Source organism: Furipterus horrens, unplaced genomic scaffold, assembly GCF_987537825.1.
Source record: "Furipterus horrens unplaced genomic scaffold, mFurHor1.1.pri manual_scaffold_12, whole genome shotgun sequence".
In the NCBI taxonomy this organism is placed as follows: Eukaryota; Metazoa; Chordata; class Mammalia; order Chiroptera; family Furipteridae; genus Furipterus; species Furipterus horrens.
The window spans coordinates 31582725-31654813 of record NW_028327182.1 but is presented as its reverse complement, the minus strand read 5'-3'; positions in this window follow the sequence as shown (position 1 = coordinate 31654813).

Below are 72089 nucleotides of genomic sequence, written 5' to 3'. Positions count from 1 at the left end.
ATATTAGGACAAAGATTTTCCTTCACGTTGTATATTTTTCTCCCTATTTGATCTCTCCAGAGTTTGGCATTCTAAACAAGTAAGTAATGACTTAAGTTTCTTTGCATAGACCTAATAAGACCAGTTGTTAATAGAGGTTCCTTTTTCTGAACAAGCCTTTGACTGGAATGTCAAGCCTAAAGGAGACATGCTTGGGCTCATGTTGTTACCAAAAAGCCCTAAGGAACTGGGAATGACTTTCAAAGGTAATAAAAGCCCGCGAAATAAAAGGCCTGCTGCCATGGTTGGTTGTGCGGTCCACAGCAATCTCTCAAGGGAAGGAACGAAGGTTGTTTTCCTGAAAGATGGCTAGAAAGGACCTTAAGGCACAATGGAAAACCAGAAAGACTTGGAAAGGACAGGTGTGTACAGGCAAGGATGAATGCCAGGTATGTGGCCCAGCTTCTGTGCACTGAAGAGCAGACTGAGGGCCACCCTAAATGTTCCTTGGGTAAGTTCCAGCAAAACAGAACTAAAGATCATAAGTGATCATTTGCTGCTCTTGTTATGCTTATGCAAATGAACAGGATAAATTAAAAATGGACTTAATGTAGTCCCTTTAAAGACAAGGAGAGTAATCTTAGGGAGAAAAATCAGTATTCAAGGAAAATCACAATGATCAGTGGCAGACTGTAAAGTAGGGCAGCTAACCGTCTTAAAAGTTTCTTCTCATTTAAAAAATGGTTTCACTTGAAAATTAAACCATATCTGTGATATCACCAAAGAGATTCAAGTTGCAGGCAAGTAGAATGTCAAGTGCCTTGCAACTGTATGTCTTCCCAATAAGACAGTCTTACAGATTTAGAGACTTTTTTGTTGGTTATGTTACATAAATTAACATGTGTTTTCTGTTTTCAAAGGGCATAAGCCTATGACCGCATTACCTGAGTGATTGTCTGTACGCATAAGCCTCACTTAATCCTCTCTGCAGCGCTGCCTCCGGAGACTCAACAGTTTGGCTGAACTAAATGGCTGGGTTGGTGAAGAATGGGGTGGTCTGTGGGCCTCACTTTAAAACCGGTTTCTCTTTTCTATCATAATGGCTTGGACAGAAAGGGCCCAGAGGTCTGAGAGGGGGGAAACATAAACTATTTCCCTCAGCCCAAACTAAATAAAATGGGCAAAAGGGTTTTGGACAGGAGAGATGTGCCTAGCACACCTTCCTCCAAAGAAGCCCTTTTTTTTTTTTTTTTTTTTTCTCCTAATGTGGAACATTGAAAAATTAATCCCTGCCTTTTGCCACCTAGTAGTTATGGATTGAATGATGCTTTTTAACCCTTTTTGCCAAATCTGTTGCCCCCAGAACACAACAAGGATGCCAGCCTGCTAAACCAAGCACGCCGTTGTCCGGAGACAGCCAACTGACCTGGAGTCTGCATGATCCTTCCCCATGTGGGAAGGCCACCCTCCCCTCCACACCCCCACTCTTATTAGGGATTTCTGGACCCAAGGGTAGGTAGGACGACGACCATGTCCAGCTTGAAGCAGCTAGAGGAGCTTGAGACCTTCGCCCATTGTCCTTTACAAGATTACAAAGGGTCTTAATATCTGAGAGGGAGGGATAGTTATTTTTTATGAACCATGGGTATGGACTTGGGGGGGGATGCTGGGGGAGGGAGATACTGGGTGGAGGGGAGTAAAGGGGAAAAAATTGGAACTACTGTAACAGCATAATCAATAAAATATACTTTAAAAAAAAAAAATAAAACCTCCTATTGTACCTTTCATAAAATAAGACTGAAGAGATTTCAAATGAACTATGTACATGAATACAACATGTAATTTCAAATTATGCAAAAATATTAATTTTTCATCTGAATGTGGAGAACAGACATGTTTTTCAAGAAGAAAAATCATATCGGTAGAGACACAGATTGTTTTAATGATCTAACATCTACTATCCTTCTTTTGGTTGCCTCCTTCTGTATTCTCTGCCAGAATTACATCTTCTTCAATATGGGTGCTTATAATTGGCCTATCCTAGCCAATATGTAGGCTCATGATCCAGGCAAGTCCCGAAGGCTTCTGAATCTTTTTCAATTACATAAATAAATATGGTATGCAATTACATTAAAAAAATTGGGGCTTATTCATCTCTGCTGAAATGCCCTCAACATATGGTTAACTTTTATTATTTGAATTCTTGGAGGTATCCATTCTTGTTCTGAGTTTGGGTCCTCAGCTATCTTTTGATTATGCAAGTTGCCAATTTTTATCCAGTTAACTACTTTTTTACTAAGACATACACCATTATCCCCTGGTGCTTGTAACCCAAGAAGCCAGGTACAATAAAAACTAAATATAATTACATACTTATGCAGATAATTGTGTTTTATTCATGACTAAGGAACAAAAAAAGAACAACAATTTATTTTGTTCATGTATATTTTACTCACAAAGATAAGATATGTCTGAACATTACTCTGAGGAGTTCCTACCATGGAAGCCAACATAAAATAAGTAGAATAAAGCTGGATGGAATTTAAAAATTAGCAGCATGCACTTTGTCATTGTTTGATCTCTTGAGATTCACCCTGATCTTGCCAGGGTAACTACTTACAAGGTTTAATTTATATCAACTGTTGATATGATCTAAGTTCATAGGACATGTATCAGTTAATAAAAATCAGGATTGTTTTCTAAGAGAATATAGTTTTAAATAGAATGAATTAGCATTTTTCAGAATTTCAAAGAAGACAATAATAGTGAAATGAGTATTATTAGCACTGCTATTTCATGACGCGATCAGGGAAGGGGAAGAGGGTACAATGAAGAAAAATTCTTCAAAGAGAAAATTAAATTAGGAAGATAAGTGTACTAACATTTACAATTATATACCAAGAATGTTTAGTATATTCCATGATATTCATGGAATGAACATGAAATCCATGGATAAGGAGTGAGAGCTGCAAAAACATAGCTTAGTCCTATAATAAACTTGTGTTGTGACTCTGGATGACAAGGCAAACCTATTAAAGTTCAGAAATCTCATTTCCTTTCCCTTCAAACCTTAGTATAAATTGTGCTTTAAATGGTTGTGAATGTGATGCTATATAGTCAATGCTAATGTAGAATATTTTGCCAGCAAATAAAAGTAAAGTTATCTTCAAAACTGCCTAATACTAGAAAACAGGTAAACTCCAGATGTAGCTTAATATTAGCATCTTAATTGTAGTAGGAAATGCTGTCAGCTTTGACATTCAACACTTTTTACTCTCTTCATTGATTTGCTCATACTCCTACATAATCACTTATATGCAGGGTTACCTTATCCACTTAATCATAATCTAATCTGAGTAAACAAACCAGATCCTGTATATCTTTGTATCTTAAACATTACCCTAGTAAAAACCTAGTACATTTTACTAAATTAAAAGTTTTAATACAAAAGAGTGACATCAGCAAAATCGTGAAGTAGGCAGCTCCAAAATCCATTCCTCCAGAGGAACATTGAAAAATAAACAGAAACTCTCACAATCAATTTGTCAGACCTTCAGATAACAATCAAAGGTTTATGGCAGCGAAGTGAATGCTGAATCAAGGAAAAGGTAACTTGAACATGCTCTGTCAAAACGCGAGCTGAACTTATGCTAAGAAACAGAGAATTCTATGATCACATATAAGAAAAAAATGCAACATTTGCAAAAAGAGTGAGAGAAGTCATTGAACAAAGGGATAGCTGCAGTCCTCAACTACCCAAAAGAGCAAACTCTGGGGAAAGGGGAGAATTTGATTTCGAGTTACTGTTTAATTTATTTTTACTTATAGATTTGTGTGTTAAAAAAAAAACTGACTCACTGTTACTGAAAATATAATCTAGTACTGAGGCCAGCAAATATTTTCTCTACAGAACCAGATAGTAAATATTTTAGGCTTTGAATATCATATAATCTCTGGTACAGCTAACTCAACTTTGCCATTGTAGCATGAAATCAATCATCAGCATGCAAAAAGAAATGCATGTGACTGTGTTCTAATAAAAATTTATTTTAGAAAGAGAAGATGTGCTGGATTTTCCCAATGATTTACAGTTTGCTCTTACCTAATTTAGTGTTCTGTAAGATAATTATTATTTAAATACTGAAATTACATTTTAGCATATTAATTTTATAGAGTTACATAATGTATTTTATTAACCTGACTTTAAATGATTCAAAGTATAATTTTTGTTCACAGTAAATAAAGATTTTCAAATACATTATCTCGATTGAACCCAAGATCAATTATTAAACAATTTGTATTAAGCACAATTAAGGATTTAGTTTGCTTTGTTGTTATTAAATGTCTTAAAACTTATCTTTCACATTAAATGATTAAAGTATTGCAGGCGTACTGTTAAACATGGATAGTAGGTCTATATTTTTTTAAATTTGCTTTGTAATTCAGACTTACCTATCTTTGAAAACTGATGGTTGGGACTGATTTACTGGTATAGTTAATAAGTAAAAACAAAATGCTCAAGTCTTTCAGATTTGTAGGGTTATTTTTGGATTAGTAGAGCCAGAAGTTCAGCATACAACTTTTAAAATTATTGTTTTAAAAATATTTTTGAACCCCTACTTTATGTGGGGTGCTGAGGAGATATAAAGATGAATGATGATGTCTTTTTCTCTCTGTGGAACACAGTATTCTTGTGAGGCTTTTTTGGAAGTAATCAACTTATGGTTCTATACCCATTAAAGAAGCTCATTCTCCACTGATATATTAAAGCCAACACTATATTTTCCATCTGTCCTAGTTTTCCAAGGTAGCCACATGCCACTAATAATAATTTCCCGTTACGCTTTTTTCACTTTTGTGAAAGAATGATGAGGGTTTTCAAAGATCTGCCTTACTACCAAGATGTCTTCTGCTAAAAGCTATTTTTACTTCCTCTTCTCCGTCTCCTCCTTACTTCTCATTCTCCTTCTGCCCATGTTTCCCGTCTCCTTCTTTTCAAAAAACATCTCCTATTTCCTATAGCTATTAAATGGATGTGTCTATTTCCCTCTAAGGATATCAATAAAAGAAAGAACGAGATGATAGGAGAGACTATCTAAACACATGCCATGAAGTAAAAAATCTTTAGAAACTATAACTGTAACATAAAAAGAGTAAATTTTCATCATTATGTTCATTTGAGCTTCAGTAATATATTGGTATTTACTATAAAAGATGGATAATCTAAACTTAAAATTACACATATTTTATGTTGTCAGTTTTAAGCTGAAACAAATCTTTTGTTTGGAATTAAGTTTGCATTAAATTTTAAATGCTATATTTATCATCTGTCACACAATGTTAAAATGTAATAGGCTGCATGATAAAAACCACTTTAAGTGAGATACTATTTTTAAATTTTTATGCTTTTGCATATGAAAATTTTATAAACTGAATATAATGTTTTTTAAAATATCTGAGTACAGTAATTTAAATGGAAAACAATTAGAAAAATTCTACCAGTAAAATTGTTTTTATGTGTTTCAAAGATGGGAATATATATAGAAGGGTTTTCTAGATAAGAGTGAGTTTCTGAAATTTATATATTCTTTACAATGCTTTTATATGTTTTTGGGTCTCTTGGATAAGCAAATATTATATATCAAAATGGTATTCTCAGGAAAAATTACTGAATTAAAAGCTTACACAAATTGAATAGCAATGTAAACAAAAACATTTAAAATTTTATATTAAATTCATTTATGTAACGGCTAGAGATCATGAATATTGCAATAAATGTAGTGAACTGAAGAGAATATCTTATTTTATCTGATTTAAGTGTTTAATATTAAAAAACTCAAACTCATGAAAAACTTAAAACACTCCAGCTTTTATTCTGAGTATTTTAGATACAGTAGCTAGTTTATTAACCATACCCAGCCTGTACTAGTTTCCTAGGGCTGCCATAACAAATTACTGCAAACAGGATGGCATAAGCCGACAGAATTTTATTTTCTCACAGCTCTGGAGGGCAAGAAGTCTGAAATGAAGGTGTAGGCAGAGAAATATTCTCTCAAGTCCCTAGGGGAGGATCTGTTCCATGCCCTTCCCTTAGCTTCTGGTATCACTGTCAATTCTTGGCATTCCTTGGTTTGCAGCTGCATTTCCAATCTATGCCTGCTTTGTGATATGGGGTTCTCTTTGTGCATCCGTCTTCACAGGCATTTTCTTCTTCTAAGGACAACAATCATACTAGATTAGGGCCTGTCCTTAATGACATCATCTTAATTGACTATATCTACAAAGACCTTTTTTTCTGGTATATTCACAAACACTAGAGTTTAAGGCTTCAACACAGAGTTTTGGAGGACACAATTCCACCCACAATACAGCCTATGAGAAAAAGATATTTTCCTTCAAATTATTATTCTTTACTTTTTGTCTGAAAATACTGGGGCCTAGAACATTTAAATAATTTAACAAGTATAAAATAAGTGGCAAAGCCCTGTTTTGAATTCAGATAGATGAGCTCCAGAATGTTGTCTTAATCTTCAGAGGTATTGCCCAATTTCAGGAACTATAACAAATATTTTTATGCAATAATGTGAAATTGCTACCTTTGTCTCCTCTTTTCATCTAGAAAAATATGTATATAAATTGCAATGATAATAAACTGAAATAAACTTTGTTAAACATAGATATGCTCAACTGAGTTGTATAAATATATTTTAAAAACATACTTTCCCTCTATACTAAAAACTACCTTTACTAGAATAAAATAGTCACCTTGGAACTCAAATACCAAGGAACAAACAGAGCCTAGGGGCTTTGAACAATATTGTTTTCTCTTTCTTGTTTAAAGCTTTGAAAAAGGCCTCATTGAACACTGCCAATCATTTACCAGGGTCACTGAGATATACTCCAGCAGTTTGAAATTCTTTTTATGAACTTTAGGAAAGCAAATAGCAATCTTGTATGTTTTTCCCCATGGATAAAGTTACAGGAGTAGCATTTTATAATATTCATGTTGAAAGAAAAATATTTTTGTCAGCATTTAAAAATAGTGTAAATAACAAAATATTTCTATTAAAAGGTATACCACAAATACAGATTGAACCAAAAAAAAGTGGCATTTAAATACAATAAGGACACTTTATAAAGGTAGGGTCATGTTAAATTATATATAACTATAGTCCCAATACTTAACACAGTACCCAAGGGAAAGACATTTTAGGAATTGCAAGAATGAAAGATATAGAAGATACTGTTTCTGCTCTAAAGGAGCACATATTATTTTTCTTTTTTATCCTCACCTGAGGACACTTTTTCATTGGAGAGAGAGAGAGAGAGAGAGAGAGAGAGACAGAGAGAGAGACAGAGAGACAGAGAGAGAGAGAGAGAGAGACAGAGAGAGAGAGAGAGAGAGAGAGACAGAGAGAGAGAGAGAGAGAGAGAGAGAGAGAGAGAGAGAGAGAGAGAGAGATTGAGATTGAGAGATCAATTGTTTGCCTCCTGTATGCACACCCCAACCAGGAATCAAACCTGCAACCTGGGTATGTGCCCTGACTGGAAATCAAACCTGCAATCTTTGGTCAATGGAATGACACTACAACTGTTACAGTAGAATGAGTGTCCAGAAGGAAAATAAAGGCAGGGTCTTCACCATTACAATCTAACAAAAAATGTAATACAGGAAGCTAAAAGCAGAGGAAAACATGTCTTACCCACTGACCCAGTAATCCCGAGCCCGGTCCAATAAGGCTGACAGGCATTCTGAACAACACAAGTAAACAAGATAGTGCAGGAAGGGGAAAGCCCTCGAAAGTCTGAGTGTATCATCTCCACTAGATAGCAAAGAAAAACCTCGAGACTGTGCATTCATTCCAAGGCCTGGAAGGGAGGAGGGGAGAGACTAAAATATGCCCCCAAAAGCCCATGAAACAACTTTGGTTAACTGCCTGCCTCCCATCACATATTCAAAATGAACAAATAGAGTCTAGAGCAAGATAAGGATTAGGGCTAATAGACCCCCATCCAGACCTATGTTTAGGTAGTCACGTGTCCCACCCATCAATCAAAATGTAACTTCTCCATCCCCACCCCACCAACTATATAGTCCTCAGAACAAAGGATTTGCTCTCTTGGCCCTCTTGCCTCTTTTTGCCATACAGGGGGCCCCTGGTCTCTTGGCCTCTGGCATAGGGTATGGCCCTGGACAGATGGCCTTTGGCCTTCCTTATTGTCCTCCTGGCCTCTGGCCACCTGCATGCTGGACACTTGGCCTCTGCCCACCCTGTTCCTGCCACCATTGCTTTTGCTTTCCTTTTAGAACTTAGCAGTAATAAGCTTTGATTGCACGCTAGTAGGCTTGCTGATCTGTGATTCTTTACTACATTGGCAAGAGAAACCTAGTTTCCGGGAGTTTTTCCCATAACATATGGTGCCATGACTCAAATATTGCCCTTTGTTTCTGGCTGTTTAGTACACTGTGAGTATGCTCTCTCACCTTTGGGATAAAGGAGATGCTGCACTGTGGGAGTGGGGCATTTAAATGTGCTAGGCCTGTGTAGAAACAATGACATATGGAATGAGTGCTTGGTTATGCCCAGGCTCTGAAGGCAAAAGAGGCACTTCCTCCCTCCAGTCCAAGTTCTCTGGGGGCCCTGCTGAGGTGTCTGGGTCAATCCCTAAGACACTCAGGGGCCTCATAGGAAACTCCCATCACCCGCTACATGGACTCCTTAGCCTTTTCTGCCTCGAAACCTGGCCAGAAGAAAAGTCAGTTTAGATCATCAGCCTGTTGTAAGCTTTCAGCATCTCTCTCCCCAGGTAGCCTTTAGCATTTTTCCCCCAAATGGCTTCCTGCATCCTTCCCCCCAGGTAGCTTGCAGCATCTCTCCCCAAGGTGGCTTCCTTGCAGTATTTCTCTTCTCTATCATTCCAGTTTGCATCCAAATACTCCTTTCAAGAGCTGCAAGGAGAACAATGTTACATTTGCCAGGTGAATGCCTTGCTCTGTTCCTCTCAAGAAATTGCTGTACCCCACAGGCATGAGTTGAACACTTAAAAGCTATAGGGGCACTCACCACAACAAAGATACCTGTGAAAGGATAAGCTGGGACATGGACCAACTGTACAGAATGCTAAGTTTCCCGCCAGCTACAAGCAGATGTCCACACAACGAGAGGCACACTGTAAAAGCAATCACAGTCCCACCCCGGTGGCGCATTCCCCACTTAGGTTTAGCTCTCAAGAGGAGAAAGCAAGATTTTAGCCTTTAGTGGAAATGCTGGCTTTTCCGGGTTCTTTTGTTCTAATTATGCTTTTCTTCACTCAAATTTGCTTCTTTTATGTTTCCCCCACTTCATTTCATAATGAACTCCTTAGGTCAAATGTTTGGCAACCTAATTGGGCTTAAATTTTAGAGGACTTAGGCTTATTTTGGAATGTTGGGTATGTATATTGCAGAAAGTTCAAGCTGAGTTGTAGATGTTCTGTGCAAGTTGAAGAATTGTTTAGGGGAGAGGAAGGAAAAAGAAGGAATTAAGAAAGTGAAGGAAAGAGAAGGAGAAAAGGAATTAAGGAAGTGAAGGATTGTGAAAGAGAAGGATGAGAAGGAACAAAGGAAAGAGCCATATGCCACATCCTTGTGTGGTATGGGAAGGAAGGACGTTGGAAGTAGAAAAGAAATAAGAAGGAAAAGTAAGCATATAAGTCTTGGAAATACCGTAGATTTTAGACCTAGGAGCTACCAGTTCCTGGGAACAACAGGATAACCCAAATGTCTAGCAAGCTAATCAGGTTTAAGTTTTAAGGAGCTTATTTTAGAATGTTGTGTCTCAAAGAGGGGAAAAGGAGCATATAAGTCTTTGAAACACTGTAAATTACTCAAACTCATTGGAGTCTGCAGAAACAGCAGGGTGGCTGGTCTTTCCCATGCAGAGGGAAAAAGTGACACCGAAAACTCAAGCAATTTTTTAGCCACTGCTTGAGACCTGAGCCTGACACTTCAGCTGTTTTTGTCTCTAGATTCCTGAGCAGAGCAGAGGTGGGGAGACAGGCCACTCTAAAGGCGGAACAACCTCTTCCCAGCTCCCTCTCAGGGAATAGCTGCCACTGTTTAATCCTTTAACTCTCTGCTAAGCTTTTTGCCTCAGAAGGATGAAGGAACTAAGACTTTTTCTCAACCACTTAGAAAAGAGGCTGGGCAGTATTGCTACTGTCTATGTGCTCTTAGTGATTTTCCCTTTTCTAGATGGGGAATCAAAAGTCCGTTCCTGCTGGCACCCCCTTAAGACTGACTGATTTTTTTTTTTTTTTTTTTTTTTTTTTGTAACACAGCTAGGCCCCAATATCAACTAGAAGATGGGGAGGTTTGGCCACTATATGGGACCCTAAACTTCAACTTAGTCTCTTTTACAAACACCTAGTCAGGTAAGCAGAAATCATCTACATATAGAGATTTTTCTATTTAAGGTGCAGAAGAGACCTCTGCTACAAATGTAAGCTATGTTTTACCACAATGCCATCTAAGAGTCATTCCATAGGCATCTTCCTGTCCATACTCCTAACCTCCCAATCAGGAAAGGGCCAGGGTCAGGAGAAGGAATGGAAGGAGACCAGGCATGTCCAAGTTCTGGCCACACTTGCAGGACAATCAGAGTCACATCTCTCAGGCCCCGCAAAGCATGCTCCAAAAAGCACTAAGTATCTTGTGTGCTGAAAGAAGGAGCATTGGGCAGAGTATACTGCAGCTATCCACCCCAGTAGGCCCCACCTCAAGGGGTCAACATCACTGGACTGGAGCCTAGGTACACATGGATGTGGCAGGTAGGACAATAACCTTTACACAGGGGCCACCTACTCTGTCCTTAATTCCTTCTCCAGACCCCTCTCCTCATAATCTTAGGAGTACAGTAGTCCCTCTTTATATCGTGGTTCACATCACAGGCTCACTGTTTTGTGGGATTTTTTAAAAATATTATATTTAATTATTTATCATGGATTTTTCACCATATCGTGGGATTTCGCGGTACTGTATACGTATGTTGTTAAAGTTACATAGGTTTAAGAGTGTGGAATATGCTTAAGAAAATAAGTAGTGTTTATAAAAGTGTGGAAAAGGTTAACGAGGGAGTGGGAAAGGTTAATAAGGGACTGGGAATGGTTTATAAGTGTGTGGGAAGGGTTTATAAAGCCTTAAAATTATATATATACATATATATGTATATATATATGTATATATATACGTATATATGTATATATACGTATATATATATATAAATGCTAAAATAAGTGTAAGGTTCTTACTTCGCAGATTTTCACCTAATGCGGGGGTGGGGGGTCTAGAACATAATACCCATGATAAGTGAGGGAATACTGTATTTAAAAACCTAGAAGGGTCCACTTCAGGTCCTACTAAATACCCTAACTGCAATGAAGCTCATGGGGATAGGCAGCTGGGTCCATCTATCTGAAATTACACCTGTTTCTTATAAGTCCCTACAGGAACCACAGCCTGAGATGTATGCTTATGAATCCATCAAGGACCTCTAGTCCCTCTTCAAAAAAAAAAAAAAAAATGAAAAAAAACTATTACAAATAAGCAGCACAAGAATTAAGCCTTAATATAATTGTCTTTGCCATATTTCTGACATTCTTTCTACCAGCTTGTCAACACTGGTTGGTGTGAGATTAGATTCTAAGGCTAGTGTCCAAACCCTCCTTGAAACACTGCCTTTGTCATTTTTGTTTCACTTTTAAAAAGAAATGGCTCAGTTTTGATTCCATCAGAGCCCATTAGGTAGACAGTAAAACTCAGGAGGAAAAAAATGAATCTTTTAAACACTCTGAATACTCCTTCTTGAGGCCCAGCAGCTACAGTCTCAGGAGTAAGCCGTGCCAAGCGTGATGTCTCCTTTGCCTCTTCTCTATCCTCTGTAAAAGTTGTCAAGGTCAATGGGTAATAAAACAGCCCACTTTTGAACACACTAAAGAAATGCAATAATCACCACTGATATTTTGTTTTTCCTTTCTCTAGCCTCAGAGTAGGAAGGAGGGGGCCACTCTCCTAGCTCACTTTCCCCTCCACCCCGGTACAGAGATAGTCTTGCCTCTCCTCCTTAGATACCTTTTGTGTTTTAATCTAATAAACCCCCAAGACCAGAGCGACCCAGGGCCACATAGGTAGCAAATATTTTGCCACAGTAGGGACCTCTCTTATTGGGTTGAACAATATAGCCTCCACTACTAGCAGAAAATATACCAAATGACTAGTAGTATCCCCTGTCTTTGGGTCCTCACGACTGAGGAGCTGAACAGAAAGCCTTGGAATCTGCAGAAAGGGTTCAGTTTCCCCACTGGGGTGCATTCTTAGAAACTAAAATAAGTTTGACCCCAAAACTCTCAAGGAAATGAGGCTTTCTTGTGTAATGCAGCCTGGCCTTAGTATCAATTATAACAATGTACTACAGTTACATCCATTCTGTTGAAGACTAGGCAACTGTCCAGAGCTTCCCTACATACAAGCTTATCTCATGCTCCATCTGCTTGTTCTGGGTCAAAGCAAACTTCTATTTCAGGGTCTATCAGTGACATTCTAAATGATGCCCTTCTAAATTAAGGACTAGGATTTTCCTTCATGCTTTACATTTTTTCCCTACCTAATCCCTACAGAATTTAGCATTCTAAAGAAGTGAGTGAAGACATAAGGTTTCTAAGCCTAAAACCAGTAAGACAAGTTGCTAATGGTAATTTTGTCAACCAGGACTTTGACTAGAGTGTCATGCCTAAAGGAGGCATGCCTGAACTCTGTTTGTCACCAGAAAGCCTCAAGGAACTTGAATTGGCTTTTAAAGCTAGCGCAAGCCCACTGGAGAGAAGGCCTGGTACCTTCGTTGATTGTGCAGTTCATAGGGGTCTTTCTAGGGAAGAAATGAAGGTTGCTTTCCTAAAAGATAGTTAGGAGAACTTGAGAGAAGTAGATACTGCAGGTGAGGCCAGATGGTAGGTGTGTAGCTCAGCTTCTGTGCCCTGAAGGATGAACTAAAGAGTTGATTTTGTGTGAGTTCTGGGAAAGCAGACTTAACGATCAATTGCTACTCTTACTATGTTTACACAAACAAACAAGAAAACTGGACTTAATGCAGTTCCTTTAATGACAATGAGGGTGATCTTAGGGAGAAAAATTGTGATTCAAGAAAAATTACAATGCTCAGTGATGAACATTAGACTAGTGCAGCTGTTTTCAAAGTTTATTATCATTTAGAAGTTGAAACTGGTTTTGTGATATCATCCAAGATGCTCAATTTATAGGCAAGAAGGATCTGTCAAATTGTCACTGTTAAATGTCATTCCAGCAAAGGCCCTGCAACTGGGTGTCTTCACAAAAGACAGTCTCACAGCCTCAGAGGCCGGTTTGTAGGTTGCAGTGTAAATTAACCATTTTGCACAAGTTTGTTCATTGCAGGTTTGCCTACCCACCTGATGAGCTCCTGCACCCATTCTGGCCAGGGACTGAGTTTTACTAAAGATCTGGAAGACTCAAGGTCCTAAACAGCAGCTCACTGAACATTGGATTGGTCCCTATGACGTCCTGTTGATAATGCATTCTTTCCTAAGGCATATGGGAATCAAGCCCTAAGTCTACCACACAGCACTGTTATTAATTAATCTTTTTTTTTGTCAACTTACTAACTAAATTTATGTCTTCTAAAATAGAGGCTATGAGGCTGCAGATGATGATCTTCATGAACAACTATCAATTTCTGGTACGTCAGACTCCAGACATTTATCATGGGCTGATGAAAGGACACTTCCCTCCACCTCCTCTGACTGATATTTAGCAAGCAGATGGAAGCCAAAGAAGGTCCAATGTCCCTTTTACAACAGGAAGCAGTCAGAGCACTCATCACTCCAAAGCCCCCCAATTTGGGGTTCTGAATGCATGAGGGGCGCATGTTAGGTAGGACAGACAGTGAACCGTTAGACTAGGTAGCCCTTAGACTAATGGCAAGTGTGTAGCTCAGCAGGGAGGAGGAGGGAGACATGTCTTACCCATTGACCCAGCAGCCCAGAGTCCAAAGTCCCCAGAGATATGGATTCTTATTACTTGAGGGGGGAATGTTATAGTAGAATGAGTAGCAGAGGGGAAATAAAGGCAGGGTCCTCACTATTACAATCTAACAAATAAATTAATAGAGGAGGATAGAAACAAAGGAAGATGTCTCCTTGGTTGACCCAGTAATCCCGAGTCTGGTCCAATAAGGCTGCCAGGCATTCTGAACAATACAAGTAAACTATGCTAGTGCAGGAGGGGAGGAGCCCTTCAAGTCTGTGTGTATCATCTCCACTAGTTGGTAAAAGAAACCCTTGAGACTTTGTACTCATCCTAAGGTCTGGAAGAGAGAAGGGGGTGGGGAGCCACAGTGCCCACAGAAATAACCCATAAAATAACTTCGGTTAACTGCCTGCCTCCTGTCATGTATGAAAAATGAACAAATAGGGTGTAGAGCAAGACAAGGATTTGGACTAATAGACCCCCACACATACCTGTGTTTGGGTAGTCACGTCTCCCTGGGGGAAAGCTGGCACCACCTTTACCCATCGATCAAAATGTAACTTCTTCACCCCCATCCCATCAACTATTTAAGTCCTCAGAACAAAGGACTCATGTTCTTGGCCCTCTTGGGTCTTTTTGCCACATGGCGGGGGGGCCTGGCCACTGAGCCTCTGGCCACCTTGCTATTGCCACCCTTGCTTTTGCTTTCCTATTAGAACTCAGCACTAACAAACTTTGCTTGCACATCAGTAGACTTGCTGATCTGTAATTCTTTACTGTGTTGGCAAGAAGAACTAAGTTTCTGGGAGTTTCTCCCCTAACACAACCAATTGAACCACAGGGGTCAGGTAAGGAGCACACATTTTCAAGGTGGTAAGTGGGTAAGACAAAGAACAAATAAATATAATTCAGAATATGATTGTGAAATAATTGTGAGAGTATGAACATTTTAGGAAACTCAGAAACAAGAATAATCAAATCTATATATGAAAATGTTAAAAGTTTTAGCTAGAATTATATAAAGCTAAAAATGGTGAAAAATTACTTTTTAGGGAGAAGAGCAAAGAACAATTATTTTAATGCCTAAGACTAAATTTTTAAAATATGATCTATAAATCATCCCTCTGTTCCCTTCTATGCTCTGCATATCCCCACATCCTAACCATGAGCAAAGCCTCTGGTCAGTCTACTTTCAAAATATATTCAGAATCTAACCAGTTCCCATCTCTTTCTTTGCAACTGCCTGAGTCCAAACCTCCACCAGTCACTTCTCATCTATATTATTGATGTAACTCTTTAACTGGTCTCCCTATTTTTGCACCTGCCCTCATTCAATCTATTTCCACATAACAGCCAAAATGATTTTATTAAAAATTCAAATAAATGGTGTAACTTTCCTACTCAAAACTCTCCAGTGGCTGTTCATCACATTTGACTTAAAAAGCACTGTAACTCTCTTACAAGAGACTGACTGCAAAGCCCTCTGACCTTTTCTTCTGTCTCCTCTATTTTATTTCAGCCACGCTGACCTCCTCAGCGTTCCTCAAAGAGCACAGAAATGCTACTGCTTCAAAATGTTTGCACTTGTTTTCTCTACCTGTTTTGCTTCTCCTCAAAACATCTGCTCCAATTGCTCACTCGATTTCTCCAAGTCTAATGAAAAGTTTCCTTCTCTGTGTAACTTCTGTGCCTACCCTATGAAATCAATGCATTCCCCTTATATCCACATTCATAGTTTTCCAATTTTCCCCTTAGCCCTTATTATGATTTAATATATTGCATGTTAGCAACTTATCTTTTTATTTTCCCTTTCTCCCTCTTCACTGAATAGTAAGCCTCATTAAGCCTCTTTTGTCAACTGTTCTATGTCCATTTTCTTGAACAATATCTGGGCCAGATTTTTTGTTAAGATGATGAATGTTTAATGAATGGAGTTTTAAATTTAAAAACAATGAGATCGCATTTAGGGAGTGAGGCAGACTCCATTTTTTAAAAATCCAATTACCTTTATTTCCCTTTTCTTTGATTCTAGAACCTTGATTTTTTTCAATGTATTACACAGTGAGGTACTTCATGTATACCTTCCCTAGTAACTAGGGAGAATATTGACAAACCTAAGCCAATCAGTACATTATAGTCCCTTTTCTTATAATCTGTTTAAGTGTAAGAATCTGACTCCCCTGATACTGAGAGATCTGATCAGACCATTGGGGAGAAGTAAGGAGGCCCGATAGGAACAGGTTGCCCAAGGCAATGGTAAATAGTCTAGGACTGGGCTGGCTGAAAAACTGCACGCCTCCAGAGTGCACAGAATTATAGGCCAGATTGTTTGAAATAAAAGAGTTCTCAGGCTCGCTGGCTCTCTGGCTCTCTCTTCCTCGAGGATGCCCTGGATGATCAAGCTGCAGCTGCCTGTATTTCCCAACCAACAGTGTTTGGTTGGGAAGGAACTCAGGGTGCAGCTTGGGATTGGGCTGACCCGAAAGAAGGTGGCAGGATTATTCTTCTTTGGATGTTCTAGAGGTGACAGGCTCTGGCACAGAAGCCTGACATTCTTCCAAAATTGGGTAGCTTTTGTAACTGATGTTTTAGTTTGTTACCTAATTCTATGGAATAAGATAATTAAAACTAAGGGAGGGAATGATAGGGGAACTCAGGAGTTAAAGATTTTAGCCTTAATTGATAGGCTTAAGCAATTAAAGCTGTAACTAAAGAGTTAAACAGTTTAGCCTTAATTGATAGGCTTAAGTGACTAATGCATCTGAAAACCTATTATTCCAAAATTGTGCAGCCTTTGAATAAAGACTCCTTTCTTTTATCACCAAACCCTTTCCTCTGGAATTTTGACCTGTGGGTGACAGCAGGCAGCAGGACCCCACTTGCTGTTTAGAAACACTCTAAATAATGAAATGTAAAGATAACTATTCTAGTTGGCTCACAATTAAGTACTTCTCCCTACTATTAAAAAGAAATATTACCTTGCTGTCTTTTAATATCATTGAATAAGTAGGAGATTTGTAGCCATCATGAATTAAAGAGAAGTCAGAGGAATTGCTGAAAGGTTGAACTGAAGCACTTGATGACATAGAAAAACCAAGAAAAAACAACTGTGGTACTTCACTGACTCTGAGGTACTTGTAATGTGAAACAATAAATCCTTTATTCATTCAGGTCATTATGTTTGTTTGTTTTTGTTGTTGTTTACTACTTACCAAAACTATCTTATGTAAATTATGCCTGTGGTTTGTAAAAATTGGTATGGAGGAAGAGGAGACCCTCATTCTCTTTGCTTTTGATTTTAACATTTGTATTTATTAATATATTTTTTACTTCATGCCACAAAAAGGATTAAAATGGCTTACCAAGATTTGTATCTTCAGCACCACAGAAAGTTTTGCGTATAGAAAAGTTAGCCAAGAGAAAAAATAGTAGGAAGGCAAAAATAAAACTAATTGTAAATGGAAGCTCAAGAAGCACAAGTGAATAATTAAAGATTAGCTGTTATTTATTTGGAATTCCTGAATTGCCAAGTCAAACAAACAATAAATTATAAGAAGTACAACATTCGTAACATCAAAGTTTTCTTAAAAGTTTTTCGGAAGGAGCACAGATGTTCCTGTACTAAGACCCACAAAAAACAACTTTTATGATTCCTACTGAGCAACATCCTCAAAACACACCTAGATAATTTTAAAATTTCCAATTATCCCCCTGACCACTCCCAGGATGCTATTTCACATAAATCCACTGGTATATCTTGGCATTATTACTAGATCAATATTATATTTTATTTCTTTGTGTCTACTTTTATGCTCTTTGATGCCTATAATTAAAATTTTAAATTACAGAATGCCAAAATACTTCAGATTTAAAAAAAGTAAAAATATAGGCATTGTATCAACTCTAGTAAAATTTACAGAATAGACAGAAATTATATATTAACAAAAAGACAAAGAGATTTCTGCCTTTATATATTATAGAGCAGCTTATGAAAGATAAACATTCCAACTTAGAACATTAATAACAAATAAATCTCGTTGAAAACTAAAATTTAAACATTTGAAAAAATTAAAGGTCTTTCAATGCAACCATAACTTCAACATACGATCTCAGAACAAAATGAAATAGAGTTGAACCAATAATCATCAAAGCATTTTTCCCCTTGGGGGCATTTTACTAATTAATGACACCGAACAAAAGCCAATGATTCAATCATTGCCACAAATAAGAGAAGACATCACATTTTATTTATACAGACTTACAGTGCTGTAAAAATTGAGGCTGGAGTGACAAGAAAGTAAAAAGAAATTAGAAACCAGGTGGGATACCACTGAGAAGAGAGGTTCAAAGCAGTTAGTCTTTATTCAGTGGTTTGTCTTCAGATCTTTGAGAGTAAGAGGCAGTCTCACCACTCAAAAGTAAAAACTGTAGTCCATGACACAAAATTGGAGTGCCCCATAACTTTAGTTGTGAGGCAGTCAAGTAGTACAGCCAATGAGCTCTCCCAGTACATGCTTCACGTAGTACTGCATCACATTCAACTGCAGGTGATTGTCTGTGTTAGGCAGAACAGAGGGCAAACCAAGGCAGGGAGGGGAAGGGAGACATGTCTCACCCATTAACTCAGGAGTCCTGAGCCTGGTCAGATAAGATTGCCAGGTGTTGCAAGAGACCATGATAGCGCAGCAAGTGGGCAGCCTTTGAAATTGTGTATCACTTCCACTATCTGGGAAAGGAAGCTTTTGAAACAGTATGTTAATCCCAAGGTCCAGAGAAGGGAGGAGAAAGGGCAACCTAGGGACTGGCTAAAAGCATAAAACCCCTAAAGCCTCAAAAGATGGTGCACACAGACTATCTGGGTGCCTGCTGGCAACTTTGTGCTCAAGCTCAAGCATATTTCATAAATAATCTTACTATCTCATTTTCACTATACATGTTGTCACTCACCTGACTTCTTCTCTCACAAGTGAAACAAGAACCGAGGATGGGGAGACTCCTAGCTTGGGTCTCTCTGGTCACATTTTGTAATGCCATTGTAGGTTATGGGACACTGGCATTTGGTTTCTCATTGTCAAGGAGCTAGCATTGTGCTTAAGCTCAAGGGCAAAATTAGTCTTAACTCTTATTTTTAGAGCCGTATCTTATTCTTAGGACCACTATGGATGGATACCAATTTTGTATCAGCCTGAATCAAATCAAGAGACAGAAAACACACAGTGATATAATCAAGGATGTGTAATATAAATAATAATTAAATTCTGATAACAAGTCATTATGAGATATAAGAAACCCCTACATGACATCTTAGATCTGAGGGAAGACGACATAGGGAAGGTCATACTTGGAAATATGGCCTGATCTCAGGAATAGGGTTCAGATCTCCACAGAGGAGGTGTAGTTGCAGGCCACTGAAAAAGAGAGAAGTTCAATGGCTTGCCTGAGCCAGAGCTCATTCACAGTTTCTGGGCAAGCTGTAAGCAACGCTCCAGAGCATCAATTTTTTAACATTTTTTATCTCATGGCACACATAAACTAATAACTAAAATTCTGCTACAGGCCAAAAAATTATTTTTTGCTAATTTGACAAAAAATAATAGGTATAATGATGATTCATTCACAGCAGGCGACTACTGTTGTGTTGGCTGTTGTCATTTTTCAATTTGATGATCTAAGGTCAGTGTCCCTGAGTAAATAATCAGGAATTCCAAGTTTTGAATACTTGCGGCACAGCAGTTGAAAACCACTGCTCTAGAGCACAGAAGGAGCATAGGTAATCCACAGCTAGTAGCCAGGCACACAGACATACAGGGGCTGTGGAGGTGCCGGTGTGAGCAAAAGGTTTGGAATAAATGGCATCTGTATCAGGTGGTCCATGGGACTGATAGCCATCAGCAGGGCCTTGGGAGGCAAACCTCTGGGGTCTTGAGACAGGTGAGCAGAGGACTGTGGAGCTCTGGTGTGTATAAAAGTCCTGCAGCTTGCAAGGTCTTTGCTGAGATAGCTGCAGCATGATGATTAATTACCAGCTTGAGCCAAGGTTGCAAGGGTGTCAAGATATTACTCATATTAGATGTGTAGCTGGGGCAGTTCTGACACCCATTCTGCAGATTAAAAGTGCAACTTCTGAAGACGTAAGAGAGCTCCTTTTTCCTGCAATGCCCCCTCTAGTGACTTCAACAGTAGATGAGTGGATAAAAGCTATGGTACATCTACACAGTGGAATAGTACTCAGCCATTTAAAAGAAGGAAATTTCACCTCCAGCATTGATGGACCTGGAGAATGTTATGCTAAATTAAATAAGCCAGTCAGAGAAAGATAAATATCATATGATTTCACTTACTGAGGAATCTAATGAACAAAATAAAGAAACATACAAAATAGGAACAGACTCATAGATACAGTGAACAGACTAACAGCTGTCAGGAGGGAGGGGCATTGGGAAGCCAGGTGAAATAAGTGAAGGGATTAAGAAAAATTATAATAATAATAAACCCCATAGACAGAGACAACAGCATGGTGATTACAAGAGAAAAAGGGGGATGGGAGGAGGCAGAAGAAGGTAAAGTAGGGATAAATGGTGATAGAAGAAGAGTTGACTTTGAGTGGTAATCACAATACAATATATAGATAATGTATTATTGAATTGTACTCTTGAATCCTCTTTAATTTTATTAACCAATGTAACACCAATAAATTCAATATTTTTTTAAATATTGAAAATACAATATAAAATACAATAAAAATAAATAAATTTTTTATACACTAAAAAAATTATGTCCATTATCACAGAACATGTAGAAAAGGGTAATTTTGAAGTTGAGAGGTAATAAATTGATAATTATCATAGATATCAATATATTTTTAATATTTAGAATTAATACTACTAGTATACCTTGATATCAGTTTATTCCATTCTGTAACAACCTTTGAAGCCTTGATCTTATTAATTCTCACTGGGTAATTTAATAAATGCTTCTTGCTAAACATTCCTTCATAACATTTTTATTCATATTGTCATCTCCTAATTCAGGGTTAAATGTCCAGTTATTAGATAGGAATCTATATAATGCAGTATGTTTGTAATGAAACATAATTTATCATTCAAGGACAAGTTACAAATTGTTAATTTTATATATGCTTAAGTCACTATTTTCTTTTACAACCCACATAAACATCTTTTTATTTTCATTAACGTTCTAAAAAGTTTGCAGTTCTAGATGTTTTCACAATGCGGTTTTAATTCATTTTGTACAGCTGCTCAGTCAGCATGTGGCTACTAGCACATTGAATGGCTTGTCACATAATATGGTGTGATTTAGTGAGAGGAGAGATTATGCCTCTCAGGGACTGAGATGACTCAGGACACAAGGACAGTTGTCAGGTATTAAAATTTTTGATTGGAGAACTACTTTAATAAATAGATGTCCTAAACTATGATTAATAATGAAGGAAACATACTGTCAACTTAATTTCAAGTGTTTCTTGTTTTTTTGGTTTTGCATGCTCTCATTTAGAGCATTGTAAAACCTTGGAAAACTGCCTATTACTTAAACATTTTAGTTTTTACTTAATCTTGAACATTATTACTCTTAAAATACTACGGATTTCTGAGCACTTGATATTTTATCCCATTTCTTATTCTAAGAGGTTAACATATTTTAGTTGCTACTTATACAATTTCAACATATTTTTAAAAGTTTTGAAAAATTGTATTAAAACTCCATACATCCAACTATCCAGTATTTTGGTCTCAAATAAATTGATTTTTAAAATTTTTCAGGTTTATATTTTTATTAGAAATATGAGAATATTCCAGATAAACTTTGCAGATAGGAATGGAACTACTTAAAAAATCACATCTGCAAAAATATAATCTACATTTTTGTAACTCATTTACTTCAACTTTGATACATTCTACATTGTAAATATATTATATTATATAGAATCCTATCAAATTTTTTACAATAAAATGAATCTCAGATATGATCTGACTCAAACCTCTAATTTCTTTTTAGTATTAGCCTTTTTACTTCATCAAACATATATTGATCAGCAGTTATATATAAAATTATTATTTTTATGTAATGCAGTTTTATTGGAACATTGATATGCTCATTTGTTTATGTGTTGTCTCTGGCTGCTTTGCACTGCAACAGCAGCGTTCAATTGTTGTGACAGATACTTACCTGATCCAAATACTTACCTGGCCATTTATAGAAACAGTTTGCTTTCTTTTCTTTTCTTTTTTTTAAAATTAAATTTATTGGGATGACATTTGTTTAATAAGATTATGTAAGTTTCAAGTGTACATCATCTGTATATTGTACTGTGTGCTCATCACCCAATGGAAAAGGACAAGAACTACATGATTTCACTCACATGTGGGATATAAAACAAAACAACAATGAACAAACAACACAAACAGAAAAAAAAATCATAGACACAGATGACAGTATGGTGAATTACCAAAAGGGAAGAAGGTAGGGGAAGTTGAAGAAGGTAAAGGGGTCAAATATATAAGATGATACTTGATTATTCAGAAGGGAAATATGAGTATATAGTCTGTTCTCAGTAAAAAAATAAAAATTAAAATTAAAAAGCTAAGATTTTAGTATATATTGCTATTACTGTGTTTTTCCTGTTACTTAATTATTGCTTTTCTTCCCATAGCCCTATCTAGGGTATAAAAATCTCTTCCTGACCCCAGTTTTTATAGGATTCTTTAAAATGGGGGTTATGGTAAGAATTATTGAGAGAGAAAATTTTTAACTTCCATTAATCTAATTTGGGATTAGTAACCTGTATTATTCATTAACCTATGGTATTAGTAACCTTGACTTGAGATAAAAAGCCAAAAGTGATGTTTTTACTTTATGTGGCCATAGTCAGCCCTAATTAAATCTTTGATCAAAATAGGATTGATTATAATCCCAACATCTCTTGTTGAATTGTCTTCCTTCAAATACACTCCCACTTTTCAGTTATAGAATAGGCAGGTTTTGCATTATAACAGATATACCAGGTGACTCCACCTCATTGTGCAGAATGCTGTGTCTTGTGTAAACATAAACACCCTAAATGGTTCCCCTAAGGAAAACTAGTGGTTATTTCCAGAGAAGTCAATAAAAATTTGGACAGACTGACAGATAACTCATAACCCTGAATCATGCTCTCTAATTTGTAATGGAACAGAGTAATTACTGTTTCTTCCATATTTGTTTTTCAATGCCTGAAAGAAGTAAGGATTTTCTAATGTAAAGATTGTTTTTGGAAGGATTATTTAACATGTGCTTGACCTTTAAACAATGAATTTATTCTTAAAATATGATATCTAAAAACTAAAACATGCAATTTAGTTTTCAGCAAGATTTTCTATTTTGTTATGTTTCTTCCAGCCTCTGTACTGATTGGTAGTATCAGATACACTTCAGAATAGTTTCTAAATTTAGTAAAACATATTAAGATTATATGTTAGCTATGAAAATTCAGGGGGGCTCAGATTTCATGTGCAGAGCTAATGTAAATGATCTTTGATTTATTAACATTTAATAACCAGGAATTTGAATATGGCCTCATTAAATGAGGGACCTAGAGGCTTAAGATTAATTTACTTCATAGTAAATCCAATTCTGAGAAATAAAGCAATTTTAATGAATAGTTTAATTGATAAATATTTTGATCATGGAAGTGTAGGGTAATCTGGATGCATTTAACTTCTAATTTAGTAGGGCATTCTGGCGGAAAGAAAAAATTAAAAAAAATAAAAGATTTAGCAAAATGAAGAAGTCAGAAACAGATATCAGAGAGAAAAACAACAAACATAAAGTTCCCGTAGACACAAAAACTGGGCTTAGAACTAATCTTGTGGGCATGGGTTGCCACTGAAAGAATTTTAGAAGAGATCAAAATATTAAGTTTACATGTTTAATATAAAGGTAGTTGTATTTAAATTCAAATGTAATTATATTTCTTCATTGATTATACAAACATCTGCAAACGTATGTCAGGTAATGGATTAGGCTTTGAGTATGAAATTAAAAGTCTTCTATATTCAAGAGAACACAGTCTGTCTTTTTCTTTTGGGGAATCCTAAAATTCTTCATTAAAATAATAAAAGCAATAGACCTTATTCCCCAGATAAATGGCTTCCCCTCATACATAAACATAATATTAAAGTAAATATATGAAAAAGTATTAACACCAACATTAACATCATTATATGAAACAATATTAACAAGTGGTGCAGGTAGGCAGCAGAGATCAATAAGAAAGTGAGCTATTGACAGCTTGCATCATTTCTTTTCCATTTTGTGGCCAACTAAACATAGCTGAGGGACTATCAGAAACCATAATCCCTCCGCCCTTGGCTGGTGTGGCTCAGTGGACAGAGCACTGACCTGTGAACCAAAGGGTCACTGGTTCAATTCCAGTCAGGGCACATGTCTGGGCTGCTGGCCAGGTCTCCAGTAGGGGGTGTGTGAGAGGCAACCAAACACTGGGAACAAAAAAGAAAGAAAGAAACTATAATATATAATTCCTTTCTCTACTGCCTGTTGTACAGTTTAGAATTTTATATAAAAGATATTCACTTGATATTTGAAAATGGAAAAGTTATTCTATAGAGAGGGTCTATTGAGGCAAGACATAAGAAGATAGTAAAATTCATGGGCAAGTGGAATGGGGAAACTGAAACAAAATAATTTAACAAGGAAATAATTTGAAAAACTTACAGACAGCTAGTGAATCACAAGACCTTATCATCCCTAACCAAGAACACTTGAGCACAAATGGTTTATACCTCTCCTCCCTAACAAGAGAATAAATATAGTTTAAATAACCCTGGTCAGGGAGATAGAGAACAGAGACCCAGTTATTACTATTTGTGCCAGCCAAACCCAAGGATGGAAGAAGTCAGGGGAACACAAAACAAAGACACCATTAGAGCCAGACAGACCCAAGATAAAATAAAGCAATGAAGCTGACCACAGAAGAATCCAAAACTCCCCTATATGCACATTTTGATGCACCGGCATATTCAAAAATGCACCTGGAAAGCTAATGAATATCCTGCTAAAACTCCCCTAAGATTCTCACCTGCAGAAGAGAGATAAAACCCTTAAGACAAAGGATGCAACTGCAGGCTCTCTCTGGAGCACACCCATGCCTTTTCTTGGGCAAGAATTTTTACTTTCTCCTATAATCCAAGGGTCCCCATAAGTCTTGCAACCATGGGAGAAGCAGGCAGTAGCAGCTCCTCCTGAGCTTCCCCCATGAACCTCTCTCCAAAGCCCCCTTTTCTCTTACCTTCCAGTGAGCAAACAGCAGGTCCCCTTGGCTCAGTTTTTTCCTATAGCGTTTTTAGGGAGCCAAAGCAGAGCACCACCTAGGCTCTCTCCTGTTGCTTCTTCTATCATTAAGACCTCCAGCTGTAATAAACATGGTCTCAAGATCACCCGGACTTATGTTGTGAAATCTCTTCTGCATGAAGTCAAGAACCCACATACTACTGAGGTAGACCCAGTCCCTCTCTGGTAACAATATGTGTATTAGATGTCTTTCACACAGAATTATTTTAAGTGTTTTTCTTTAGTGCCTGTTTTAGCAATTTGATTATGATACTCCCTGATGAAATTGCTTTGTGCTTATTGTGGTTGGGATTTGTTGAGATTCTTAGAACTGTGGGTTGATTTTTAAAAATAAAATCTGGAAAATTTGGGAGTCATTATTACTTAAAAAACTTATCTTACTCCTTTTTGGGAGTCTAATATTTCTATGCTTCATTGTAGGCAGATTTTTTTTTCACGTTCACTCATATTTTCTTCTTTGGCATTTAAACTGCTTTTAGATATATCCAGTACATATTTTAAATGCCAAATACTGTATTATTTCCTATTCTATAAATTCTGTTATGTTTTCTTTTATATTTTTTATTTTTCGTTTCATTGTGTCCTTATTTGGGTCTATGTCTAAATATTTTAACAGTCATCATAGTTGTAAAATTCCACCTGCAAATTCCATCATCTCAGTCACTTCTGGCTATCTTTCTGTTTGTGATTGACCTACTGCTTACAGATCATATTTTCTTGTTTCTTTATGTTCACTAATTTTAGATTATGTGTGGACATTTTGATTGTTATGTTTCTGAATATCTGGACTTCATATATATCCAGTAGGAAAAAGAATCTTTAATAATAAGTAGTAGAAGTAAAGAACAATTTCAGGTTTTTTTTCCTTTTTTTTAAATTAATTAATTAGTTAGTTTAGTTTATTTATTTATTTATTTATTTTAGAGAGAGGGGAAGGGAGAAAGAGAGGGAGAGAAACATCACTGTGTGGTTGCCTCTCACTCGTGCCCCCAACTGGGGACCTGACGTGCAACCTAGTCATGTGCACTGACTGGGAATCGAACCAGAGACACTTGGCTCTCAGGCCGATGCTCAATCCACTGAGCCACAGCAGCCAGGGCCTATTTCAGGTTTCTTGATGGGCAGCTTACTGGTTCCTCACTATTACACAATTAAATCTCACTTTAAAAATGTTAAGAGTTTGTGTAAGCAGGAAGTTATTTGTGGATATCCTTGTTCTTACAGGTGTTTTTGATGCTTTGTTAGGACAAATTTAGCATAACCTATAATCTATAACTAAGCCTTTTTCCTTACACTGGAAGGTATGGTCATTCCACTATTGTAAGTGATTTCCTTAAATATTCAATGAGGTTTCTCCACACACCCCAGTCAGTGGTCAAGTATTGTTCAGACCTATGTGAGCTGCCATAGTTTTTCAATTTATGGTTCCTCAGTCATTGATTCTTTCTTTGGTGTTTTTTTTCTTTGCTCATTCTCCTGGAGTTTGCCTGGATTATGCAAGGAATTTAAGAAGACCTATAGGGAGATTTTGAGAGCTCCTTCTCTGCTTATTTTTCTTCTTCCTGTTACTCAGCCTTGCAAATTTCAGTTACCTCAACTTCTGTGAAATCTAATCGATTTAACTCCAGTCAAAAAGACCACTGTGCGTTGCTCCTGGGTCCTTTCTGCACCAGAGTCCAGAAAGTACCCCCACTTCAAAAACCAGAGTGATAATAGGTTCCACCTAATTTGTTTCACTTCTTTCACAACACTGAACTTCCTCTTAAAATGAAAATGATTATTTTACATACTTTATTCAGATTTCTAATTTTAGGATGGCATTTTTAAATGATTGATGTTTTATAAAAAATGTTTAGTGGGGAAGTTAAATAGAATTAAGGACTACTTATATGTGCTGGTTTGGCAACTGAGTTGATGTTAAATGTCATTCGCTAAGACAGGAAGGACAAAACAGGAGAAAGGACAAAAAGAGAAGGAGTTAGGATGAGAACAAGAAAGACAGTATGTTCCCTTTTGATTTATTGATTTGAAGGTAATTAAAAGACAGTCAAGTGGATATGAACTCGAGGAAGCTAAAGCTTAGTAAATAGGTCTAAGTTAGAGATAGAGATGCTAAGTGAATAATCAATATTATATTAAGTGACAAAGCAGAAGAGAAATTGAATGTTAAGAATCTTATGGCTCTTATACTGCATTCTTTATACTAGTATACAATATTACTTCGTAAATGAAATGTCAAAGATCATGGGGATCATTTTTTAAAAGAATGAAGCTATGCATTATCTATGGTTTCTTTAATCAAATGTCATGAAAAATTGAACTGTCCAAGAGAGGAGCCAAGTCAAATTTCTTTTCAACCTAAAAAGCAATATATGATTCTTCAAACTGACATAATTTCAAGGAAATTAGTGTGTTTCTGACAGTACTTCACATGTGACATTTCAATAAAATTGCCTATAAATATACATATAATTTCTTATTTTAATGTATTTACTGAGGTTTTATCATGTGGCAGACATTGTTCTTAAAAGCCAAAGTTTAGTGGTAATCTAGAGAGAAAAATGTTTTACTCTCATTCTATTGGGACGTGCAGAAATTAACAAATAAAATAGGTGTTTAACATATAATTATAAATGCCATAAAAATAAGTAAGCAATGTAAGGAGATTGAGAGTTTTGTGAAGTGACATTTCGATACTGTGATTAAGTAAGTCTTCATAGAAAAGTGGTGCTGGACCTGAATATAAAGAAGGAATAAGTCATATAGAGGACAGTGAGTACAATGACTTTAAAACAGGAACTAAATTTGTATGTTCAAAACACACAAGAAGTCAGAATAGCTGGAACAGAGTAAGGGAGTAGATAAAATGGGGTATAACAAGTAGTTCATAGGTAAAGGAGGGGCCCTTAGCATGTATGACCCTTTTCCATGGAAAGCATTGTGGCTTTTACCCTTAATGCAATAAAAAGCAGCCTTTGGGAGGGCGTGACTAGGAAGTGATAAACCTAAATATTGTTTTCATACTATTATTTAAGAAAATTTTGATGTTAAAACAATGAAGAAGGATTGTGCATTATAAGACTTGGACAGAAGAATACCATATTCTAAAGAGAAATTCCATAAGACTTTAAAATGGAGATATTTGATAAAAGTCCTGAATGAAGTAAGAGAGTGAACCAATCATGTGGAGGAGCAACAGCAATAGGTGTAGTCTGGCCTGAGTAGAGGACCAAATTAGATGAATGAAATGCAATACTTTTGATGAAAAAGATGTGGCACAGATCATACAGTGCCTTTTAAAATGTGTGTAAAGTTATTTATTTATTTATTTATTTATTTATTTATTTATTTATTTATTTATTTTGGAGACAGATCTGGACCTTTTTGAGCAGGAGAGTGACATATTTTTTTTTCTTTTACTGAAAGCATATTACCATTGTACCTTATTGCAAGAGTCCATTTGAGAGAGGTGGGATCAAGGTCATAATGGCCCTACATAATAGGCAATTTAGGATAAATTTTACATAAATTTATACAACATAAAAACAGATTGCATGGTGAGTATTGGAGAAAACCAAGAAACCCTTTTATAGAATCTTAATATTCTCTTTCAAACGTTAATTTACAGATTTGTGGTCATAATATTGTTTGTTTCCGTCTAATATTTTTTCCTCTGCTGAACCTCAGGATGAAAGGAAAAACAACATCCCCCCTCTAGCTCTGTGTTATTTTTTTTCTACTCAGACATACAAATACACTGCTGAATGCCATTATACATTTGTATATGAAAAAAAATAGAACATTTGATGTCTGATGAGCATCACAATGCACTTTTCTCAAAAGTAAACTTCCTTACAGTGCCATATACAAAGGGCCAGGAGTTCTTTAGCACTTTTCCACAGATGTCAATTGTTTCTATTCCCTGTTCAGCAGACTGCTATATTCAGAGACATTACAAAGTCATTTGAAGGGAAGTTGCCTGGTGAGAAAGAAGATGATAGTCGCCTTCGTCTTTTAAGTAACAGAAAAATGCTTCAGCAAGACAAATTTCACAGTGTTCTAATTCAATTTTTTTCCCTAAGTTAACACGTGAAGATTGAAAACCCAAGAAATGTCCTGCTAACTGCTAGGGAAGAAAGGACATCATTCTCCATTCTTCCAATCTTTCATTAAAGATATTGAATGTGATAAGAGAGTATATCTAACTTATGTAGGGCAAGGCTATTGATCTTGTCTTACATTTTTGTACAGTAAACATAGCAAAACAAAATAAAGAATCTCCACCTTACCCCATGTAAATTTGAATTCAGCGAATTGTATTCACATGAAATGCATTTAATCTAGGCCTTGAAGAAAAAAATGTGACCTCACAAAAGAGACTTGGGAGTACATATAAAGAGACAAAACAAACAGAGCACACAGTAAGTACTGTTAAAGAAAAATGGCACCCAATGGAGTTAAATTAAACAAGCAAGGAAAACTTTTAATCAAGATTATTGCAATAGAGGTTGTGACTCTTGCAATAAAGTAGAGGATTGAACTGAACTACACTGTAACAAAAGGAAGAAATATTAATATTGGTTTTTAAGTACTAGAGTGAGCTAGTAGAAAAGTACTGAAAGACCTGGAAAATGTGGGTAGGCCATTTTGTGGTTGGTTACTGGTGTTTAACAAAGTTAGACTCCTACTCTCCCACAGAAACTCAGAGTCAGGGGCTCCATTTCCTTGCTGATTATATTTCAGAGGGATGGCTCTCTAGTCCTAGAGAAGTAGTAAACAGTTTCAAGACACTGGGAGCAGACGTACATTTCAATGGGGCAGAGAAAGGATTGACAATTGCAAGTTTTCTAAAGCACGTGATAGGGAGGTCTGGACACGTAATCAGGAGGAAGCTCGTCTAAAGATTAATCAGACTGAGCAGAACTCTAAGCATGTTTTTGTCAGTGCAGAAGGAGAGGTTGATCTGTAGCAGACTATGAAGTCTGAAGACCTTTCTTTTGAAACGACACATTTCTAGTACTATTATTGGAATATTTTTTGGATTTGATATGGAAGATAGGTTGAAGGCCAGAGAAAAACACTAAGGGAAACTCAGTGGGAAGCAACTACGTTTTTCATAAGCACTAGTTAATAAAGATCTATTATGATGACAAAGGCTATATAAGTGAAGGGGTAGATGGTATCATCATTATCATCTGTCTGTCTTTCTATCTATCCATCCATCTAACCATCCATCCAAATATCTATCCTTCTACCTACCTACCCACCTACCTACCTATTTATTACCTATTTATTACCTATTTCTGATAGCAATCAAACTTTTCTATCATTTAAACTAAGTATCACTCATTTTGATTATCCTACATCTATTGGCATTTTAAATAGCCACATGGGGCCCACAGATTCAACAGACAGATGTCCTTCAGTTAAAACAACAGATAAGTAAACCTCTTGAGCCATGGAGTTACTGAAGATTATAATTACTAGGGGGCATTAGAGTTCCTAGGGAACTGTATAATTCCTATCCATTCTCTGGATGGTGATCTAATGGTTTTGCTTCTGACATGAAGAACGTTATTTTTAATGTTCATGACAAATTAAACCACTAGAGAAAGGTGAGTGACAGTATACTGCCAGCGGTCATGATTTCCTTTTCTTGGCTGCCATTTAGTCTTTTGTTTTATGTTTTTAGCATAAAGAAAACTTTTTCTGGTTCGTGCCAACAATGTCCTCCTGGGGAAGTTAATTGTGTCTGTCTGCATAGCAAATAGTGCAACTGTAGCAGACTCAAACATTAGATATGTAGAGTGTCACATGATTGCTTAACTTTGAAGCATATTCAAGAAACTTCATTTAGGATTCCTAAATGAATAACGTTATCAATCTCAGACTACTCTAGATTTTAAGGCTTCATGATACTAAAAAAGAAAAAAAAGTTGCTGCTGTACTTACTCTGATTTAAAAATCACACTGCTTGAAAACTATATTAGAAATTTATTTCACTGTATTCAATAGGTCATCTCTATTTTTGAAATTCTTTTTTGTCCTCGTATTTATTTTGAATAAGCAAAGAGACTCATAGTGCTGCTGGAAGAAAATAGGATTCTTCCACAGTATCACAGGAAAAGCATTTCAGGGATAAGCGCACAGGAGGATTTGACGTACAGTGGCAAGAGTTACTGGAGTGAAAACAAAGCAGTGCCCCCAGGTACACCACGCCCAGCGTCTCATAGGTGACCAGGGGTCGGCTCCATCTGACTGCGAAAGTCCAGCCTCTGGGGCCATGAGGTCACAAGCCTGCACGTGTCCCCTGTCCCCGCCAAGCCCAGGAAGAGGGCCAGGACCCAGATCTGCCATGTCATTGGCCCTGCGGCTGAGGCTCCTGTTGTCCATCACAGTCTCTGTTCCCCTCCCGCTGGAGATTGGCACTGCTCTTTGGCCTGCCTGGCTGCTTAAAGAGCGAGAATGCAAATGCTGGACCTTTGGTAAGCTTTGGTTCTATTTCCTTGGGCTTGGAAGAGAGCAGGCTTTTTTTCAAACTTTCCAGTCGATTTCCTGGGTCTGCCCGGAGTTATGCGGATGTCTTCCCCTATCCAATCCCCTTCCTGAATCTTCCAGGATTTTGTGTCCTTATCCTATCAGGACTTTTTTGCAGGTTTGTTTCCTCCCCTTTATAGTTGCCATTTTGGGCCCTACTGGGCAAACCTCATAGTTTCCCTCTACTTGGATTCTACTGCACATGTGCTTCGTAGGACTATCCACTGTGCCATCTTAGCTTTTATTCTGAGTGTGCCCAGCAGAAGAATTTTCCCCTTACTGTTTATCGCCGCCCCGCCCTTCCAGGTAAATAGACCGGTTTTTCCCTGGGGTGATTTGAAAGCCTATCCTTTCTTCCTATTTGGAGGGGCATTAATCCCCTTGGAAGGCAATGTGGTTATCCTCTGGAGTGTCTGGGAAGCTGTCATTTCACGACTTAATTAAGCTCAGTCAGCTTTCTTCCCTTTTGTTAATACCTAACTAGCTGCCTATGCTAACAATGGCTGAATAAATGTTGGCTAACTTTGAGAAACAACTGAGGTTTATTGGATAAAAGGTCCAGACACAGGTGGAATACATTTATCTCTAAATTAGGCGTAATTAGAACTGATTTTTCAAAAACTTAGAGCAATCCTGGGACATTCTTACTTTGATTTTTCTATTGAAATGCTGCATCTTCAGCCTGACCACATTCAGACCCTATAATTCGGTAGTCATATGTGCGTGAATGTATTTAAATGTAATACATTGAGAAAAATCTTTTCTCCTTCATATGTGAGAGTTAAAAACGTAAGATCTAAGCATGCTGGGACCACAAACTGAATAAATGTGAAACATCAAGAAGCAGAATCCTCAGGCTTCAGCTGATGTGACTTGAACTGTTATTGTTTGTTGAGATGCCTGTCATGGAAATACTGAGTAGGATTCAAGCCAATCAGAGCAGGTCAGAGTTTGATCAAACAAATAGCAGATTTTGTTTATAGAATATTGTTTTAAAAACTCGTGTTTTATAACTTCTAAAATTGTGTATAAAACTTTTTTATTTTTTAGCAGTATAACTGAATTGTGTATTTGAATTCAAGTGGTTTCTATCTGGGCCTGAGCCACTCTGAGAAACAAAACATTATTATGCAATGTTTGGTATTTCCGAGAGTAAAAACAATAAGATAAATTGACTATGGAGTACAGGTTTATACAATAGTTTATGAAGTAATGTAAAGTCCATCCAAATAGTCTACATTGTGGTGATAGTCTATTAAGAGACTTCCGAAGGAGAGAACACTCAGAAATTTTATTTTTCTCCATGAATGACTAGAATTTATTCATTCATATAACAAATGCATGCAGTATGTATTAAGTACCACACAGGGAAGAGTAAGTCAAAGTTAAAATAGGTATAATTCTTCCTCTCATGTAACTTCTCATTTAGTTCTGGGCCTAGTAATCACAGAAAAGAAAAGTTGATCATCATCTTATTGTAATATATGTTAGGACTCTTCTATAGTATAAGTACTTATTCTGTTTCGGTAAGCTAGCTAATTGTTAAAACAGATGAAAAAGAATTGCATGTATTTGATGTTCAACTTGTGTTCCAAAGAACAATATTTTCATTAATGAATATTAATGCATAAGGGTTAAATGTTCAGTGCAGAACCATTATGTCTATTTTTAGGGTAATTTTCTTTCTTTTTTCTTTTTTTAGTTAAGAGATAACTATACATCCATGAACCCATATAGGGTCTTTTTTTTTTTTCAGTCTAAAGTACACCAATATGAATAGACTTTATTTTCCAGTTGAATTGATTTGGTACCTTTGTGGTCAAGCAGGCAACTCTTTATATGCAGGTCTATTTCTGGTCTTTATTATTTTACTCTTTTTGTCTAACCTTATGCCAGAACTACACCTTCCATATTACTATAACATTATAGCAAGTCTGGAAATTAGGTAGCAAATTTGGTCTTTTCAAAATTGTATAGGTTATCTTGGGTCCTTTGACCATCTATCTAACTTCCTAAAATCACCTTATCAATTTGTACCAAAATATTTGTTATCGTTTTGACTGAGGTTGCATGAATTTATAGAATATTTTGGGAATAATGCCATCTTAATGTTCTTGAGTCTTCCAGTCTATTGCTATGATATACCTCTCTCCTTATTTAGGTTGTCTTAGTTTACTCTGAATTATCTTGTAGTCTTTAATTTAGAAGCCTTAAACATCTATGTTTACATTTATTTGTAGGTACTTTACATTTTCATAATTTTGAAAACTATATAATCTAAAATTTTACTCTCCAATTATTAGTGCTAAATAGAAATACAGTTGATTTTGTATAGACTGACATTGCTCATTTCACTTATTATGTCTCATGATTCACTTATATAGTCCTTGGAATTTTCTATACAGAAAATCATATTAACTGATAATAAAGACAGTTTCATTTTTTCCTTCCTAATCTGTATACCTTTCAGGTCATTTTCTTGCCTTTTACTGGCTACGGTTTGAAGTACAGAGTTCATGAGAGGAGATGCTTTTCTCTTTTCAGTGTATAGGAAAAGGGAGTCTAAGTTTTCAACATTATATATCATGTTAGCTGAGATTTTTTGAAGATACCATGTTTCAGATTGAAGAAATCCCTCCTATACCTACTTTGCTGACAGTGTGCTTTCATGAATATGTTGAACTTTTTCAAAAGAATTCCTGCATGCATTAAGATAACGGTAAGTATACCCCTTTATTTTTGTTAATTTGGTAAATTACATTAATTAATTTTTGGACGTCAAAATGTTACCATAGATAGAGAGCTGGGGCGTCTCACCCATTGGCCAAGATGGCAGCAGGGGAAGGTTCTTACATTGAACCATGCCAAAAGCTAGAAATATGAATGTATACTGCCCCAGGCCCACTGAGAGCTAGCAAGATTATTGGATAGAAAAAAAGCCCTCTCTTCCCTATCATTATAAGAACTATAGGCATGAGCAGGAAGAAATGGTCTTTGAGAAGGATGTCCACCATTATCTCAGGTCCTGTGGCATCTGCATCAAACCTCTTTATCTTTTGCAGCAGCAACTGTCCCACAGATGCGGCAGGCAGCTGAACTTCAGTTTTATTGGGTTACAGAGACAATCTTATATTCTTGTAGTAAATACTACTTGGTCTTTCTATATTATGCTTTTCACATATTGCTGAGTTCATTTGCTAATCTTCTGTCCATCTATGTTCATGAGAGGTATTGGTCTTTCATGAACATAGCATTCTGTTAAGATCTTGTTAGGTTGGTGTTGCATTATTAGTTCCTGAAAATGTTTGTGAAAGATGTATGTTATTTTCTTCCTGCATGTTTTATTAAATTCACCAATATAGTTATCTGGATGTGGTGTTTCTTTCTCGGGAAGTTTTTAATAATTCAATTTCTTTTACAAAATTTAGGACTAATCAAAGCTTTTTCCTACTCATGTTAGTTTGAAAAAAATGTGTGTCTCTCAATGAATCTGTTAATTAAATGATGCTTGAACAATTTTATATCTACAAAGAAATGTTGACTCCTACCTCATATCTTACATACAAATTAATTCAATTTCAATTATATGCACAAACAGAAAATCTAGAACCATTAAGCTTCTAGAAAAAACCAGGAGAACATGTTTTTTTAACCTTGGAGTAGGCAAAAAAATTTTAAGCAGGATACAGAAAGTATAAAAGGAAAAAATGCTAAATTAAAAATTATGAAAGTTACAAACTTTCACTCATCAAAATACACTGTTGAGAAAATGAGTATGCAAGCCATTGACTGAGAGGAAACATGAGAAATACACATATATGACAAAGGACTTGTACCCAGAATATAAAGGACTCTTATAAACAACCAATTGAGGAATACACAAAAAGACCATTCACCAATGAAGTTATAAAAATATCCAATAAACATATGAAAATGTAGTCAATATTGTATTAATCAGGGAAATAAAAATTAAAACCACAACTTCATACCATTATATTTTCTCTAGAATGGCTAAAATTAAAATGACTTAGACCTGGATGGTGTGGCTCAGTAGACTGAGTGCCAGCCTGTGAACCAAAGAGTTGCTGGTTCGATTCCAAGTTAGGGCACATGCCTAGGTTGTGGGCTAGGTCCCCAGTTGATAGGTATGTGAGAGGCAACCACACATTGATGTTTCTCTCCCTCTCTTTCTTCCTCCCTTCCCCTCTCTCTAAAAGTAAATAATTAAAACCTTTAAAATAATAATTGAGAATACCAGGCATTAGTAAGGGTATGGAACAACTGATATATTCAAACAATATTGGTAGAACTATAAAATGGTACAGCAACATGGAAAACAGAAAGTTTCTTCTAAGCTTGAATATTCATCTCTTTACCCCAGAAATCTATATAGTAGCTTTGTTCATAAAAGTCAAGAAGTGAAAGCAACCCAAATGTTCACCAATGGGAAAAGGGATCTGGTAATTGTAGCATGATTGTAGAATTCAACAATTAAACTGAATAATCTATTGATGCATACAATCATAAAAAAAAATGAATCTCAAACACATGCTAAGTGCTAGAAGCCAGACACAAGTATGTATTTACTGCATAATTCTATTTATGAGAAGTCTTAAGAGAGACAAAACTAATATACTGGAGTAAAAATAAATGGGCTTTTCTCTGTAGGGAGAAAGTTTGCTCTGAAGAGGTATCAGGGAACTTGCTGAGGTGTGGAAATATTTTATATAGGGACAAATACACAGTTGTTGGCATTTGTCAAAACTTATCAAACCTTTCAACCAAGATTTATGCATTTCACTGTATGAAAATCACATCACAATTTTTTAAAATTTAAAAATAATTATTTAATTATATAAATGAACAGTCTCAATGTAAAAGATAACATTTATTGTACAGTGCAAGAAAAGCATTGAACTTTAACTGATTGTGTGTATGTTTAACAATGTCAAATTAGAAAGAAGAAAAGAAATGGCTATAAAATAAAAGGTTCATCTCTTGGGTAAATTTGCATCAGTGAAAAATTGTTATAATTTTGGTATGCAATCAAGCAAAAGTTATTAAAATTCAATTAATAATACAAAGAAATCACAGACCAGGATGCATATAAGTAAGTTTGTCTCAAGAGAGTAAACGTTTCATTTTTATTTTAAGTGATTCTTATAATTTTCTTTAATTTTTTCTAAGAAAATCTTAAATGTTATTAAATAATTTCTGAATAACTAAAAATTTATCTGAAAACACTTTCCAGAGTTTCATTTACTTTCCTGTTGGAGCTGAAATGTGATTGTCTTTGTTGTTCTAAACTTTATATTTATTTTAATTTACATATCATTTTATATCATTTCAAATTTGAATATCATTTAAATTCCAATATATTTTTAAAACCACAACTAAGCTTACGTATGAAATATGTTGTTAATACAGTTTGTTAAAGTAACTTTAGAGAAGATAAAAGTAAAGTTAAAAAAATGATGGTGGAAAGAAAAACAGTAATGAAAGAGATCCCAAAACACATTTATCTTACGTTCTCTGTTTTTACAACTTGGAAGCGAATTTTTTTCCCCCAATTTTCCTACCGTACTAACTAGTGGAGACATGAAATAGTTTAAAATTTTTAGTCTTTGATTCAAAATTCTTCAAAAATACGTGTTAACAACAGCAGTGCTGTATAAACAAATGACTGCATTGTCACATATGCATTTTTGACTTAATTCTTCCTCTCCATCTAAGAGATAGTTACTAGTTACCATTTTCACATTATTTTGACATTACCAGTAGTAAATTGACTATATATATGCAAATGTGCAAGCTAATAAAACTTATTTTTCTGAATTATCATTCCCATCTTGATGTTTTTCTAGTGAATTTATTTTTATCCTCACCCAAGGACATTTTTGAGAGAGAGAAAGAGAGGGACATCAGAGTGAGAAACATCAATTGGCTGCTCTCTCATACACATCCCACCTGGGGATTGAACCCACAACCTGGGTATGTGCCCTGACCTGAAACTGAACCTGTGACCTTTTGGTCTGTGGTTCGACACTCCAACCAACTGAGCCACATGATAAGTCTTCATAAATAAATGCACCACATACAGATGACATCTGATGATTGGTAGACCTTAATTGTTTCAATCTTGGCTTGAATAGGGCATGATTGATGTCCCTTATCTAATTCTTCTCTTTAAAAAAAGAGAATATTCAACTATATTTGAATTTGATAGTTTAAATACACTTTGTCCCAGGATATATTCAATTCTGCTTTATACCTTAATGTAGCAATTTACTTCTTTGGAATGAAGAAAGCAGAGATTTTTTACTCTCACAAAACATAGAAAACACCTTTCTCACATATTTAATTGTAGATTTCTATGAGATTTTTTATAGAAAACCAAATTCAATATCTTAATATTTAAGGTTACTTGGAAAAATAATTTCAAATAAGCAATGAATATTGGTTCTGCCATGCATTTATAAGTTGTATTCCTGTGTAGTATCACAATCCTGTATTTCTGTGGGATCTTCCATTGTGTAAATCTCCGGGGGAGGCATGGCACCATTCCTAATTACAGAAGTCCCAAAAGTCTTAGTATTCCCTCTCCCATTCCCTGAGAGCTAAGGCACAGATTATAATCAAAGCTTCACTGTTTAGACTCCCACTCAGTGCTTTCATATGGGATCAATTCATGTAAGTGTAGAGACAGAGATTAGAATTCATTCATAAAGGCTGAATCTCATTTATAAACTCTTTCACAATGAGAAATTAGAACTCTTTCTGTGGCCACCAAACAGTAGACTTGAGTCTGGTGCCAGGAATGTCTAATGACAGTGATGAACCCTAGGAGAAGGCGTGGCAGCACACCCTAAGTAGATGATTTCTCAGATGTCACTTCGGGAAGGGCTTCTTTTGCCTAGCTTGCCTTTGTTGCTTTTCCTTCTAAAACCTGTTTCAACTACAATAGCCTCTCCTTCTTATCCACATGGGATAGGTTTTAAAGCCCCCACCCAGTGGAAGCCTGGAACTTCAGGTAGTGACAAACCCTGTATGTACTATGTTTTTTCCTATATATGCATACCTATAATAAAGTCTGATTTATAAATTAGGCACAGTAAGATAGCAACATCAATAACTAATAATAAAGTGGAATAATTCTAACAATATACTCTAACAAAAGTTATGTGAATTTGCTCTCTCAAAAATATCTGTATTTCAATCACCCTTCTTTTTGTGTTGTGAAATGCAACAGTGCTTATGTGCATGATGAAGTGAAGTATAGCCTTAAATGACTACAAAGATTACTGAAACATAAGCCTGTGATAGTACTACAGTTGATCTGATAACCAAGAGGGCTGCTAAATGACTAAGGGCAGGGAGCATATACTATGTGGGGATGTTGGTCAAAGGGACACGTTATGCCCTCCGGTCCTAGTCAGGAAGGAGTGGATCCAGGGAGATTTCCTCATGCTACTCAGAATGGCATACTACTTAAAACATTGGCTATTTCTGCAATTTTCCATTTAATTTTTGGAACATGATTAGCCATGGGTAACTGAAACTGCACAAAGCAAAACCAAAGATAATGGGGACTGCTACACTTTTATTTCAGCCTTCTGACATCGCTCAAGTCACATTTTACTTAGTTTTTGTTGCTTTCAACAAAAAGAACCCGAGGAGCATAATTGCGACATCTTATACAAGCACCTGTGATATAAATAGACTTAAAAGCTCTTATTCTTACATTAACAAATGTCTTTCCAGTTATTAATTAGTATGAGGTTGGGCCTACCATCTGTCCAGGATAAATGATGTATAGTTTACAAGTGAGCAATAATATATTTTTTTGAATTCTTTAAGATTTCTAAAGTTAATTTCAGTTAGAATTAGTCATGAATTTTAAACATTTCTGAGATTGTGAAAGCTACATTTTATGTAACATAGCTGATAATCTGACCTAAATTGTATTCTTATAAATGTAGGGTTGTCTTCCTGCAAGTTTGCTTTTCTTCTGTCTCCATTTGCTCAAACTTATACAGGGCCAGTGCTGTGATTAGTGTCATAATAATTATATCATGACATTAAAGATCTAAAATGTTAAATAACATAATTTCACTTTCTACAAACTAATGAAAGAAAGAAATGATACTATTGCCGTGGAATCTGCTAGCCTGAGATATTTGACAGTTAGCTTTTAGAGTCTCAGTGTGGAGGGATGTGTTTGTGAAGGGTTGGAGTACATGAAAATAGGCTTTTCTCCACAAGCTTATGAAAAAGTGGTATAGGATCACTTAGATGTTTCAGGAAAAAAACTATTTTCTCTTCTTTCCAGGGAGAGTCAAGTTCACTGTTACATAGTTCACATATGCAAGAATTTAATGATAAAAAGAATGATTTTAAAACAAACAAGCTTATATCTCTCTACTGTGATTAGGTTTTAATTGAAATTTTCTGTAAAGAATATGGTTTTTGAGAAAGCCATTTATTTTCTTTTTTTGCTTGTTGTTTTAACTTTAAAAATGAGGAAGAGTGAGGGAGGAAGAAGGCATGGTGTGAGAAAGAAAAAAAACTTTCTAAGTACAGCTATTTCAACTAGAAGAAACATAATTACTTGCCTCTAAAAGTGCGATTTGATAATAATAAGTTCTTCAAAAGTGGCTATGCTCTTTGAAAAAGTACTATAGGAACATAATAGACTATATTTATTTCCTATTTCTTTTTTTCCCCTTTTGTAGTATTTCACACCTGATTAGAAGTTCTAGGGATAGCAGCAAATTCATCCTTTCCCCATTTCTCAAGATTATTAGATAGCTTTGATTTCTCTAAAAAACTATGGACATACTACTTAGAAATTTTATTTTTTCCAACAAAATAGTGTATATATTTATTAGCTATTGACTCTCAAAGAAATATTTTCAAACATATAAAATATTTTCACTGTTTGCATTTAAAATTACATAAATACTATTTAGACTTTGTATTTATTTTCAATATGTTTCAATAATAAGAAAGAAGCTTACACTTTATTGCCTAGGATCAGAGGATTAAAATTTTTCACTATAAAGCAATTGCATTTGTGTTCCTCTGTTAATCTCAAAAAGAATATATTGTACCATCGAGAATTTTAAGGGTAATTAAACTACTGAACAAAAACAATTTGAATAAATTATTTTTTATATTATCTTCTATTAATATTTGATAAGTGAGAGGGTATATGGATTGTTACTGCCCTAACTGGGTAGCTCAGATGGTTAGTGTGTCACCCTGAGACACCAAAGCTCAGGTTCGATTCCTTGTCACAGTACATACAAGAAGCAGCTAATGAATGCATAAATAAGTGGAAAAACTAATTGATGTCTCTCTCTCTCTCTCTCTCATCAATAAAAATAACTTAAAAAAACAGAATTTGTTACTAATAATTAAATCATGAGACGTTTGATCATTAAGTTCAGTCTGAATATTTTCATTAATGTTGAGAGACATAAAAGTAAGAGAAATGAAATGCAGTCATACCTTGCTACTCATCAGCTTCAGTACTTGTAAACCCTGTACTTGTCACATGTTTCAGCACTTGGCATTTGTTTGGGACTTGCCACACTTTCTAGAACTTGTATGAGTCATGGTGCCGCCCCACAAGAGAAAATGCTTCACCATTTGGTACTCCTCGGTTTTAGTGCTCATCACGAGTTCTGGAGTGAATTAACCACAAATAATGTGGTACCGCTTTAAGTAGGGATGGACTCATCAAATTTTATTTTTAGTAATTCCCACTAATGCTTGCAGTGTTTCAAACTTTTCTTCAAGACTAGAATAAAAACTTACTCCAATTATCATAATTATCATTGCATAATTAGATAATTGGTTTATGTTCACAGAGGAAGCACATATTAAAAAGCATTTTTGTATGAGTATGAAAAAAGTCTTCCTGACCACGAATGATAGAATTAAAATGATAAGTACTATGTAGCCCATATTAATGAGAGAAGATTTTCTTTATTTTTGTAATTGTGGCTGAGAAAGAGTCATTTAGCCTTTACCAGTGAGATAAACTGAGAGATGTCACAGTTGTTATCTGGTGACAATGCAGCCTGATATTTATAGAGAAAGGAAAGACCCAGTAGACATGCAGAAATATACAAGAGAAGGAGGATGTGTGTGTGTGAGAAACAGAGAGAGAAGAGAGAGAGAGAGAGAGAGAGAGAGAGAGAGAGAGAGAGAGAGAGAGAGAGAGAGAGAGAGAGAACGCTCCCTAGTGTTCTATACCTAAGCATTATTGATCCTTCCCTTCTGTGATTGTTTGGCCAGGCCACCTTCCTGCTCATGATTCCCATAATTCTTGAGCTCACTATGCATGCATATTTTCTCATGCACTGGTTAAAAAGGAGGTAGTTCAAGTAATAGCATGAAAAAGAGAGTGATAAAATTAGCTAGTGTTTGTGTAATGCTTACATTGTTAGCATATTTCTTTTACATACAAAATTAATTTTACTTTTTCTAATGACCATATGTGACTGGTGAATTAAAAATTATTTTCTCCACTCAGAGAAGAAAAAAATACAACGGTGAAAAATACAACGGTGAAAACAGATTAGAGTTTAGTCACCAACACTTAAAATAGTATTTTAGTTTGAAAATAGAGTGAATGCTAATGTTAGGGTTCAATACATTGTTGCAGGTGTTATTGGAGAAACCCTGGTCCTTCTCACCAATGCAGTAAAAATTGCAGATCAGCGAGTCTATTAATATGCAGGCCCAATTTATTAGTGAATGGGAGAGCAAAGGTAAGGGTGGCCACAGGCCAGGGTGGCAAGCTCACCCTAGGATGGCCAGAGGCCCTGTAGCCAGAAGGCCGAGTGCCAAGAGTGCCATGCAAGCCAAGAGAGCGAGTCCTTTGCTCTGAGGACTTATATAGTGCTCGGGATGGGGATGAAGAAGTTACATGTTGATCTATGGATAAGTATGGAGCCACCTTTTATCAGGGGGATGTGACTACCCAAACTTAGGTATGTGTGTGAGGGTCTGTTAGCCCCAATTCTTATCTTACTCCAGACTCTATTTGTTCATCTTGTTGTAAAACACATAAGTGAAGTGAGGCAGTTAATTAAAATTGGGGCAGTTACTCAAAGTTATTTTTGGGCAATTTCTGTAAGCATTAGGGACTCCCTGTAAAACAGATAGTGACCAGAGGTAGGCAATTAACCAAAGTTGTTATTATAGGTTTTTTTCTTTGGGCACTGTGAACCCTCTCCCACCTTTCTGGCCTTGGGAATAAAGCACAGTTTCAAAGGCTTTCTTTCCCAGAAAGTGGAAAGGTTACATAGAATTCCAAGGACTTTCCTCCTCCTGTGCTAACCTAGCATTTCTTGTGATGTTGGAACTCCTGGCAATATTATCAGACCAGGCCTAGGACTGTTGAGTTAGCAGGTGAGACATGTCTCCCTCTATTTCTCATTCTACTATATATAACATGAGGACAATAGAAAAGCATGAAAGCAACTAGAAATATTTAACCTTTTTACTGTTTGAGCAACAATTTTAAGTAGCATTGGTCAAAATAAAAACAATACCTATAGAATATTCCAGACTGATCCAATCAACTACAAGCACTGATTTTTAAGAAGCACTTTCTATAAGCAGGATAAAAGAAAGACTTTTTGAAAGTGAAAGACTAAGAAAAGCACAGGTCTTGACAAACTAAAATTTTCATAACTGAATAGCTTTAGTTTAGACTAACATCAAATAAGTAGGCACGACCATGTCTTTCAGATACTCTAGTTATAACACTAACAAGTACTCTAAAGTTATATATTTCATTCTGTTTACTCTCCACTGATGGTCCACAACAAATAATAGTTTTACGTGATGTAGTTATAGTTAGAGTTCATATAAACTTGTAGTTATCTATTATTTATTTCATTTAGTCTGGTTTACAGTTAAGACAGAAACACTGACAATGATAAAATGTAACAATTTGACACTAAAATCCTAAATACCATTCAGATGTAATTATTACAAGTAATTTATGTTTTTATCTATTGCTTCTGGTGTGTTTTGTTTTGTTTTGTTTGTTTTTTTGATGTGTAAAAATATTGCTAGATTTTAAATCAATTTGTATGAATTTATTTTGAATTAGGTATACCCAGAACTTCACAGGTCCTTTTAAGCTACTGATTAAAAAAAAAGGAAATTAAAAATATTTCATGATATTCAAAATGAAATCAAAAGATGGAAAATACAATTACTCAGGCCCTTTTATAATAAAGAAGATTTTTTTAGAATAAACTAAACCTACTTTTTGAATTAAGATAACTGTGTTTAGTAAATCTTACTTAGTATATAAATAACCATTTAAATAATTCAATTTATTACAGGTATATTTAAACAGTGCTTTCTAAGCTTTAAGCAATTAAATAATACATCTCAAGTCTGGGATATAGACAAGGTTCAAGAAACACACACTTCACAGCAAGGGAGGGAAATGAACAAAATCAAATATGGACGTAAAGCAATGCCAAATTTGGTCCCATTTCAATAATTCATTTTCCTATTATACATTTTAGAGTTATTATTTTAGCCTGCAACCAAATTAAAACATGCAAAGCAATTATTTCAAAACTATTCTTTCTCAAATTATACATATTTATTAATTTCTTTACATCTTGGAATTCTGTTGCTTGCAATTTCTAAATACTTATTTATCTGTGATATATTTTTGAGTTCCTACATAGATAAATATATAATTTATGTTTATTACATATAAATTAGAATTTGGCCAAATAAAAGACTGTCAGATCAAAATTTTTGCCTTAAATTCTGTTATAATTGCTGCAATTTCTTTTGAAATTTTGTATGCCAAGAAGCAATTATGCAATTTGAAAAAAATGTTTTCCTTTTTCTGTGCAAATTGTTGTAATCCTTATAATTTGAAAAAATATATAAGGTTAGTGTAAGTGAATATTTGCTTTTTCCAAAAAACAGAATCAGAATTTTAATATACATCTTCAATATATTTCTCAACTCAATAATTTTTCAGCCATTATAGATTTTATGAAAGTTATTCTGAGATTTTCGTTCTTCTTTGAAATTCTTTTAGCCTCTTTACTTCATATCTTCAAACAATTTCCCATTGTTTTTATTTTGTTGTCATTTCCCTTTTTTTATCAGGAAGAGTTCTCATGATGTTCTCATCTAATTAATTTGTTAAATAATGAGAATTCTGCATACTCCTACCTCACTGTACATATATTTTAATTCTACTATTGCATTTTAATTATATTCTTCGATTGCTCCTTATTGCACAAGGTTATGTGTTTTCTTAACATATTAAGTATATAAACTTGTAAATTTTTCTTCTGTAACCACTAGCAAATCATTTTCCAATGTGTGCTCTTCTTTTCATTTTGAGGAAAAAATAAAAAAAGGTGTTTCCTACATGTAGTTTCTAAAGGCAGGAGAGTAGTAGTTCTGACAAGAGCATTCATGAGCAGATCCAATAATATAGGTGACTTTGTACTATTTAATCAGCAAGTGAGCTACTGGATATAATGCCTAGAGGTGCCAGTTGTGTCTATCTGAACCACGTCTGTCAAGAGAATTCGTTGTGATTCCGAATGGTATGGCTCCGATTTTAGTTCTCTACCAAAGATAGTGTAAGATACATATAATTTTATTAACAAAGGTACTTTGTCTTGAAATTGTCTAGTGTCAGTTTGTTATTTGCATGTAAAATATAACTAAATCAAAAAATCAAAAGTACTTGCTCATTGTCCTCTTTTAAAAAATTTTAAATCTTTTTGTTATAGAATTTATGTGTTCATATATAGTTTTATGATATATAAAACAATATTTTAGGATTTGTTAGAGTTACACTACTTTTCTCTTTTCTGTTTTCTCCATGTGGTCAAAGACTATCATCATCATTCTTTTATCTTTCAGAGAAATATTTATGTAAATCTTCTGCTCAAGCATTTTGAAATTTATTTTGGTCAGGAGGTAGGTATTTTTGGTACCTTACCATACTATCATAAGGTCCTTACAGAAAAGTACAGGACTAGATTCTTTCTCCATGATAACTGCTCCACATAAAATTTTTATTTATAGGAACACTGTATGGTTCAAAACAATCCATATTACTTGAGCTCTAGTGTAATTTCTATAAACCATAGAAATGACTTAACTTTCTCTTTGCTCATTAAACTGTCTTACAAATCATACAATCTCTTCCCACATTCCTCATGTTGTATTATGGTCTTACTCTTATTTCATGGGTTATTCTCCCCAAATATTATTCTTAACTAACATTTCAAACTTTCCAAACATTCTAATAATCACCTGCATTTGACAGTTCTAAATCAGCTAACTTAGTTTCTACGTTTTCCAATTATTTCTAGTATTGACTTTATTACTTTGTTCAGACTCATCTACAACTTATTTCCATTTCTTTAATTAAAGATAATTATTACTTTTACTCAGAATTCATATAATGTTATATGGCTAGGCAATTACCTATACTATTAATAAGCACTAAGTATATAGTTTCTTTTATAGCCATATGAAAAATTTATACATGTATTTTGTTTATAACTATAAATAAATGTTGTGCAATAGAACTTGCTGTAAAGAGATGGAATTTAATCAACCTTCAATATCTTATTAGCATTGGTAATGTTTGAAAAAGCTGTATGAACCTCATTTAATTATCAAAGGTCTTGTGGTTTCATGGATCTGAGATGATGATCAAGTTGTTGGAAATAACCCAATCATGAGAATAAATTCATTTATTTAAAAATTAAAAAAAAACATAATATATTTTATCATAAAGTTAAATGCAAAGAATGTGTGTTTTTTGATGTGTAGGACTGTACTTGTAAAATGGATTGTCCTCATTTTGTCCTTGCCTCTCTGAGCTCTATTCCCAACACAGCAATCAGATCGGTCCTTTCTAAATGTAAGTAAGTCTCATTATTTATCTACTCAAGCCCCTTTAATACACTTTCAATTCTCTCAAATTAACACTCTAAATTTCTGTAGACTCCGAAGTCTTATAGAATCTTTTTCACCACTCTCTCTGTCCCATTCTACTTCAGGCACCCTATCTTTATTATTATTCTTTTAACAGAACAGAGCCAGCCCTGCCTCATAGTCTTCGCGCTTGTTGTTCACTATTCTTAAATGATCTCATTTTCTGAATGCACTTCCTTCTTATAGTTCCATGATTCATGTGTTAAATCCCCTCAGTTTCTGCTTAAGTTTTCATTTTTTAAAAGATTTTATTTACTTATTTTGGAGAGAGGAGAAGGGAGGGAGAAAAAGGGAGAGAAATATCGATGCGCGGTTGCCTCTCACACACCTACCTGGGGACCTGGCCTGCAACCCAGGCATGTGCCCTGACTGGGAATCAAATCAACCTCTTGGTTCACAGGCCAGTACTCAATCCACTGAGCCACAGCAGCCAGGGCTCTGCTTAAGTTTTTAACGCTTCATGTATCTCTCTGGTACTTAGGTTAAAAGATACAGTCACTGATTTACTCAAGAAGAGAGTTTTAGTTTTCTGCTTTTCCACAAATAGAATCACCACAACATCTTTCCATCCTAAACTATATAATTTGGCCTCATATCTTGACTAAGAATTGGATCTGGGGTATTTGTTATTTTTTTGTATTTGTTCTATTTTTTAAAGTACTTTATTGTTTATGCTATTTCAGTTTTCACAGTTTTCCATGCTCCATAGCCAATCCCCACACTGTTGTCCATAACCATGGGTTCTTCATATATGTTCTTTGACTAATCTCTTCACCTTCTTTCAAACAGTCCCCATCTCCCCCCACCCCTCTTACAGCTGCCAGTCTGTTTCATGATTCTATGCCTCTGGTTCTATTTTGCTCATTAATTTATTTTTTTTCATTAGATTCCTTTCATAAGTTAAATTATATGGTATTTGTCCTTTACCCACTGGCTTATTTCATTTAGCATAATAGTCTTCAGTTCCATCCATGTTTTCACAGAAGGTAGGAATTCTTTGTTTCTTTCTGCTATATAATATTCCATTATGTAGATGTACCACAGTTTTTTAACCCACTCATTTACTGATGGGCACTTAAGCTATTTCCAAATCTTGACTACTATAAATAGTGCTGCTGTGAACGTGGAGGTACATAAATTCTTTTGAGATGATGCTTCAGGATTCTTCAGCTATATTCCTAGCAATGGAATCGCTGGGTCAAAAGGCCATTCTATTTTTAGTTTTTTGAGGAAATCCCATACTGTTTTCCACAGTGGCTGCACCAGTCTGCATTCCCACCAACAGTGCACTATGGTTCCCTTTTCTCCACATCCTCGCCAGCACTTGTTGTTTGTTGATTCATTAATGATAGCCATTAGGTGTGAGGTGATATCTTATTGTCATTTTAGTTTCCATGTCTCTGATGCCTAGTGATATTGAGCATTTTTTCATATACCTATGGCCCTCTCTATGTTCTCCTTGGAGAAGTGTCTATTTGTATCATTAACAAATATGTTTTCCCATGCAGTTGGTTTCTTTTCATTTTTATTTTTATTTTTTTGGCTGTGTAGAAACATTTTAATTTGACATACTCCCATTTATCTATTTATTTTCTTTATTTCCTTTGCCTTAAGTGATATATTGGCCAAAAGGATCTGGGGTATTTGAAATATTGAAAATAGTCTGAATAAAGATGAAGTATTGCCTACATGTATTTTTCTCTTATCTCAGAGTAAAAGTTGGACTGGATAGACACACATCAAATTTTTAAAAATAAAATAAAAATGGCTATTGAGATAATGTTATATAGAAGATAGGAAAACTGCCACAAAGTTTGTACATGAAGAGAAATATGGACAATAATGAATTAGATTTCATCATGGAACCCTTGAGAGATCCAGATGACAAATGTCATTTCTAAAGGGTAATAATGAGACAGCAGCTGAGAGAACAATTAAACTTTTCAATATTGAAAACTTGTCCCATCCCTATATCCAGAGTACAAGCAGTTAGTTTATACCCCTAGATAGCAGATAAGAAATTTTATTGAGTAATTTAAATGGTCCCAGAGAAATAAATCAGAGCTTGGTATTTTAGAGTTAATTAACCTAAAGCAAAGCTAGCTGGTTGATAAGAGGCACAAAGTTACTAAGTTTTATTTGCATTTTTATAGGTTTTTTATTCTTATATCTAGCTAATTTATGACCACCAGTCACTTAATGAATGTAAACAACACAAAATGATAAAGAATGAATATAAAAAACATTACCCTGGAGGAAACAGAGATAACCCTGGAGGAAACAAGAGAAAATTTAAGCAAACACCCCTCTAATGAACATGTTCAAGAATTTCTAAGAATCCATGCCTCTTAAATAAAAAGTAGATATGATAAAAAATCTGGGACAAATATTCCTTGAAAAATAAAACTATAGATATTTATGCAACATTTTGGAAAAATAAGTTAAAATATTTCCCAGAAAATAGAAGAAAAATAAATAAGAAACATGAGAGACAAAATAAGAGACTTAGAGGAGGTTTTCAGGACATCCAACATCTGATTTATATAATTTTTCATAACCTATAAAATTAAAGAAAATGGAGCAAAGAATGTATCTGCAGAATAGTGGGAATATTCAAAAAATATAATACTCAAATTAAGGACTGATACTATAAATATACGCACATATATATTTACCAAGGCATATTTTAATAAGATTCTAGTAAATTTGAGAAAATACTAAAAGCTGCAAACTGCTAGAGAAGTAAACAAAACAAAACAAACATTTTATCTGCTGATAAAATGGCAGGCAGCTTCTCAAAAATTATATTAGATATTGGAAGACAGAGGAGCAATGCATTCATGTTTTTACAAGATACTGTTTTCAATTTTTGTATTAACTCAGAAACTTATCATTTACCAAGCTACCAGTTGAGTAAGAGGGTAGAGAATTTTTATTTATTTATTTATTTATTTATTTATTTATTTATTTATTTAACACAAGGACCTCCCACACATTTACTCCTCAGGAATTTTGGAACACGTGCTTCCAAGAATGATGCAACAGAGTGCTTGTAATCCATGGCTAGAGTCAAATGAAGTCTCAGCATGGGCTATTCACAGCAAGAATAGGGAAATAGTTTTTGATTGAATCCAGAAAATGGGGGTCTATTTCAGGAAGTAAGTTTCAAGATCAGAAATAAAGTCCTAAATATGAAATTTAATCATTTCTAAATTTTCAAGTGAAAGAAAATGATAGATAAATGATGCCAAGAAACCAAAATGACTATAAAAATTCAGTTAATTTACAAAATGGAAAAACAAAATAATTATTATATATTAACATTCTCAAAGACATAATCATATAAAGATAATTTGAACTAAAATATGACCAGAACAATATTGAGGAAATTCAAAAGAGGCCTGATGGGTAAGGGAGGGGATTAAAGGAAAACACATATTCAATCCTCACAGTAAGAAGTCAATAATAAGGTCAAAAATGAATATTAAATAATACTACATATAAAAACAGAAATAACTACTAAAAAATAAGAGTACTGAAAAGCAGACTTGGAGTGAGAATGGCATTTGGAGTTTAGGGAAAGAAGTAATTAATATTTGTCATCGTAAGCCTTTTGGTATTAATTTTTGCTAAATGAACCAATAATTATGATGAAATATATTTGATTTTTAGTTTCTGCTTTGAAAAACATGGAAATATCTGATATATTGAAGCTGTGGTAGTTTTTTATGGATTAGTAGAGGCAAGGATTTGTTTATCCAATTTGTTATTTTCTCTTTTAATTTAGGCAACACAAGAACTAGTACAAATTCAACATTAAAGGGACTTCTTAGTCTAGTAAGATAGAACAATCTCTCTCTACACACACACAGACTCACACACCTGCATGTGTATAAGAGTATCTATTTTTTATCATCCAGTGGTTCATAATGTGATTAGATGTGAGATTCCTATTTGTCTTCTATAGTCTTTTGGCTTTGACATTAAATTTATTTGGTTTGATTTTCCCTACTTCTGCCTATCATTTGTTTATTTTTCACAGTAGTTCATTCCCATTCTTTTATTGTTTGCATTTCTTTTTCATTTTGGATTTGCTGTTTCTTTGGTAAACTGCCAAGTTTTGTTTTATAACCATTTTAAGACACTACAATTTTGTCTTTTATAAAGGGGATCTAAATAATTTGCCCTTATGATGATAAATAACCTATTTGATTTGATTTTGTCTATCTTATTTTGTATTTACTATTAATTATTCATTGTTATTCATTGCTGTAATTTAATTTTACCCTTTCATCATGTTTTTGTGTTGATCTAGTTTCCTCTAATTTCCTCTTCTCTATTAATTTTGTTTTACCAGTTGTCTGAAACCCTTTCAGACTACTTTTGAATCTTTGCTCTATGCCCAGCAAAGCTGCAACCTTGACTTTCCCAGCCAATCTTCAGGTCTTTGGCATCGCTATGAGGCATATACCAAGATTCCTTCCACCTTCACACTTGTTTCTTTTTGGTCAGAAGACATAGGAGCAGAGAGCATTACAAGACTTTTTTATATGTTCTTAAGGAAATATTTTTTATTTTGTATGAATATGGATTGCATTCTTAATGATTATTGAATTTTGGGGTAGAGAGTCCATGTGTAGATGTGTGTGTATGTGTGTGTATTTTTTTTTCTAAAAATGTCTTGCTGAAGGAGATTAAGATCAGGGGATGGTAATTATAGGAAGAACCAGGAAATATCTCTCTTCCTGATGATGGCACCAGACTGGAAGGGGAGTCAGACTGGAAGTTCCCAAGCTCAGCTGGAACCTTGGCTAATTCCCATATGTACTATTGCTGAAGACTGTATTTTGTACCGTGATAAATGTGCTCCAATGGATTGTGGAGCTATAGAGGTTTTGAGTGGAGGCTAAGTAGGATAAGGCCAAGACCAGTGTATGTATGTACCTTTGGGTAGCAAGACAATTATAAATGTTAGAAAAGTCTTTTCTTATCAGAATCCATAAACTATAAAGTAAAAATATACTTCTGGTGCAGTTATTAGATTTGAATTTCTAAGTTTCTGTACTAAAAATCAACAAAGAACTCTTGTAAACTTGAGAGGATTTTTTGTATATATATTCCCCAAATAATAATAAAGAAACATGATTAGGCATATTTTAGTAAGCTATAATTTTTAAAAGAATGTTTATCATTGAGATATTTTTCTTAATATTGTAAATTGTGTTTTACATAGAGGAAGTATTTATCCACCTACATGGTTGAAGTAGTTTGATGTCCATGATTATACTTGTTGCTTAATTAATTAGTCAATATGTAAACAGTAATCATTTTATTAACAATTATGATAACTACCCGAAAAAAGCCCTCCTCTCATAAAACTAATGTAACTTCTATACCAAATCTTTTGAGAGTTTTTACCATGAAAGGGTGCTAAATTTTTTCCAAATGCTTTTTATGCATATTGAGATGATCCTACAATATTTATCCTTTATTCTGTTAATGTAGTATAACTCATCAGTTAATTCTTGCATATTGAATCATTATTTCATCTGAGGTATAAATATCATCTGATTGTAGTGCATGTTCATCTTAATATATTACTGAAATTTTGGTTGGTAGAATTTTGTTGAAAAATTTTGCATCTATTTTATTGGGGGTATTGGCCTGTAACTTTCTTTTCTTGGTGTGTCCTAATCTGGTTTTTGTATAGGGGTAATGCTAGTTTGTAAAATAAGTTTGAAAGTGCTCTCTCTTTTTCAATTTTCTGGAAGAGTTTGAAGAACACATACAATTCAGAAAAGAAAATAACTTGATTAAAAAAGGGCAAAGGGATCTGAATAAATATTTTTCCAAAGAAGACATACAAATGCTCAACAAGGATATGAAAAAGGGTTTAACATTGTTAATCATATCAGGAAAATGCAAATCAAAACTCAATGAAATATCACTTCAAACCTGTTAGAATGGCTATTATCAAAAATAAAAGAGATAAATGATCGTGAGGATATAGAGAAAAGGCAACTCATGTGCACTGTTGGTGAGAATTAGTACAGCAATTATGGAAAACAGTATGAAGGTTCTTTAAGAAATTAAAAACAGAACTACCATATGATCCAGCTTCTGAGTCCAACTTCTGAGTATTTACCCAAAAGAAATAAAATCACTATTTCATAAAATATCCACATGCCCATATTCACTGCACCATTATTCACAATAGTGAAGACATGGGATATTAGTACCATTAAAAGGAAATTCTGTCAATTTCAACAACATGGATGAATATGAAGGACATTTTGCTAAGTGAAATAAGTCAGACAGAGAAAGAAAAATATGGTATGATCTCACTTATATGTGGAATCTAAAAGAAGCCAAACTCATAGAAACAGACTGTAGAATGGTGGATGCCAAAGGGCAGGAAGTAGAAGTAATGGGGATATGTTAATTCAAGGTTATAGACTTCAATTAGAAGAGTGATTAAGTTCTGGAGATCTAATGTACAGCATTAGTTAATAATGTCATATTGTATACTTGAAAGTTGCTACCAGTGTATATTTTAAATATCCTCACAATGACAACACCAAAAATATTAATTACATGAGGATGTATTAACTAACCTCATTTTAGTAATAATTTTACCAATCATACATGTACCAAATCATCACAAGTATACCTTAAACTCACACAATGTCATATTTAAATTATATATCAATGAAACTGAAGGGGGAAAATGTGGTATATACTTACAATGAAATATTATTCAGCCTTTTAAAAGAAGGACACCCTGACATATGCAAAATGGACAAATTTAGAGGGCATTATGGTAAGTGAAATAAACTTGCAGTAGGACAAAGGCTGCATGTTTCCACTTGAGGTGTCTAAATAGCCAAATTAATAGGAACAGATAATAGCTTGGGGGAGGAGGAAATGAGAATTGTTTTTTAATAGATACAAAGTTTCAATTTTACAAAATGAACAAGTTCTCCTGTACAACATATGACTAGAGTTAACAATTCAGCATTATATACTTAAAAATACATTAATAGACCTAATTTAAGTATTTTTACTACTTGATGTTTAAAATGTAATATTTGAAAGAGCAAGACAGAAGGAAACTTAGAGACATGTTGAAATTGTTTATTACCTTGGTTGTGGAGATGATATCTAGACATAGGCATATCTTCAAGATCATCACATTTAATTGTAAACATTAAATATTTCAATATTTTTGTATATAAATTATACCTCAGTAAAGCTGTTAAAAATTTTGTGTAATAAAATTAAATAAAATTTTTAAATGAAGAGCCTGTTTCATTTCCTATTATCTTTTTTTTTTAATATTCTGATATTGTCATTTCGTGTCTCTATATAAACATAACTTATCATCTTAGCAGGAGATAATGGTTAAGATACTATTTTAAATAAAAATTTAAAAGCCATGATGTTAAAAAAGTTAAATATTTATATGGAAAAATAGCGGTTTACTCTCTTTCACTTTATAAATATTTCATTTATGTAGATGCTCCTTGATTTACAATGGGTTACGTTCCGATAAACCAATCATAAGCTAAAAATATCATAAGTTAAAAATGAATTTAATACAGCTAACTTATCAAATACCATAACTTAGTCTAGACTAACTTAAACATTCCCAGAAAAACTTAATGTAACCTACAGTTGGGCAATTATCTTGAGTTTCATCTCAACAGTAGTTACCTTTCTCTTCTCACCAAAGGAAAAACAGATGCGCGTTTTGTAGACATGCTGAAATGGGGAAACGAAAACGTAATGTCTAGAAATGCCGGCAACACAGTACACGGTAGAGCATTGGCATTTAACATCGCGATCACATGGCTGACTGGGCGCTTCAGCTCACTGCCACTGCCCCGCGTCAAGACAGAGTATCATACAGCATTTTGCTAGTCCAGGAAGAAATAAAGTCGCAATTCGAAGTACAGTTTCTATTGAATGCATATAAATTTCACACCATAATAAAGTCGAACCATTCTAAGTTGGAGACCATCTGTGTACCTCATTTAATTTGGATGACAACCATTAATGTGAGATTGTGCATTTCCGTTTTCACACTTACACACTTAAGAAAATAAGACCTGAGGTGGTTGAATAACTTGTCTAAAGTTACATAGTTTCGTCTTTTACATTACTTGGTGTCGTCCTCTCAGAGCTTTGCAGTGCCAACTTTTTCTTCATAATTCATCAAACAGAATTTGTCCTGTGCAGAGATGCCAAACAATTTTAGCATACAGGGCACCCTCATTTATCTTATGTAGTCCAAGTAGGGTTCTTCTCCTCTCATCTGACTCTGGATAAATCACTGCTCAAAGATTCTTGGCAGTCTTTTCCCAAAGAGAAAAGACTTCACTTGCTGGCTTTAAGTTTTTAACAGAAATGAATCATCACATGTAATTCTAAAGGGGCAAATCAACACTTCTTAGCCCACACCTTTTTCTCCCGTAGATATACACAGGTTACTATTTGCTCTGGCTGGTTTGGCTCAGTGGATTGAGCGTCGGCCTGCGAGCTAAGTGTCACTGGTTCGATCTTCCAGTCAGGGCACATCAGAGAAGGAAAAACTCTGACTCCAAAAAACCTCCGCTGCCTTGCGGCATACCTCTTCAGGGGAAAGGCTAAGGGAGTAAACCCCGACAGAAAATCCGGAGCCGGAGTCCCTAAGGCGGTTTGACATTGTAGTCAACACCGGCAACTCCTGCGGCGCACCTGAAGCCAAGCTGTATTGACTCCGTCTTTCCCTTGGATCCTTCAGCTGCGAAGAGAGGGGGGGTCTGCTGCATGGGCAACAGCAGACCCTCCATATCACCCTGCCCAGGCTCTGTAGCTTCACATAAGAAGCTACACCATCGTCTCTCGAGACGGACGGCTGCCGCCGCCGCCGCCGACGACGACGACTATTTGCTACACTGGGAGCTGCATGTGGACTTTATATCCCTTACAGGCACTTACGAGATGCTTGATTGTAATTTTTCCCTGACCATTCTTACTTAACGACGGTAACTTTTTTACTTCACGTCAGATTATTAGTCAAAGTAAGATAAATTAGAAATAAATAAATGTAAGTTTGTATTTCTAGTCAAAATTCGCATGTATTTGTTTCAATCACCTGAAATTTCTCAAGCAAAAATGAATTCAACTTTCTAAATTCTTTCAGTAGTGTAATGATCTGATTACCTTTCATAATAATTATGACTGTAAAATACACTTTTCCTGATGTTTCAATATATTTTTTGAGTGACCTGAAAGGTCCTCAAGTGGATCGTGACATAACTGATATTTCATACTGTTTTGGAAATTAGTTCTGCTTATTGTAGGGGAGAAAACACTTTTCCTTGGCCTACTTAGGGGCCCTGGCTGGGTCTTAAAATTAAACTGACAAAGACAGATTAACAGGAAAAAAATATAGATTTATTTAATGAAATTTTTACATGACACAGGAGACTTCATCAGAAAATTAAGACCTGAAGCAACAGTTAGACCTGAGTGTAGTATTATGTTAGGTTTGATAATGGACTCATAAAACTTCTAAGTGGACAGTAATGGAGAATTATATGTTTAAGAGTATGAGGTAGGTGTAGTAAACTGGTAATAACTTCTTGAGTTTTCTTTTTCTTCTGAGATAAGAATGTTTCTTCCCTTCAGTTATAAGAAAGGCACTTCTCCCAGGAAAGTTTTATGACATATTCCAGGGGAGACAATCAAGGGGACGGTAAAAGTGAAAAATTTAATTCTGTTTTCCTATAACTGTTTCAGTTAAAAATATTCAACATGCCAAGGTGCCATATTTTAGGTTAGCATGCTCTGCATACTATCAATATAAGTGTTTAAACTTACCTTCTATAAAAGAGTAATCTGTTTCTAGAAAGCATCCTTAATCATTAACATTTTCCATTTGTGACTCAATAAAAATAAACTCATTTTTTAAAATGTAAGAATTCTCTTCAGAGATTATTTCATGGTTATCTACTTTAAAAGAAAAAAGAAGTCATCAATTTTCTTTATTATATCTTCAACACAATCTACCTACTTGAAGTCTCTGTTAAGTAAGTTTGCTCTCTATTATTCACATTAGATAAATATTTCTGAATCCTCAGATGTGTGGTACACTAGATACCCCCCAGAGATCCCACCAAGAAACTACTAGAACCGATAAATGAATTCAATGAAGTAGCAGGATACAAAATTAATATCCAGAAATTAGTTGCATTTTTATATGCCAGTGATGAACTAACAAAAAGGGAAATTATGAAAACAATCCCACTTACAATTGCTTCAAAAAGAATAAAATATCTGGGAATAAATCATTGTGGATTTAGTTCCATGCCTACTTACCTCTGAACTGAGACCCTTCAGGCTGTTTGTAACTGAAATTACTCTTAGTGTCTTTTTGCCTTCCCATTTCACCTTGTTCTTAGATAGTCTGTAGAAAACAAAAGTGGAATGACATTAGCCAAACAAAAGAGCTCACCTTTACTTGTAGAAACATCTAAAAACACATTTCTCTCTGTACTTTTTCATTTTAAAATTATTTTTTAAATTTAGTTGAAGTTATCAATAGATACAAATTACTGCAAGATGGCGGCAGCATACAGCTTGAATATAAATCCTTGATGGTTCACTGATTGTTTCTTTTTACACCAAATTTAATGAAAAGGTTCTTGAAGATAGCAATATTGTCTTTTCCATTAAGATATAGAGAAACTAAAAAAAAACAAAAACAAAAACAATCTTGAATTAAATCATAATTGTTTTTAGACTTAAAATTTAAGTAACTAGTTACCCACTATTTCCTCCATGAAATATTTACATGCATTTTTCCATTATCAATCACATAACATTTTATATACTATAATTCCATTTTATATACTTTTAAAAATACCCATATCGAAACATTTATTTTTGCTTTCTTTAAATGCTGTTCAATGAAACTGATAAACCATTACTGGAACAATTACAACCATTTTACCTGTTACATTATAGTTGAACTAAAATATGCATCATAAAGCCTTCCATTTACTCAACCAGATTTTTGTTTTTAATGTAAACGATCAGGTTTTTCTCATGGACTCGATACTGAAATTGAATCTTTAGATAATGATTCTCATAATTAGTTAACAATTGTTTATGCAATACTAGGGCCACAAAACAGAAGAAAAATGTATACAATTTAAAAATAATTTGGTAACTAATAAAATGAAAGATATACAGTAGTCCCTCTCTATATCGCAGTTCACTTATCATGGCCTCACTGTATCACGGGACTTTAAAAAATATTATATTTAATTATTTATCGTGGATTTTTTGCTATACAGTATTGTGGGATTTTGCGATACTGTATACGTATGTTGTTAAAGTTATGTAGGTTTAAGAGTGTAGAATGTGTTTAAGAACATTAGTGTTTATAAAAGTGTGGAAAAGGTTAATAAGGAAGTGAGAAAGGTTAATAAGGGACTGGGAATGGTTTATAAGTGTGTGGGAAGAGATTATAAAGCCTTAAAATATATATAAATAATAAAATAAATCTAAGGTTCCTACTTTGTGGTTTTTCACCTATCGTGGGGGTGTCTAGAACGTAATACCTGTGATAAGTGAGGGAATACTGTAATTCCAATGACCTAGAGCTTTCCTTGTAAGGCTTTAATGGAGAAAATGGCGTTAGGCACCTAGTTGTGTTTTCTAAGAAAATATTTATTTTAATTTAAATTCTATCTATTTTTATTTTAATGACAGTGCCAGTGGGTATTTTATAAACAGATGCTTAGACTAAAATTACAATGTAACTTTCTAATTAAAAAGTTTAATTTCTTTTTAACTATAATAAAAATAATTACATTGTGTGAGCTGTTTAAAAAAATCTTAAGTGTTCTCTATACATTCACTGTTTTGTTGAATTCTAATTTTGAGAAAACTGATTAAATTCATGCAAAGGGTACATACATAGATTCTTACACTAAATGAAGATTATTATTTTTTTGTAAACTCAAAGGGTATTATTCTTGGAATTTCATACTTTTCCAATATAAAACAGTTTGGAGGGAAAGCTATATGTCAATTTATTCATATTTGGTGATACTATGAGCTGTTCTTTCCAAAAAGCATTAAAATGTTTTGACAATGTTCTCTTTGAAGTTGTGCTATTAGAGCCTAAACAGCTCTCAGTAGAAAACCGGTCCCTCGTGGAGGATCACATTAGTACCACTAGAATATCATCTGTTGTACTTCCAATGACACAAAATGAAATCTCAATCTGGACTAATATTTACATGCCTCTACTTCCTCTCTAATATCATATTTTGTACTATTAATGAGTGTGCCTTAATTAATAAGATATGCTCTGAAATTTAGCAATTGAAATAAAATAGACTTTAATTATATATAGATTAAAAATTTCAGGTGTTATGCGGCAATTATAGTTAATCACAACCCAGAATTTTAAATGTGTTGGAGCAAATCAGGCTGGACCTGAAGTAGGAACTGAGGCTAATGGTTGGCAGGGGTAGTCCCTGTGTGAGTGAGAAACTTGGGTGGGGATAATGGGGAAAACTTTATGTTGAGAAAGCATTATATTTATGATACGAAAACAGAGCTAACTTGCAGTCTGGATATGAATAAGCATCGGTAATACGCAAACCAAAGTAAAGCGGTTCCTTAAACTGCCATACCATAGCACAACGATGGGCTGGTAATTGATGATATTAGAATTAATCAGGCAGGCAGTTTTTCCAGCATGAGCTCATCAATAGTTAGTAGCAATCATAAGCTGCGTTCATCTGAAATTGGCTTTCCAGTCTCCTTCAAGTGAGGCAGGAATTAGTGATACTTCTGAAGCAGGGATTCAAGCATTAAAAACAAAAGACCAGCTCGTAAGTACACAAAGTTAAAGCTAACCAAGTAACATTATATATAAATTAGTCCTATCATGCTGAACAAAATCTCTCTTAGAAATCAGTTGCATTGGCAGTTTATTGGTATAGAACAGCGATATTCAACGTGTGTGCCACAGAATTTTTAAATCATGCAATTCCTGACTATTTAGTCAGGGGCACTGACCTCTTTTTCCTTAGATTGTTAAATTGAAAAATTACAACAGCCATCCAGTGTGAATGAATCAAAATTATACATATTTTTCTCAAATTGGCAGAACAATATATTTTGGTGTGCCGCAGACTTTTATTAATTAGCTTAGGTGTGTCATTAGATGGAGAAGTTTGAAAATTGCTAGTATAGAGAGATTGATTCAGGGGCTGAACTTTGGATAAAGCCTGATCATTTTTATTTTGTGAGACTGGTTCCCTAGAATGGCTCCTTAAATTAACTTGGAAAAGCTTAAGTAATGCATATTCTTGATACCCATACCATATCTACTGAACCAAATTTCCTGATATCTCTTTTCGCCTTTTTAAAAATTGTTCTTTTATTTTTTTAAATAAAATATCTCTATTTGATTCCAATGCAAACAGCTTTAAACTTGCCCATAGGCTAACATTTAGGAATCGTCGTCGTCGTCGGCAGCCGTCCGTCTCGAGAGACGATGGTGTAGCTTCTTAAGAGTCTATCTGCACCGCCGAGAATGGCTGTGCAGTCCGACTCGGGAGTGACACGGTATCTGTCTCCTCCTGTGTTGAATCGACATCTTGCGATGACGCCGGAGTGTCCTCTCCAGTGAAGTTGAAGCTACAGAGCCTGGGCAGGGTGATATGGAGGGTCTGCTGTTGCCCATGCAGCAGACCCCCCCTCTCTTCGCAGCTGAAGGATCCAAGGGAAAGACGGAGTCAATACAGCTTGGCTTCAGGTGCGCCGCAGGAGTTGCCGGTGTTGACTACAATGTCAAACCGCCTTAGGGACTCCGGCTCCGGATTTTCTGTCGGGGTTTACTCCCTTAGCCTTTCCCCTGAAGAGGTATGCCGCAAGGCAGCGGAGGTTTTTTGGAGTCAGAGTTTTCCTTCTCTGATGTGCCCTGACTGGAAGATCGAACCAGCGACACTTAGCTCGCAGGCCGACGCTCAATCCACTGAGCCAAACCAGCCAGGGCCCATTTAGGAATCATTGCATAGTTATTTGATTAGTTTTGGAAAAAAATACCGTTTATACAAACTTTATTGTTTTTAATATCAAATGAAATTTAGTTATATATATTTCCCTTTGGAAAATGACATGAGCAAGTTTGTAGTTCCAAAACTGTATGCTGTTTATAGAAAATTTGGGAAGAAACAGAAAGTTTCCCAAAATTCTATCACTAGAGTTACACATTGATGTTATTTTGATATTTGTATGATAAATATATATATAATTAGATTGAGTAATTTTTCTTCTAACAGCTATTAGAAAAAAAATTATTTCTTATGAAATCATTCCTTATTTAAAAAAATGCTTTAAAAGTTGTTTAATATGGATAAAACCCTGTCAGATATAAATGTGTACTGGCATCAATGTCTACATCCACACCTTATATTATTCAATTAGTCCTCCTTGGTCAAAGGGAGAATTATTATTTTCAGCAGGAAAAAAAAAGTTATTTCATCTATATTACTAGTCCCTGGGCATAAAATCAATAGTTATAAACAATAGAAAACTTTGTTCTAAAACCAGTTAATTCAAGTTGGTGAAATCTATGGCTATACTACAAAAATGGTTTTTAAAATGTATGCCCACTGAGAGAGGCCTGTAATGCAGTTTAGACCTCCAGGCAATGATCAGTGTTGTAGAGGACTTCCCGAATGAAGAATTTTTGAATACCACAGAGTTATGGAAGCTGATTACATTTTCTACTAAACCAATGATGAATAGGAAGAATGAGAAATTTCCAACAAGTTGGAAATTCATGAATTTTTTCGAGTTAATTTCTGAACATAATTCCTCAATATACTAATATAAACAGTATAAATTTATACAGATAGTCATTTCAAAACCATTGAATGTTTATTTGATCATATATGCTTTTCACTTAAAGGTCAGATTTAGAACAGACAAAATAATCATCTTTGTTTTGGAAAGGGGCAGAGATGGGAAAAAGTGATATTAGCAAAGTCCATGAAGAATTTGCTTTGGAAATGAGATTTTCTTCTCTGTATAGCGATACTCAATTACTAAATGCAACCAAATATTTAGCACAAATTGAAGCCTGGAAGGTTCCAAAGTTCAAGTTCTAGTTAGCAACGCTGAAAAAGGAAAGCAATTATGGAGAGAATAAATATCTAAGGCAATAGGTTACTGCGAGACAAAAAAATTGTATGAATCTTCAGGAAGTGTGAGGTTTTGAATTACTCTAGTCATAAAATTAGGGGGACAATTTGGTTTGTTTTTAGGTTTCTGACCTTATGGTACCAATTTATAACCCAATATTATGAAAATACATTACAACTTTAAAATGAGCCTGGGAAGTACTCGGGCAGTGTGGAAATTTCTTTTCAGTGTATTGTTTTAAAGTATTATTTTAAACATTAAAATGCAAAAGATGAGTGTTTTGACACAAACTCATGCAAATTATTTATTATCCAGTCTAAAAATAAAATGAAGAATGCTTGAGAGTCATTTCAGTGGATTATTTAGTGAGTTTAGAAGAATGCTTACCACACAATAGAAGAGATTCAAACTAATTTTTCTCTGGCCATTGTCACTTAGAATCATTTTTTCAGTTATTTATATAGGGCAGCACAGTGTTTTAAATTTGCCACTAAAAGGTGAAATCCATATCTTTCCCCAACTATTATGGATCACTCGATATACCTGCTTTTAGCAGATTATCTACTTTTCAAAAAGTGAGTATTTGCACATTTGAAGCAATGTGTCACATTTCTGCTCCACTGACTAGCATTGCTTTAAATCTCTTGGATCCCATCATCTTGTGTTTTGTCAAATCACATTGGCTTTTCTATGTGACAAAATGTACAGCAATGGAAGGTGACAGAAGAAGTATAATGCAATATGACACATCAGAAATTTAAAGGGTAAAGGGATTAGCTCTTTGGTGTCAAATTAGATAGTGTATGTCAAATCCAAAATGAATCTGGCAGTCACTAATGGAGTGAAAGGTACAGTATTCACCCCATCAATGAAACAATAAGTGCTGAACTTCGTCAGTGCATATTTAGCTAACTCAGAGATACGGTGTGGAACATAAGAAAGTATCTGGGAAGATCATGGGCCTGCAGTGCACTTCAAGGTCATTTCATGACACTGTTTATAAAGATGATTTAATTGGTGTGGTGGCTCTTTCACAGAGCAAGCAAGTATTATTAATTGTTGCATATAAAATATATGCTGTATTTAAGAAATTATGATTTTTAAAGAGAAAAAGTAATACAATGGCATTATGCCATGTTATGTTTGATGCTATTATGTCTCACACACACACACACACACACACAAAACAAAGTGATTTAAACTATAAGAAATGAGACAAAAAGAATCCTTATAATCATAAATATATAGATTTCTTTAGACTTAGTTTGTGCCTTTTGTCATATAGATTAAGTTTTAAAATCCTTGATATTAACCCATAAATTTATTTCATGCCCTCTCAAGGAGATAACAGTAAGTGAGGATTAAACAAATACTAAACAGAATCACTATTTCTCTAGTCTCCTGGTTGATATTGTTTAGTGACAATTAAAGGTTACTATTTGCCTGGTTTTGCCTGAATTGGATACAATAATTTTCCTTATGAAAGTCAAAAAAAATTTTTTTTTGTTTTTTTGTCATGTTACGGTTTACCATTTACAATTCCCCTTTCCATTATGGCATTTTGAAATAAAGATTACAGGGGGGAATTTTTTTCTGTATAACTGGCATCCACTTTTCAAAAAATATTATTAAGAAAATAACCAGATATTTATTAAATTTAGGAAAACAGTACTCTCTCATTCACCTTTCACTTTACTTTCCACCTTATCTCTTTCTCCTTCATTCTTTCAGAATTATTGATTCAAAACAAATGATCTGTGGTGACATTTAACCAATTTTTAAAAGACTTGAAGACACTGAAGCTCTTAATCTTAAACAGCAGCAAAGTCTAAATCATATTAATTTTATCTTTCTCTTTTATTTAAAGGTGTTTAGTTCTCTAATGTGAAAGGTTAAAGAACAATGTAATATAAACACCAGATTGATCATTTGCAAATGAGCTACTTCTGCTTTTTTCTATCTTTTGTTATCTGAGTGAGGTTTGTTTGTTTGATTTTTGTAATCAGGGAATTTTTGAAAGGAAGGCAATTTATTATACAGAGATCTAAAGAATAATTAACTGAAATCTCTGTCGCTCTGGATGAATAATTGTTTTTAAGGCTGATAATGGAAAAAAGTAAAACGGAATTAATGTTGCTAACAGAGTCACTTAAAGTGACAGTCAGAAAGCTTTTGAGGAGGAAATGGGGCCCATCAGCCTTTGTTTATCATGTGCTTCAGTTCAAGGCTGAACCATAGACATTCTGGAACAACATCTGCTACATGGACATATATGGAATTTACTTTCTCCTCATAGTTTTCACCCTTTCTCATTTGCATATTGGAACTAATCAGTCCTTGTTAACCTTGCCAGAAGTTCTATATTTGCATACAAAATTACACTTTGTGGTTTTTGCCTTGATGAATCTTACTTTCTTTTTCTTCAGAGCAAAGTTTGAGTTGCTACCTGAATCTGCGTCTCTCACCCAGATTTCAACACTTTTGCTCAGATAAATGCTTTTTTGGTTAACATTCTATTTAATATAAATTTATCAAAGATTAATAAAAAGGATGGAGAGAAATAAAATTTAGGTAATTAATCTATTCTATTTCCTTCACTCTCATCTCAGAATAAAAATATCATAATGAAAAAAGGGTCACTATATTAACAAAAACCCTTCCCATATCCATTTCTGTCTGTATATTTTATAAAGTGTCTATGTAAGAAATGTTGAAATCTGTGAGATTTTTATAAGTTTATTTGAGCCAAACTGATGACAATTGCTGGGAAGCAAAACCTCAATTAATTGAGAAAAAGCTCCAGAAAGTGGCAGTTTGCACTTTATTTGATACATTACAATGAAAAGAGAAGACTTAAGGGGACTACATGAAATCCACTGGTGATAGATTAGGGAGGTGGAAGAAAGCAAAGCAAGAAACCTCTGGGATTGGATAAAAAGTAAAATGATAGAGACATTCTTCTTTTACATAGGTGAGTAAGGATAGTTAACCGTCAAAAATTAACACCATGACAATAACAATGAGGGTATTTGTAGTCTCCCTCTGGTGTAGAGCCTATGCTTTAAGGGGTCTGGGAAAAGGAAATTTGATATTTCAAAGGTGTGTTATCATAGATACAAAAAGGAAATGGGCTGAATTAAGGTAAAGATTTACTTTTCTCAGGGAGATTTTTAAAAAGAGAGATAAGAGGTGCAAAATGAAGTCACCTATGCTAGCCAACCTCCCACTCCCCCAACCTACTCCACCCCCATCAGCAAAACCAAGATTTAATAACTAACTTAATTGCTGTTTCAGCCTTTCTCGGGTATGTAAACTTTAATCAACCTGCAAGTTACTTGGTCAGCTCTAGTGAGGTAATCCACCTAAGAGATCTCTCCCATTTTGAAAGGAAGGTGACTTTGACTGAAATAATCCACTCTTAGATGGAAACAGCCTTTCCCACCCACTTCTGCCTAATAGAAACCTTCTATTTTGTAAGGTCTTGAAGAATTCCCCTCCACCTGATAGGAAGGATGGGTGCTGCTTGACCAATTAGTTGTGGATTAAAGCCAATTATATCTTTAAATTACTTAGTTGAAATTTGTTTTTTAACAGATTTGATGGCAATATAGAAGATTTCCAATGACTTTAAGGATGACAAACACAGGCATGGTACCTCTGAACACTATAGAGTTGTGGACAAAAAGGGGTCACATACTAAATCTGACAAGCTCAGGGGAGGCCTGTGTAATAGCCTTACAAACTCAGAGACCTAAAGTGACCATATAGGGTGGTCTGAATAGAGACAGGCTTATAGACAGAGGGCAGGCTGACAGCTGTAGGGAGGATGGGGTGAGGGTAAAGGGATTGAGCAAAAAAGAAAAAAAAAGAAAGAACTCATGGACATGAACAAAAATATCGTGACTTCAGGGGGAGGGGAGTAGGTGGAGGTGGAAGGGGGCATAGGGTGGATAAATGGTAATGGAAAAAAACTATTAAAAATAATATAAAAAATAAATAAACAAAACTTTCTAACTGAAAGCAGGTCATTGTGGGCTGTCATGACCAGGTTAGAATCTTTTCTGATAAACATTAATCTTTACCTTAATTGAGCCTGTCCATTGTCTCTCTGCATCAACAATAACATACATTTGGAATGTCAAGTTGCCTTTTTCCAGAACCCTCAAGGCACAGACACCACACCAGAGAGAGACCATAAATCCCCTCATTGTTAGTGTTATCATGTTAATTGTGAACTGTTAACTATCCTTTATTCAACTATGTAAAGGAAGTATGGGTCCATCATTTTATCTTTTATCCAGTCCCAGAGGTTTCCCCAGCATGCTTCCCCTCACATCCCTAATTTACCACCACTAGATTTTATGTAATATATGTAAGTCTTTTAAAATAATTTAGATGATTTTATTACTTCAATTACATTATTTTAAATCATATTATATTGGTTATGCTATTACAGTTGTCCCAATTTTCCCCTGTTGTCCCCATCCACCCAGAACCACCCATTCTCTCAGGCAATTTCCACACCATTGTTCATGTTCATGGGTCATGTGTTTAAGTTCTTTGGCTGCTCCATATCCTGTGCTATACTTTAAATCCCCATGGCTATTTTGCAATTACCTATTTGTACTTCTTAATCCCCTCACCTCTTCACCCATTCTCTCACATTCCCCTCCCATTTGTCAGCCATCCAAATGCTCTTGGTATCTTTGATTCTGTCTCTGTTATTTTTGTTTGCTTAGTTTAATTTTTTAGATTAAATTGTTGATAGTTATGTATTTATTTTCATGTTAATGGTTATGGTTTTGATATTTTTCCTTGAATACATTCCTATAACATTTCATATAATAATGGTTTGGTGATGATGAACTTCTTTAGTTTTATCTTGTCTGGGAAGCTCTTTATCTGTCCTTCAATTCTAAATGGTAGCTTTGCTGGGTAAAGCAATCTTGGCTGTAGGTCCCTTTTTTTCATGACTTTGAATATTTCTTGCCAATTCCTTCTAGCCTGCAAAGTTTCTTTTGAAAAATCACCTGACAGCCTTATGGGAACTCATTTGAAGGTAACGAATTGCTCTCCCCTTGCTGCTTTTAAGATTCTCTCTTTAACTTTAACCTTTGACATTTTAATTATGATGTGTCTTGGAGTGTGCCATTTTGCATCTATCTAATTTGGGACTCTCTCTGCTTCCTGGACTTGCGTGTCTATTTCCTTTACAAAATTAGGAAGTTATCTTTGATTATTTTTTTAAGCAGATGTTTAATTTTTTATCTTTCTCTTCTCCTTCTTTCACCCCTATGATGTAAACGTTGGTCCTCTTGACATTGTCCCAGAGGTTGCTTATACTATCTTCATTTGGTGGGGGGGGGCGTATTTTTCTTATTGTTGTTCTGATTGATCATTTTTCTTCCTTATGTTCTAAATCATTGATTTTATTCCTGGTTCCATCCACTCTACTGTTGTTTCCTTATAAACTGTTCTTTATTTCAATTAGTGTATTCTTTATTTCTGACTAGCTTCTATATGCTGTTGAGGTTCTTACTAAGTTCCTTGAGCATCCTTATAACCAGGGTTCTGACCTCTGCATTTACTAGATTGCTTATCTCCATTTTGTTTAGTTCTTTTTCTGGAGTTTTGTTCTGTTTCTTTTTTTGTTTTTTTGTTTTTTTCATTTGGGCCATGTTTCTTTCTCTCCTCATTTTGAAAGCCTCTTTGTATTTATTTCTATGTATTAGGTAGAGTTTCTATGACTCTCTGTCTTGGTAGTATGGCCTAATGTAGTAGGTATCCTGTAGGATCCAGTGGCACACCCTCCATTATCACCAAAGCTGGGTACTCGAGGTGCACCCTACATGTGGGCTGAGTTCACCCTCCTCCTGTTGTTGAGCCTTGATTGCTGCTGTCAGGTCAATGAGAGGGGCTTACCCAGGCCAGTCAACTGCAAGAACTGGATGTGACCACGGACCACCAAACTGTGCCCTCCATGGAGGATCAACTGTGCAGATGCAGGGTGGTGGTGCTCTAATGTGGTCTGCAGCTATCCACTGGGTGTGCAGTCTCTGGGGTTTTCTGGGTGGTTCAGGCCAAGGTAAGTCCCCACCTGTGTTCTGCCAAGTGCTACGCTACATGAGTTATAAAGGAATCTGCAGGTTGCATGCTACTTGTGTTGGACTTGGATGTTCCCAGGCAAAGCCAAGCTGTGAACCTAGGCTGGCTGCTATTAGGGTTGAGCCTGGGACCACTTAGCAAAAGGTAAAGACGCTAGAAGCTCACTGAAGGCTAGCTGTTGTTTGTTTGAGGAAATTTAGGAAGTTGTGAAGCATTAGCTATTACCAGCCATTCAAATGAAAAAAGCCACTGTTAACAGCTTTGGTGGGCCCTTAAGTTGGGTGCAACAGAGTCTCAGGAGCTCTCCAGGACAGGACAAAAAGTGTTAGCTAGGTTGATCGAGTCTCAGATATGGCACCTGTTGGCTCTGTGGCTCTGTAGTTCTGTGTGAGGAGGGTTCAGAAAAGGGAAAATGGCCTATGCCCATCGTTCTGTCTAGGAGAAAGCTGTTCCTCAGCTCTCACCTTGAAGCCAGTTCCTCTCTGTATGATATGACTTTGGTGCCTTTCAAGATGTGACCCCAGTGCTGGAGATCAGAGGGAGTGAGTCTTAGTAAGTTTGTGCATGGGTTCTTTAAGAGGAACTGCTTCAGATTCCAAGGTTTCTTCCTCCTGCTCAATCTCTGTTGGTTTTTGCAGTCAGAAGTTATGGGGACTTATCTTCCTGGCTTTGGATCCCTGGCCCAGGGTGCCTGGTTTTGGGCTGGGGTTCCTTGTTCCCAAGTATCCATCTAGGATTCTTATCTACCACATGTGGATATGGGACCAGCATCTCCAACTCTCTTACCAGTCTGGATCGATGTGGTATCTTTAATTCCGTAGTTGTCAGACTTCCATTTGACTTGATTTCTGTTGGTTCAATTTAAATTTTTGTTGTGTCTGTGTGTGTGGGTGAGCTGTATTTACCTTGTTTACTTTTGCCTCCATCTTGATTGGAAGTCTCCTTAATTCCTCTCTTTTAATTGTAATGTATAAAACAAGGTGCAAAACTGCCATTTTCTGGAGCACTTTCTCAATTCATTGAGGTTCTGCTTTCAGCAATTGTTATTGGTTTGGCTCAAATAAACTCATAAAAATTCTTACAGGTTTGGACTTTTCTGGCATTAACATAGTTAACTCTTTTTTACCTTTTCCAAAAACAATGATTAAATTTCTCTTGGTTCTAAGCTCTAGTGTTATTACATTAAGCTCCAAATCTGATTGACTTTCCACAGTTCCCAATTTTGAATAAAAAACCGCAAAGTTGGCACTACAATAAGTCCTGCACCCCTGACATTGCACCTAGTGGCCTATTATCAAAATTCTGGTATAAAGTTTGATGTCTTAGTTGTAGTCAACTGGGACACTGGAAAAGAGATTGTTCTCCAGAGCTCTATCCAAATTCTTCAAAATCAACTTGAATTCTCCCATATCTATTCCAAAGGAGTGCCTTTATTTTGGTCCCCTAGAGTTGACAGGGCTCCAAAGGACTCTCTGATAAGCTTCTACCAATGATTTCTTAAACATCCAATATAAAACTAAAATTAAAATTAATGAAAAAATTTGTCAAATACTGGTTGATCCTGAAACTATGTTGTCTACCTTAAACTCTACTCTTATAAGGCAACAAATCCCTCTGAGCAGAAACAAAACAAAACAAAACAAAACCTTCCATATTGGGGATATCTAGTAAATTTCAAAGAGCATTCTGTCTCAGTCAATACAATGACTCTAGGACCCTTCAAGGAAAACCATTCCTTTACAAATAGAATGTTACGTGGCCAGGTACCAGTGGCAGTACTAGACAGTGGTAAGAGTGGGACTCTGTCTGAAGCCAGAATTTCTAGCTTCAAATTTCAGTTCACCACCTACCAACTATAGACTGTGAGTAACTTAATCTTTCCAAGTCTCAGTTTCCTTGTCTGCAAATAGTAGTTAGTAGTCCGTGCCCCCCACCATCATTGTAGTGTTCAAGTAAAATAAAATGCTTAGCATGCTGCCTGGCAAATAAGAGCTCCATTGATTAAATAAATAAATAAATAAATAAATAAGAAAGCCATTCCTTCATGCTAAGCGATATCGTCGTCGGCAGCCGTCCGTCTTGAGAGACGATGGTGTAGCTTCTTAAGAGTCTATCTGCACGGCCGAGAATGGCTGTGCAGTCCGACTCGGGAGTGACATGGTATCTGTCTCCTCCCGTGTTGAATCGACATCTTGCGATGACGCTGAAGCTACAGAGCCTGGGCAGGGTGATATGGAGGGTCTGCTGTTGCCCATGCAGCAGACCCCCCCTCTCTTCGCAGCTGAAGGATCCAAGGGAAAGACGGAGTCAATACAGCTTGGCTTCAGGTGCGCCGCAGGAGTTGCCGGTGTTGACTACAACGTCGAACCGCCTTAGGGACTCCGGCTCTGGATTTTCTGTCGGGGTTTACTCCCTTAGCCTTTCCCCTGAAGAGGTATGCCGCAAGGCAGCGGAGGTTTTTTGGAGTCAGAGTTTTCCTTCTCTGATGTACCCTGACTGGAAGATCGAACCAGCGACACTTAGCTCGCAGGCCGACGCTCAATCCACTGAGCTAAACCAGCCAGGGCAAGTGATACATCTTTAGTTAATCTATTAGGGAGGGATCTCCAATGTGAATTAAAAACACTAACACACTTTACCGCCAACGGGGACCACACCTTCAAATTTCCTGACCAACCTCAAATCTATCTTCTATGTTTCTTACAATCTGTCCTTGAAATAGAATAGAAAGAATTCCAATAAAGATCCCCAAATTTAATTTAACTTCTCAGAAATCTGTGGGCTACTTCTATACTGACAATTTGAAGAACAAAATGTGCCAAACCTACAAAAATTTAGACATAACTAAACCTCTTCCTAAATTGCCTTAATATCCATTAAAACCTGAGGCCATACAGGGTCTTGCCATCATAGTGGAAGACCCTTAATTAAAGGCTGATCATTCTCTGTACTGGCCCCTACATTTGCTGATATTCCAGTTCAGAAACCTAAGAGGTGAGGGTAGCCATTTGTTCAGAGTGTGAGACCTTAACGAAGCAGTTTATACCTTGTTTACCAGTTGTTCCAGACCCAAGCTTCCTTTTGTCGTAAGTTCTGCCATACTCAAGATGGTTCTCTATTGATCTTAGTTCAGCCTTTTTCAGCATCCTTATAGATCCCAACAGCCAATACCCATTTGCCTTTACTTGAAACAATAAACCCTGTACCTGGACAGTTATGCCTCAGATATATGACACCCCTTCTTATGTCTCTCAAATACTTTACCACGTTTTAAGCTCCCTCCAATTCCCTGGGAAATCAACCATATTATTATACAATATGTAGACAATCTTTTGTGCTCAGTTACCAAAGAGTATCTATAAAACATTCCATTTATTTGTTGCAATAGTTGAAAAAATATATAAAATCTCTGAAAACAATTATAATTATCTCTAGACATTATCCATTACCTAGGTCATAATTTAAAAATCAAAGAATTTAGCTATCTCCAAAAAAAAATTAAGCTAATCCAAGAATTTCTTAGATCCACAACTAAGTGAGAGCTTCATGGATTCCTAGATATGGCTGGCTTTTGTAGACTATAGATTCCTTTTTTTTCCCTATTGGCTTCCCCACTTTATGAATTTAGTAAATTTTTAGTGCTAAAAGCACTTCCTCAAGAAAATAAACATAAGGAGCTTTTATAAGACTAAAATAAGCTCTGCAAGAACCGCCTGCCTTAGGGCTACCTAACTATTCATAAACTTTCACCTTATTTGTACATGAAGGAGATAACCAAGCCCAGAAGTGATTATGCAAAAACATGGTAATAAACATAGGCTTATTACCTTTT